This window comes from Hyperoodon ampullatus (genome assembly GCF_949752795.1).
Source record: "Hyperoodon ampullatus genome assembly, chromosome: 3".
In the NCBI taxonomy this organism is placed as follows: Eukaryota; Metazoa; Chordata; class Mammalia; order Artiodactyla; family Ziphiidae; genus Hyperoodon; species Hyperoodon ampullatus.
Window position 1 is genome coordinate 49,422,084 of NC_136916.1, and position 72,089 is coordinate 49,494,172.

Genomic DNA, 72,089 nt, shown 5'->3' on the forward strand with positions numbered 1-72,089 from the left:
TTAAGATGCTTAGTACACTGCCCAGCACATAAATGTTAGCAACTGTGTAATCCCTTGTGGTAAGCATAGCTCCACTCTACAAATGAGGAAAAAAGATCAGAAGTGACACAGAGACCCAAAGTCACAAAGAGAGGCAGAGTAGAAGTTAGTTCACTCTAATACATACTGAGGCTTCCACTGTGCCACTCTACAAAGTGCAGAGGGGATCAGGACGTGAAGAAATAGACCCCTAGACACACACACACACATACACGCACACACAAAATCACCTGCTCCCACAACTATAGAGTTAGGAAGGGAAGAAAAGGGTATGAAATCCAGAACAATACAAAAAGTGCCAGTTCCCCCAAAGAGTCAAAGACAAGGGTACCCTGGCTGCCCACAGCACTCAGAAGTCTGAGCCATCTCATGGGCACAGCCATATCCACTCAGGGACACTTTCAAGAACTTCTAGAAAGACTCCTGCTCAAATCAAAAGGTGGGCTCAGAGCAATCCCTTGGCACCCACCTTCTACTCTGTACGAGCATACAGACTGCTGAGTTTTCCAAGAATCTAGACCATTTGAATTACTCATCACTGATTTATATGAAGGAATATGCGAGGCTTTAAGAGGCGCTATTCTGAATTTACCTTGAAGGACTTTCCTGGAAAAGATGCCTTAAAGAAAAAAACCAGTAAGGTTAGTGCTTAAGGTTCCAACACTTCAACAAAGTGTGCTGCCCAGCTACTGAGATGAAGAGTCAAAGTTAGACTTATTTCCTAGGAACAAAAACCAAAAGTCTGTTGTTAAAGTTCTAAACCTAGTCAATTACTTGGAGTAAGGAAAAGGGCTGGAGGACTAACACCTAAAAAGCTGGAAACAAAGACACATACACTTCCAGGTGTGGATTTTTATTTTCACAAAGAGACAACAATGCCTTCCCACATACAAGTATTTACAAAACCCAACTGATTCACCAATCTAGAACCTGGGTTTTTTTTTTTTCCACTTCTCAACATAGTTGGGAATATGGAAACATTAATACCCACACAATTCCCAGAGATGGAATTTACCCATCAAACAGTGCAGATTACCTAAAAGTGCACTTACCTGCACAACTCAGTCTAAGAACCTCAGTGATATAAACCTCATGGCCAAGGTTTCAGTAATCTATTTGGTTTCATACCATGCAAACCTGAACAAGTGTGCTGCTACACTAAACTGAAAATCGGTTCTCATTTTACAATTAAAAAGGTTCTCAACGCTTTAGCAACTATACAGAATATGAAGGTTTATTTCAAAAAAGAGTACATTTTTTAAAACCAGGATACACAGATGCACTTAATGTAACAGTACCTTCTGCAAAAATAGGTTACATAATACTCAGAAATGCAAGGAACAATCTTATTCTCTAAAAATTAAACAGCAGACTTTTTAAGCTTAAACAGCCTTCAAAATGGAGGCTGAAAATGCTTGGTGACAAGAAGTAACTCTAGAGCCTGACACCACAGAGCTAATGCTGGAAATTAAACTACGACCACACACCTGCAAACTACGCTTTATATTCACACAGAATTAAAATGGTTTTGATTCCTATCTTTTCAAATGTGTCTTGGTGCTGCAAGAAAAAAAGTTGAATGATACACAAAACTATTAAAAGTTACAACAGAACTATTTAAACATCTTCTCCAAAATTGAGAGAAGCAATCATGTTAAATTTTAAAAAAAGAGAAAAAAGAAAAAGTCTGACAGAAATCTCAAGCAAGTCAGAGGTCCTCTTCATAAGTAGTCAAGTAAAGTTTACAGGAGATTTCAATAAATTATCTTGAAACCGTGGCAGAGAGCTAATTTTCAGAATCGTCGTGGAGGTCCACCCTTAAATGGCTTAAATCCAGAGCCACTTCCTCTTGGCATGGAATTGCCACTGATTTGTACAATTCTATTAATTGGGGATGCATTACTGAAAAAGGTTTAAAAGAAAAAAATGTCAGAGAACAAAAGAACAAATAATTACAGCTAATACCTAAAAAGTGATTATCATTTAACAGACACTGTTCTTTGTACTTTACCCATATTAAATAATTTACTCTTTTTAACAGTCCTGTGAGGTATGTACCATTACTAACCCCACTTTCCTGATGAAGAAAGACAGATCTAGAAGCTAAGTAACTTGCCCAGGATCACACTGGTGATCTGATAATAAATGGTGGTGTGAGGATTTCAACTCAGGCAACCTCACGTCTAAGCCTCTGCCTCTTAGTAAGCCATTTAATGGTCTGTGAATGAATGGACTGGAGCAGTGTTTCTCAAAGTGTGGCCCCCAGATCTGCAGCATCAGCATCAACTAGGAACTTGAACCTCTGAACTACAGGACATCATTCAAGAAATATTTTTGGAATTTCTTTTATATGTATAATGCAACACAGTAGGTACGAACGGATAATACAGGAATAAAGACCCACCCCAAAATCCTACAACAAATTTGGGAGCGAAAAACCCATGGTGAAATGGTTTAAGTAGGATAAAACCAAATTACAGAACGGTTTGGATGCCAGGCTGAGGAATCTGGATTAGATCCTGTAACCTAAAGAAGCTGTCTGTAGTTTTGGAGCAAGTAAACAGTGTAAGAAAACAGTCCCAACAGTTAAATTTAGAAATAACGTGAAAAAAGGAGGAGAGAAAACACTCATTTGGGAAGATCTGATAGAAGCTGAAATGAGCAAGAAGACAAAGCTACCACAAATATATATTTTTAGCTGAACCATACTTAGAAATTTATGCTAGGAGTGGAGAAAGATAAAGATGAGGCCCAGTCTGGCAATGGCAAATCAAAAGAAGCTGGAGACAACAACTGAAACATAAAGGTTTTAAACAGCAGAGGAATGAGTTTGCTTGTGACTCTGAATTTATGGAGACCTCCAAGCATTTACATGGAGATCATGATATAAAGCTAAAAATAAAAAATAGTATCTAAAATCCAACCGTGTGAAGGAGCCAATAAGTAAATTAAAAAGGTAGAAAAGAAAATTATGGTACATTAGAAAACAGAGGAATGTTTTAAAAAAGGAAAAGCAACAGTGCTTAACCACCAAGGAGCCCAAGAACTAAAAAAATAAAGGAATCTATATTTGTCAAGAAAAAAGGTATTGGTGACCTTTAATAACCAAGGACAGAATGAGTGATGAGGCTGTGCAGGGCACAAGTATAGTAAACAGTCACTTAAGTTTGAGGCTAGAAGCAACCAATAGAAGAGTAGTAACTTGGATCACTGAGCCAAGCCACTGTCTCTTCTAAGACAGATGAATGGGAAAGAAAAAAGGGCATGGGAGAGAGAGAGGCCAAACACTTGCCAGCTGAAGGGCCACAACGGATGTTGGTATGAAGAGAAAATAAAGCTCATCTCCTAGCATTTGAACAGGCTTTGGGATAAATGTCCAAAAATTTTAATAGACCTATTTGAAAAGGGAGGAAGCAGAACATACTTTGTTTCTTCTTCCTTTCTAGGAATTTTCAGAATGATAGTGAACAAGAAGATGGTTCCAACATGAAATTTAAAAGCTTCATTATCTACTGGATTCTGACATACATACCTACCTGTATCGAGACTGATATGCCAGAATGTCAATCAATTAACTTACAATGAGGAACGTTAACTCACAAATTAACATCAGCTGCCCTGGGGATTTTGGGTTAATATGAGGAAATATCTGGGCAGACCTAGGGTTGTTACTAGCTGCAATTCAATCTCTCAGAAACTATAATGACCTTTACGGAAAAGGAAAAAGGTTTGGTTGCATGCTGGCAGAAAAGTCTTAACTGATTAACTACTTACCTTGTATGCTGCGTTATCATGCCTGCTCCTGTCCGGCCATCACTCATTCGCCTTGCATCATGATAGCTAGGCCCTTGAGAAGGTGGACCATGCCATTCTTTCCTTGGTCCACTTGTGTCCCGTCCATGGCGGTCAACCACATGTCGTTCTTCAGGATAGTGCTAAAAAATAGCATATTAAAAGAAAAATCAGGACAGACTCAGCCTCAGGCCAATTTACTTAAGATGTACTTTTTTTTTTTTGCCAAATTTGTTTTATTTTTATTGATTTTTGGCTGTGTTGGGTCTCTGCTGCTGCGCGCAGGCTTTCTCTAGTTGCGGCGAGCGGGGGCTACTCTTGGGTGTGGTGCGCGGGCTTCTCATTGTGGGGGCTTCTCTTGTTGCGGAGCACGGGCTCTAGAGCGCAGGCTCAGTAGTTGTGGCCCAGGGGCTTAGCTGTTCCGCTGCATGTGGGATCTTCCCGGACCAGGGCTCGAACCCATGTCCCCTGCATTGGCAGGCGGATTCTTAACCACTGAGCCACCAGGGAAGCCCCTTATGGTATACTTTTAATGCCAGAAGGAAATTAGTAAGATGTGTGAGAAGATGAAAGAATGAATAATATGAAAAAAGGTTTCTATCTACTTTGAACTAAGAAGCTTCTCAGGCTTCAGGGTAGAAAAGGTAGAAGGACAGAACATGATTCAGCACTGTTATTTCTATACCTTCTAGCACCCATGTACTTTTTGACCCTTGAGTATTTCTGGGTCTATATGTAATGCCTGGATCTTCTATATATATGTAAGAAGGCATACTGAGAGGTCAAAACCTTAAGACAAATCAAGGTGGGGTATATGATCAACATGAAAATACCACATAGAAAAAGGAGCTGTCATCTTACTGTACACAGTACTAGTTAGTGCTATGGCTCTTACAAGGTCTTACATCCATGACTATGAAAAAAAAAGAATAGTGAACATAAAGAAACAAAAGCAGAGAACTAAGGATCTGCGGGGAAAAATAGAGTCAAAAGTTATGATACTTAGCCTACAGAAATCTGAAGGCGCCCTACAGAGATATAATGGGTTGGCCAAAAGGTTTAGTTTTCCCGTAGGATGGATCTAGTGGCGCTTAGTTGTCTTTAACTTCATTCAAAACAATTCTGTTAGATTGTATTGTGACAGCTGTCATATCAGTGTGCATTTAAAAAAAACCCCAAAGTTGGTGAATTTTTGTGTAGCCATTTTAATATTGAAGATGGAAGAAAAAAGCCGCACTTTTGGCATATTATGCTTTATTATTTCAAAAAGGTAAAAACGCAACTGAAACACAAAAAACGATTTGTGCAGTGTATGGAGAAGATGCTGTGACTGATCAAACGTGTCAAAGGTTGGTTTGCGAAGTACTGTGCTGAAGATTTCTCGCTGGATGATGTTCCACGGTCGGGTAGACCAGCTGAAGTTGATAGCAATCAAGTCGAGACATTAACTGAGAACAATCAACATTATACCACATGGGAGATAGCCGACGTACTCAAAATATCCAAATCAAGTGTTGAAAATCATTTGCACCAGCTTGGTTATGTGAATCGCTTTGACATTTGGGTTCCACGTAAGTTAAGTGAAAAAAACCCTTCTTGACCGTATTTCCATATGCAATTCTCTACTGAAACGTAACAAAAATGTTCCATTTTTAAAACAAATTGTGACGGGCGATGAAAAGTGGATACCGTACCACGGAACGGAAGAGACCGTGGGGCAAGCGAAATGAACCACCACCAACCACACCAAAGGCCGGTGTTCATCCAAAGAAGGTGATGTGTATATAGTGGGATTAGAAGGGAGTCCTTCCAGAAAACCAAACAATTAACTCCGACAAGTACTGCTCCCAATTAGACCAACTGAAAGTGGCACTCGACGAAAAGCGTCCAGATTAGTCAATAGAAAACAGAATTTTCCATCAGGATAATGCAAGACCGCATGTTTCTTTGATGACCAGGCAAAAACTGTTACAGCTTGGCTGGGAAGTTCTGATTCATCCACCGTATTCACCAGACATTGCACCTTCGGCTTTCCACTTATTTTGGTCTTTACAAAATTCTCTTAATGGGAAAAATTTCAATTCCCTGGAAGACTGTAAAAGGCACCTGGAACAGTTCTTTGCTCATAAAGATAAAAAGTTTTGGGAAGACGGAATTATGAAGTTGCCTGAAAAATGGCAGAAGGTAGTGGAACAAAACGGTGAATATGTTGTTCAATAAAGTTCTTGGTGAAAATGAAAAATGTGTCTTTTATTTGTACTTAAAAACCGAAGGAACTTTTTTGCCAACCCAATACTACAGTCAGAACAGCTTATAGACCAACACCATGGAAACCAAATTTCCAAGGGAGGAACAGGATCTCTTCCCTCAGGATACCTTTTGCAAAAAGGGTATGTGAATGCAAGGGCACTAGTCTATGAGACTTAAATTTTACTCTAACTAAGGCAGAATATCTGGATTATGTAACAAATGTTAAATGTTCTTTTCAGGATAAATAGCTCAATGAATTCATCTATTGAACATTTCTACTTACTAGAAACATTAAAACTTAATAAATCCCAGCAGGCCCAAATCCGTTTCAAAAATGCTTTGTATGAAATGGAAAGTGCATAGTTGTATTAACTAGAATGCCAAGAGATTAAAAAATTTTCTGGTAAAAAATGTTGCTACAAAACCTAGTATGTATTCAAATACAAAACAGAGCACCAGAGTATACTACAGGCTGAAGGATGGAGACACACATACACACACACTTCAGAATTCTTTTCTGTATGTAATTTAAGAGAATATTCTATCTCTGCTACCGTCCACCCATATTATGCCAGTATTTCATCGACAGAATGCTTTCAGATCAGGTAAAAGGTTTTTGCTCATTTGTATTGCTAAGAGATGTCCTTTGTCGAGATTCATTAACTTCTTAATAGAAAATATTCAAGTCAATAAAGTGTCACAAGAGTAAAAAAGGCAAATACAAAATATTCCACTTACCTACCTTTAAAAATAAAAGAGCAAGAAAGAGACAACTGTTTTATTTCAGTTCTATACTTTAAGCTACTTAATAAAGTGGGAGAAAAGAGAGTATTATAAACCAAGAAAACAACAAAAAAAAGGAAAAGGTGAAAGGGAAACACAAGTAGGGGCCCAAGATTTCCCATCCAGTTTGAAAGCCTCAATTTCTTAAAAAAGAAATAAAGCCAGTCATCATTAGGAAGGCTCATCTACCAAATATAACAATTCTCAAATTTTCGCAGGAAGTTTAATAAAAATTTCAGGGCTACAATCATTTCATCATGTATGTAAGCCGAATCATTACATTGTACACCTTAAACTTACACAGTTCTTTCTGTATGTCAATTATATCTCAATAAAACTGGAAGGAAAAAAAAATTTCAGGGCTAGTATCCTGCTTCTCTGGACTACTATGTTCAACTACTGACTTGAAAATACAAGAGGCATTAAGATCTTTCACAAGAAACTCTCAATCATTCTAATCTAGTCTAGTCCACACTCAAATGATACTACAGATACAATGTGTCTCGTAAGTCCTTTAAATTTATCTCTGGAGAGTTGACAATAAACCTGCATAAGCATTTACCTGTGCTCCACTTCCTCGGTCTGTGATTACTCCTCTGTCTCCCTCTCTGTTTCCATAGCCTGAAGCGTTACTGCGATTCCCAGGGGGAGCCCCTCTCACACTGTGCCCTGATACTTCTCTCCCAGATCTTTCTGGCCTTTCAACTCTGTTAAACAAAATCCAAAAACATACACAATCAAACTCTATTATACCTTTTTTTGAAAAACCCAAATGCATTATAAACCACCATTAGCTAGTCATTATAAACTACACAAATACCTTGCTTCCCGTTTGTCGGTGGACATGCCTCCTTCACTCTTCCAGGAGGTTGGTCTAGATGGATTGGGCCCTCCTTCTCGAGGATGTCTAGGGTGAGTGATATCAGGCCTGTCATGAATGATCACCGTCCTCCTCTCATCTCGTTCCCCTCGTACTTCTCGCCTGTCTGTTTCTCTAAGTTCGTTTCTTGGTGGTAGAGGCTCATTTCTTCTGGAATCACTGAAATTTTTGGGATACCTTTCAAAACCTGGATCTTCTCTTCGTGCAGAAGGACGTGTTTTTTTCCCTTCACTTTGACCAACAAAACGTTCTCGCCTGTTATCCAAAACAAAGAACACAGGTCCTGAGAAGTACTTACTTGGCCTTATTCTTCTTAACTTTATTTGCATAACCTACAATAATAACATCTTCTTTAAAAATTAACTTAAGGTAAGGCGACCAAAAATGGCCACAATTATTGATAATAACCTATATTCTTTTAAATTGAGCTAAATGTCTGGCATGAAGGTTGGTTTTTTGTCATCCAATGGTAATTACATCAAACACTCAAGTCACTACCAACCTGAGGGATATTTTACTGTTCTTCACAGTTGAGGCCCATCCAAAGTTAACAGTACTCCCACTTAGTTTTAAAGGTTAAGAAGATAAAACCAACCTACTTAACTGTGTTATGGTGGCCTATAAAACTAATTTTGAATACTGAATCACAGTCTCATTAACAAATACAAAAACCAAACATATGATTTGTTCTGAACACTCAGTTATGACCTGTACTTCTTAAGATTTTAATAGAGAACCAAACTATCACTAACAAGGCTCACATACCAAATACAGCATTTTTCAACATAATCTGTTTACCTTTCAAAAGATGAAGACTGTATTGATGAACTCTCAGGAAACCTGCCCCTCTCTCGGTGATCAAAGTCATTAAATCTATTCTGTTGTCGAGAGTAGTCAGATCCGTGGCCGAATCGTGCATCTGTATCTAGAGACAACTTTTTATTCTCGCTCCAGTAAGGATCATCTCGCCTTGAAGAGAAATATTTGCTCATTTATATAAATTAGTTTTACAACAATCAAATAACACTTACTTGGAGTCATACATACCACATGCTAGGAACTGTGGATACAGAGGGCTAATAAACTCAAGACAAAACATTGTTACAAGAACAAGCTAGCAAAAAATTATTGTTATACAAAGTCATATAGTTATTAGAGGAATTTCACAGGAAAGAAAATAGTTGAAAAATTGTTTGTTTTCAAATTACTAAATGGAAAAGACAAATAAGATAAACACTTGATACCATTTTATGATAAAATTCTAACTAGGTGTATACAACCTTTTTGGTTATATTTAACTTTGGAAAGGTTAGAGGGGTCAGTCCCAAGCACAATTCATTCACTCCACTTATTTCTCAACACTATCAACTAAACCTCACAGAATGTATAATGAGAAATGACTATATTGTATTTTGAAATCTATTAAGAACCATGAATGCAAACACATACAGAATCTATATTTTAGTCTTCCCAAATTTATGACTTTGATTTCTGTACCATCTGCACTACCCTGTAAGAATTTTCAAAATGGGTCTGAGTTTGAGAGCCATTGCTGAAGTCTACCATGTATTTCCAGTCATAGTGGAAAAACATTTGCATTAGGAAGGGAAACAGAAAGAAGAGCAGACTCTTCTACTTGACAATGCACTGGGTCCAATTCAATACTGCAATCATTCCCATCCCTGTTGATCATGACCCTTTACTCCAGGGATGGGTGCCTGTACTCTCCAATTCTAGAGTTAGTCTTAGCTTGGACTAAGGAATAAGATAGTAAGCTACTGTTAAAGAAAGTAAGCAACTACCTATGATCTACATCACGTGGGCGTTTCAAAGAATTCCTTTTTTCTTGTTCATAACGAAGCTGCTGCTGTTGCCTCCTCAGTTCCTCTCGTTCTCGAGCAATACGTTCAGCTTCCTTACGTCGTTCCTTCAGACAACATAGAAGGAAGAACCAACCAATGCAAAATGAAAACATAAGGTAAGTATATATGCAACTTTGTTTTAATCCTGTCATTAAGAAACCATCATAGGCAAGCACCAGGCAAAACACATACCTGGGACAAATAAAAAATTCTGACTCCAGTAATTAGCAATCTAAGCTATGACTATTGTTCTGCAACATTAAAATTAACAGAGACTGGGTGTTAAAAGCTGGCAATTTTTTAAATTTGGAAGGTCAGATTTAGTTTAATAATTTTAAACAAAAGTACCTAAAGGGAATTAGAAATACAGTTCTTAATATGTATGAAGATTAAGTGTCTTAAAACCTTGGATGCAATTCTGCAAAGAGAGGCATTATTTCCTTCCAGCCTTGGGAAATCACTCCCACTGTAATATGTAAGGAAATAGTTATTTTCTAAGAATGGGATAGTGACAGAGCCTGGATTACAACTACTCTGGACTCATAGTCCTATGCTCAGACTATTAGGCTGCCATGATATTGCAGAGCTCGAGGTATTACCAATTGGCTAGAACAAAGTCATGACTAAATGTATTTTTAACTAGCACCTAATTCACTGTTATCTTTCAGGGACACTTAATAAATGCTCATTAGCTAAACTTATTCTATAGAAGCTTTACAACATGTAAAGCAAATTTTAGGGCAAAAATCACAGGGTTTGAAAAAGGTCAGTTATTTAAGATGAAAAGATTTTCTGACTGCACCTGTTCAATACGAATGCGTTCCCTTTCCAAGCGTTCGCGTTCCATTCTCTCTCTCTCTAGTTTTTGCCTTTCAATTTCTAGGCGCTCTCTCTCTCTCTGTAAGCGTTCCCGTTCTTCCCGTTCACGAATTATTCTAATGCGTTCTCGCTCTCGACGCTCTCTTTCTGCAATCTCTCTTCGTCTAACAAAAATCAGTATTTAGAAATACTTAAATTATGCTAGCACTGTGTGAAAGAGAATAGCTTTTGAATTTGTATTTTTCCTTGAGGTTGGCAATTTTAAACTTCAACTCATTCTAAGTAGTTTTAATGTAATTGGAAAGAGAACTCAAAATAAAACTTTAAACAGATTTCAATACTGTCACTTATTTATTAAGACTGTCAACTAAACAGCTGAATTTTATAGAGTAGTTGCCTCTTACATGATTCCTGTTTAAATAAAAATCCCACTATAACAGCCCATTAATTAATCAACATTTTTAAAAGGAGATATTCTACATACATGAGTTTACAAAACTATAACTTCTACTGTTTTTGATAGCAAAATAGGATACAGTCTATCTCCTTAAAATTAGGTAGGCCTTATTTTTGATAACTTGGGATCATAACCATCAGCATGAATTATAGCAAATGCTGTATATAATAAACGGTTGCCTCAAAGCCTCTTTTGGAGTGTTCACAGCCCACAACAGATGGCTCCAGGTAACATGCTTCTTTGATTCAGGAGGCAGTTCAAATGTTTGCTCAACTAAATTAAGTTATTATATTAAGACTTTTAACAGCTTTTGTTTTTTTAAAAAAAATCATTTCCTTACTTTAAGGCACCCAGTGTATTTTGTCTATCACCATGTCTTCCCCTAGTAACCCAGTGGTTCTCAACGGTTCAGTACTGCCCCCATGGAAATATGAGGGGAATTTTTAATTATCACAAGGACCATGGGGCAGTTACCAGCAATTAGTGAAAGGGACCAAGGATTCTAAATTATCTTCTGATGCGTGGAATAGTCAAGATAGTTCTGTATAACAAAAAACTGTCCAACACTCCTAATATACCTTTCAAATACCATAATGGACACTCATGTCATCAAAACAAAATCACCTCTAGAGAAAAAAATCTAGCTCTAGAACTTAACTAATTTTTAATAAATGCTAGGTTCATTTGCTTTGGCGTGGTTTTATGTACACTCAAGTTTCCAGGAATGCAACTCCATATAAGTAAGAGGGAAAATTATACTTTCTTGAGAACTTCACCAAGAGTTGTTCACCATTTCAGATATCATGTCATAACGTCAACAACACTCCTGGTATTTGACTCACCAATATGACAAACCGGTATCAATCTGTGTTTGTAGCTGTCACATTCTCACTGAGTCTTAAGAAGGGTGCAAACATCTGACTACTTCATTAGATCTTCTAGAGAGTCATGCCTAAACATTCATATCTGGAATATATGCTTCATTATAAATTACTTTCATTTTTCCTTCGTATTACAGTTAAGGCTTTATATTGATATTTTTTGTATATTTGTATGGGTAGGTATATTATATACCAATTTCGTTTCAGATTAGTAAAGAAGGTGCTGCAACTCTTTTGTTTACTATGAAAGGGGTGCTGGTCTAATGGGTTTGAGGAGTGCTGCCTAATAACTCCCACTCCCACCCTCCTCTCAACTTGTGGTCCTCTAAACAGGAGGCTAAGCGTGCTGAGACCTCATCCAACAAAGGTTCTGAGTAATGCAAGGGTTATTTCCTTTAGGTAAACTGTGTGGCAATCATAGTATTATTTAAGTTGCTAAAAGTATCTCTGGTAGTTCGGAGCACTCTTGTGAATGAACAGATGAAATTTCATGGTAAGTGACCATTTGACAGTATAGGTTAATATTTGGAAATTTATATTATGAAACACTTTCACAAGAATATTTTAAGTGGCATCCAAAAATTGATATACGAAAGCAAACTGGCACTCATGATGAACTGTTGAGATATTGCCACTAAAAATAGAAATGTTTTGTTCTCGTTTTGTTTTAAAAAGAATGCCTGCTTTGGGACAGACCTTGAACACAATAAGGTTCACAGGGTTAAATCTGCCTTCACTTGGTCTCTAATTCAAAGTACAATAAGTTTTCCCTAAAATGTCAACATATTATTTGACCACTATAGCTTACATTGAGACTATCCTATCTCAAAAATCAATTGTTCCTTTAAAGTCATGTTTTTTATGGCGGCAGCTTTGGAGTAGAGGAAAGAGCATTGGACTTGGAGTCAGAAGACTTGGGTCTGAGTCCCGACTCTGCCACTCATTAGCCATGTGGCATTGGAAGAGTCATTTAGCCTCTCTGGGCCTCCATTTTTTTCACTTATATAATGGACATAACTAACCTTACAGAACTGTCAAGACAGAGATAATAGATGGAAAGGTATTTTGTACATCGTAAAATACTATGCAAACTTAAGAAATCATTAGGTTTTACTGCATTTCTTAAAAGTGACAAATATCTTTCTGTAGGAATACAATTTCCAGAAATCTGGTTTATAACTAGTGTTAAAGATGTACCTATAGTTAAAAACAGACTCTTTTCCTACCTTCGAAGTTCCATTGCTCGTCGCAATCTTTCAAAACGAACTAAATGTTCTCTCAATCTTTGTTCCTTCATCTTTTCAAAAGGCAAGATGTCTTTCCTCCTGTAGTCTTTGTCCCTTTTTTTATCTAAGCTAGCTCTCTCCTTTTCCTTGCTTCTTCCATGAATCTGTAGAAAAAAAAAATTATAACAGGACTACAAGTTAAAATAATTTTGTTTTTTCAAGTTGAGCTGGTCATTTAAAAAGCCTAAATGAGTAATGACATTCCCCTTTTCTTAGGTTTTCTAGCATGGAAGTATGCAAAATGGTTAGAGATACTGACTTATCTTCTTTTGGGAACAGGTGGAATAGTATACAACATCCGTCTCAGAGACTTACTTTCTCATATCTTCCTCTTCTTGATGGCCTACAATGATCTCCTTTAGTTTGGTCTAGTATTACCATATGTCCTGGACTCTTTGAACCTAAGAGGAAAAAAAAAAATTAGGTAAGCAAATGTCTAAAAATATTTCAGTAAAAAAAGAAAATATAATGTAAAAATGCTGAATTCTTAGACAACCAAATATTCATAAACCAATACATGAAGTAAAAAACTTACTCTATGAGAACTTAAAGGTAAAGAGTTTTTAAAGCTTGATCTGCTAACATAAATACTTTTAGAGATACCAAAAGATCAATTACATAGCTATTACTCAATGACCATTTTCAGCCAGCCCAGATTTAACAGTAACTGGGCTTAGGTGGAAGAAGACATCTGTTTCCTAAGAGTGGAAAAGGAGGAGACAATCAGTCTATTAGACCTCCTTTTCTACCACAGTGACATCTAATAACAAAGTTTAAATATTTATCTGGATTGTAATCTCAAGTTTCCCCTTCCACTGTAAAAATTAAATTGTAGGATGCATTAGAAAGGGATTGAGAAGAAAGATGCATAGCATACTTATTCGTTTCTTTTCTTCACTTTTTTTAATCGATTCTGAAGTTTGGCCACTTGATCCATTATCATTCTTCTCATCTTTACCTTCTATTTTCTTAGTATCCTTGCTTTCTTTTTTTTCGGGTTTCTCAGACGACCTCTTCTCTTCTTTTTTGACTGAGGCTTGTGTCCTGACCCCATGCAAGAAAACAACAAAATGAGGACTACTTCATCAGTGTACCAAAAAAGTCTATATGCTTATCAACAAAATAAATCCTTACTTGCTACTTCTATCACTCATATTTTTTTTGTCTCCAGAACTTCTTGAACTACTCTTTTCATCATTTTCTTTCTTCAATTCTTTCTTAGAAGGATCACCTTTAACCTGAAAGGTTTAAACAGAAAAAAATATGTGTTTTAATGTTACACTTTTATGTTTGTAAATAGTATGTTGATGGTAGAAAATTTGGAAAACAGAAATGAATATATAAAAATAAAATCATTCCTAATTCTACTCCCCACCAGTGTAACATCTTTAAATTGAAAATTACTAGCCCTCAAAGTAACCTCCCTTTTATAAACACTTAAGCAAGCTTACTTTTTCAACAGAAATTAGCTGTCCATGCAGCTCAGTGCGATGAAGATGTGCAATACATCTGGACACCTCTGTGCTTGAAGACATAGTTACAATGCCATAGCACTTGGCCCCAGGACTTCGAGCATTTGTGACTACCTTTGCACTCAGAACCTGTAAAATGAGATTATACTTTAGAAAGTTTTACAACTTTACAACCACATACATTTCTAAATAGATTAAACTTCAGAATGGAAACTATTCAAATTAAAGGATATGTTCAGGATGTATAAATTCAGGATAAAGGATAAATTTAGGACATATATTATTCTATGATCACCATCTACCTTGCCTGTAAGTACTCAGTAAATATTCAGGGGAACAATTTAAAATGTCAAAAAGCAATTTAACCTGCTTTTAGTTTTTTCCTTTTTTTTTCTTTCAAATACATTGCCAAAACACAGTCACATCAATGAAGTAATAGCACAATTAACGAAAGCAAAGAAATAATATTTTCAATTAGATTTGGGTCAAAATTTCCCTATCAAAGGCCCACCCTGAATCTCTTAAAGATATTAAAACAAAAAGGGTAAGTTCCTAGAAAGTGTCTAGATAAGTGTTAACACTTTTCTATAATGGGTCTTTCAAAAATAAAGAATCTGCCACATGTAAAAAAGCAACCTTAAAAATACACCCTAGGGCTTCCCTGGTGGCACAGTGGTTAAGAATCTGCCTGCCAATAGCACAGGGAGATCAGCTCGGTGCTTTGTGACCGCCTGGAGGGGTGGGATAGGGAGGATGGGAGGGAGATGCAAAAGGGAGGGGATATGGGAACATATGTATATGTATAACTGATTAAATTTGTTATAAAGCAAAAAATTAAAAAAAGAAAAAAAAAAAAAAAAGAATCTGCCTGCCAATGCAGGGGACACGGGTTTGAGCTCTGGTCCGGGAAGATCCCACATGCGGTGGAGCAACTAAGCCCGTGCGCCACAACTATTGAGCCTGCGCCTACAGCCCGTGCTCCGCAACAAGAGAAGCCACGACAACGAGAAGCCCGTGCACCGCAATAAAGAGTAGCCCCCGCTCACCGCAGCTAGAGAAAGCCTGCGCACAGCAACGAAGACCCAACACAGCCAAAAACAAAAACAAGTAAATTAATTTTTTAAAAAAACACCCTAAAAACACACCCTAAAAAGACACACTTTCCATCCATGTACTTTTAAAATGTATACCAATATAAAAGTGACAAATAATTTCAATTCTATAAAATGAATAGCTAAGAGAGACAAGGCAGGGGTGGATGAGTGAGAAGAAAAGTGAGAGAGAACAATGTAGTGCTGAATAAATAGGAACAGGGACGCAGTGTCAGGAAGAGGAACGTAAGGAATTTAGGAGGCTGTAAGGTGTGGGTAGCTGGTAGCTATCAGCTTTTATCTCAACTCTGGGAAATGCTGCCTTGCCCCAACAACAGCTTAATTCTTAAGCCCAAGGTCCTTGTTATAAGTACATGGTTTCCTAATATAGTTTTAATCCTAATAAATGCCAACATCAAAATACCGTTTTTACAGCTCTAACAATAAATTGTTGAAAACAGAACCAAAAATACACCACAGCTGATCATGGGACCACAATTCTCAGTGTTCTGTATCTGACATCTACAGGAACCTCCTTAATGTGCAGGTAACTCTCTAATTAGAAGAAGAAAAAAAAAACTCCTAAAATCAATAAGATAGGTTTTTGTAACACTCATTAATGGCTATTTACCGTTAATGGTCATTAATTTAATAAATATTTTAAAGCCTACCATGTGCACACATAGTATAGTAGATGAAGATCCCTGCTATCAAAGAGTTTACAGCAGAGTAGGTTACATACGATGTATCAATATATTGAACACTAAAATGTAAAGTAGAAAATAGTGAGGGCCCTAAGGGATGCAGATCAACTGCAACTTAATTCAACAGCCATTATTTGAATATTCAATTCATTTAATCATTGACTATTTTTCTCTTCTGTTAGGGCTCCCCTCATATGCCAGAAAAAGTTCTCCTGATGAACCAACCACAGTAAAGCCTCCCTTTGCTAACACCCTGCACTCTTCCTTCACAGCTATCAAAGAACTATCAAAACTTCTGATTAAGTTTTACCAGTTTTACATTTTTCACCACCACTGTACTGGAATCTGTAATAATGAGAAGGACCACATCAGTTTTGGGGTGTTTTCCCTCATATTCTATATCCCATTGCCTAATATTAATCTACCTATATTTTCCAGATGACCAGATCAGCCTCAACAATTCTAGGTCCAAGAAATATCATGATGAATGTGATGAATCAAACTCAGTCCTTGGCTTAAATGGGCTCAAAATATGAGCTCTTAATAAAAGATTCCCAGGGTTCAGAGTGAGATTATATGATGAAACTCACCATTACTACAGAACTCAATAATTATGCCTGTAACAGTCCTAAGAGAGCCAAGAAACTAGATTTTATATATACTGTTTTGAATATAACCTCTATTTAAAATGGAGATACCAGAAAGATGGATAAAAAGGTAAAAAGAATGTATGTACCTTTCCATATTTGCCAAAGAGGTTCTTCAAATCAGCAGCTTTGGTATTAGAAGAAAGTCCACTAACCCAGATATTTTTAGTTGAGCTTCCACTGCTACCACTAGTACTATTTGTACTTCCTAGAATAGATTTAATAGAAGTTTAAGTATCTCGACTGGAATATTTTTAACACAATTATTAGGGCCATATTCTTCCAAAATTATAATACCCTCTAATGTTGATAGTACAACTTTACTACATCAAAATCCTACACATCTATTATTAAAATCAAACACAATAAGAGATAATACAAACATGTCTGAACATCTGTACATTTCCTACTGCACGAATTTTAAGACAAAGTAGGCAAAAAAAATAAATTACACGTCTTGGACTTCTGCTGTTAAGCTCAATAACTTATACTCAACCACTGCACTGAATACAGGCAACCAGGAAGTAGTCATCTAGGAATGTATAGACTGCTTAATTACCTACATCTGTGGTGGGCTTTAGCTCCTGAGAAACTTGGGAGCACAAAGGGAAAAGTCAAACAAAGGGATAAACTGTTTTCAAGAATTTGAATGTTTAATAACAAAGATGAGCGAACCACAGTTCACCTTCATTCTCTATCAGAGAAAGGGTAAGAGAAAGTGGGAATTACATGCAGCTGGATAACTCTGTATTTAAAAAAAAAAAATCTTCTAAAATCACTTACAAAAATAAGATCAGAGACCTCAAAATCCTTTAGAATAGGTAAATGGTTATATGAATTATTTCTGCACTATTTCCATACACAAATTATGGTTTCATACAGATAAATGCCATTTCTTAAAATACAGGCCTGGTCAGTCATCCTTCAGTGCTTTACTTCAAATGTACTATTATAAAAAAGGAATTTTCATTCATTTGACTTTACTTGGAAAACAACTCTTACCCACTCTAAGGGAAACAGTATCTAAGCAAACAAAAGTAACAATTTTTATAACTTTGCATTATTGGAGTAAAATGTTTAATGCTTTAAAAATTACAAGCCACAAGTTTTAGTTGAAGAACTATTGTCAGCATACTTATGAGGAGACAACACATGCCTGACTCAAATATTTTAAATATTAATGGTTGCTGCATTTGTGTTCTTAAGAAATGTAGTTATCAAACGATCTGCTATGAAATGTGAACTGGAAGTTTGTGTATCTTTTTTATTTTACCAGTAACATTTGGGCCCACGTACTTCTCTAACTACAGAAAAAAATATTTAATGACAGGAAAAAGTTAACATTTAATTAAGACTACACTAGTCTTCTAAATTTAAAGGATAACATTTAAAACATTTATTATATCTTATCCATTAACCAAACTGTAAGGAATGTGAGTAATGCAATTAATTAATTGTCAATTACTAAACCAATCACAAAAATTTCTAATTATTAAAATATACCAACAAAATATACTAAAAAAAGTAAAAGGAACACAGTACTTTTTCAGGCACTCGAGGCATTTTCAGAATCTATAGTACCTAAATGGCGTTATTTTCCCTTAAAATGCTTTTTTAGAACACAAGAAATATTTTTCAATATACAGCATATACAAGATGACACTAAAGCACATGACCAGGAGACAAACTGAGACTGAGACTTCCCAGTAACAAAAAGTAATCAAATAATGCACCTTTAAGCTTACAAAAATTAAAATAAAACTACTTTTCTACATAAAACTCTCATCAATGCAAAATAAGTCAAATAGGAAGTAAATTCCGAAGAATTAAAATACTGTATAACTGGCTATATTAACAGAAGTGTGCCCTGATTTAAAGAATCAAGAAAGTAAAACCCAATGTTAAGAGACTGACTTTCTTTCAGCTCCACAAATATACACAAATACTGTTTATACCATATTTCCTACTAGACAGAAAGGGAAAAGACTGTGGTGGTGTATAGGGGTTAAAAGTGACTACAATCAAAGATAAAATACTTGAAATTATAATGTAAGAAAACAAAATATCTGTTATATGAATATTCCATACAGATGCTTAGAACACAACGTAAAAAACACAGACCAAATATATTTTAAGCAAATTCATACCAGTTTACAAATTAAGTAATTAAGAAAGTAATGCTTCAATCACACTGAGAATTTGCTGTAATCTAACTCCACTGTTTACATAAAAGGGCATCGAAAAATTTTAGTATGTCAATTTTTGAGGACTAAGTAATGTCAAAGGAAACCCCAGGCAATTATTACTTTTTAATGAAAATATGCAATTTATCACTGAAATAAACAGGAAGAGAAATCCATTACCTTTGTCATCTTTGGATGATGTCTTGCTGTCTTTAGATTCCTTTGAAGAGCTAAAGAAGCAAATCACCAGAAGAAAATTGAAAAAAAAAAAAAAAAAAAAAACAACAGAAAAAAACAAAAGAACAAAAATCGAACAGCTTGATATTGACTATATTTCAAACTAGTGCTATTCATACAAATTAATAATTCCAAAGGCCTAGATTAGGTTATTTGAACAAATGATTCCCTTAGGATTCTTGCACTGATTTTCCCCAAGATGCCTGAAGATCTAGATTTTCTGACAATTCTATTCAGTGGATATATGGCCATCTTCTCCAGATTTCAGGACTGGGACTTGACTTCATTTTGTGTTCTTAGGACTGATAGTTGTTCATTAACCATCATCACAAGGATTTTTAAAAATAAAACACAAAAAAATTGTCAATTTGAAAAAAAACAACAACAAAAAAACCAAATATATGCTGACAATTCGACAATGCAATCAGTAGGACACACTGCATATTACGAAGATCTTGAATTTTTTTTAAAGTAACTTATGACGGTCAAAAATATTATAGGCAGGATCATAAGTACTAATTACTGTACATGGTCTTGAAGCCACCCCCTTAATGTAGAGTGATCTTATTGAATGCTGGAATTCAGTATCGTAAAGAACTGACATAGAAAAACAAACCTCTTTGCTTGACCAGAGGCCCCAGTAGACGAGGGCCCTTTCTTCAAAGTATCCTTTTCTTTGTCTCCAGATTCTGCTTTCTTAGAACTTTCTCTGGCTTCCTTCTCGACAGGATCACCCTTCACGCAGTCTTCCTTCTTACCATCTTTATGGTTGGCATTCATCTCATAATCCTTGCTTTCCTTCTCCGGGCTCTGTGCAATGACGTCCTGCCCATCTTTTGGCTTACTTGCTTCAGAATCTGTAATTTTCACATTTTTACCTGTTTCTAGGAGGTCATCACCATCAAAATCCAGAGTGATGGCATCTTCAGCCTGGATTGTGACCGAGATGTTGTCATCCTCAGCTTCTTTCACAGTCGTATTAGCTTCCATCTCTTCATGAGCTGTGTGATCAGCCTCAGCTAGGTTCCCTTCTGAAGGAAGAGGTTTAGATACTTCTTGTGTACCATCACCAGAACCTGCTATATCTAAGAGGATTTAACAGGAATAAATACGGCAAAACAAGAAGTTTAAACAATTTCATATTCATAAGCTAGAATAGGACCTAGAAAATATAAAGCCAGTTATTAGCACTGATGGAAGGTTAGGAAGAAAAACACAAGGGTATTAACTAACATAAACAATCCTTTACCCAGGATCACTTATTCTTCATGGAAAAAATGATCTCTAAATACAAATACCAAACAACAAAAGTGAGGAAATGGTTCCATCCTGAGGATACCAGCTCTTCATTTCTGGTTATAAGTTAATGGCATATGGAAGATTTTTTTCCTCCATGAAGAGAGTGACAAATGTGCAGACTTGGTATTCAATGTTCAAATTATCTTGGGATTTAACCCTTGTGACCTTCAGAACTCCCATGGTGACGTCTTGAAAGGTCACAGTCTGAGGATACCAATCGGTCTTCAAAGTATTCAGGGCCTCATCTTTTTCACTCTTCTTATTCAGTTCTTGTGTAGTCCAGAATCACATGGAAAACTGCTACAGGAGGCTCCAAAGATGGCCTGCTCCATAACGTTTAGGAAAGTGGTTATTTCCAGGCTTCATCCTGTCCAGTCAGTCCTGCAGTTACCATTTTCAAAGATGTCTTGCATTCCCCCAAAATAGAAAGGCTTCGGGCATCTGAGATTTTCAGCTGGTAGCTTTACTTCATCACTTCTTCTAGGTTTTTTATTCTGCCTTGCTTAGAACCCTGTTCCATGTCCTTTCTAGTCCAAAGTAGGAGGATCCTTTGATGTCTTTCCAAGAACTCTTCCATAAACCTCATACTGACCACATATTTTACTACTGGTGTCCCTGCAATTGTATTGGATGAGATAGCTCTCCTAAACTACTGAAACTGTCAGAAGACTGTACGAAATTTCTCTAAGCAGCAAACAAAAAGTCAGTCTCCTGGTCACCCAACATTTTTAGGGCTAGTTGTAAAATTAATTATCCATTACATACCAGGACTCCCAATAAGCACGTATGAGTTACTGCAGTACCAGTCTTAAGAATGTAATCAACTTACCGTATGCTAGGAGTTATTTTTAAAAATAAAATTTAAATTGGGTTAAATAAAAAATAGCATTGTCCACTACAGTAACTGATATGTACCATTAAGTTAGAACATATCTTTAAAGTGTTAAAAAGAAAATTAAAACCAATTGAAAAATAAAATCAAGGTGCTAACTTAATTCACTAAGTTGATAAATTTGAAAATAAACTCATTTCAAAAATAAGATTTCAAATAAGGAATGTTTTATTTTCACATAATTTACTGTTTTTCTAAATGTCACCAATTTTTAAACTCTACTTAGCATCAAACATACCTTTCTCATTTTCTTCTTCCTCACCATCCTGAAATTCAAAGAATAATCAAATGTAAAATGAATTCACTTAAAACTGGATTTCAGTAATAGTACAAGATCTATCAAGTTTAATTGCTGAATGATTTAATAATATTAGAGACACCTAACACTAACAAATACAGGATATTCCAATCAGAACTGAACCAAAACACATTTACAGAAATGTAGCATATGTCTGGTATACATGATTTTACACAACAGGCAAATCTGTCAATGATTATATCAACAATGAACTGGATTATTTAGTTTCACTACTCAAAACTAGTTTAAATAACCAGACTCTTACTCATATCAAAAAGCCACTACGAATTCCCTGGCGGTCTAGTGGTGAGGACTCGGCGCTTTCACTGCTGGGCCTTGGGTCCGATCCTCAGTCTGGGAACTAAGATCCCGCAAGCCGTGAGGGGCGGGCCCCCCACCGCCCCAAAAAAGGAGGATGCAAAAAGACGCCAATAAAAAGCCTGCCCTGATTATTTTACATGACTCGGTTCAAAGGCACTCTTAGGACATACTATTCAAAATGTACCAGAAAATCTAACATGAAAACATATACTTTTCAAGGGATGGAATGCATATTAATAAACAAAATAAATAAACAAAAAACACTCCCTTCTTAGGCATTTCAGAAGTAAGAATGACTACAAGAGTAGTTTCAAATTCTTCATTCCTTTTTAATCTGTTAAAATAAATTCATAAGCTGTCTCATATACAATGGTGGTCAGCCACTTTAAAAATGATATTTTTGCTAAGGTAATCAAAACAAGTAACACAATTTTTTAAATGATTGGCTTTAATTTTAAAATATGTGATGTTTCAATTTTAAAATTTGTGACATCACATAATCTAAAATTAAGCATGTGCTGGCTTGAAAACAAGAATAGCACAGAGGGGAAAATCTTTATTTAGTCTACACCAAGCTAATACTACAAAAATAACTGAATTATAGCAAAAAAGAAACATTTCCCAAAATTAAAGATCATAACAAATAAGCTAGTAATATGCATTATAATCTCAGTAATGGAAAAAAATTAAGGAATGTTTTAACTTATAACTTTTAAAATAAAAGCTGAGTAGAAGTAGATTGTTTTTAGTCAAGGTGGTGTGAAGCTACCGTACACGAAGGCTTAGAGTAGTGGTTCTCAAACTCTGAGTCTGTATCAGAATCCCCTGAGGACTTGGGATTGAGACTGAGATTGCTGAGCACCAACCCTAGAGTTTCTGATTCAAGTCTGGAGTAGGGCCTGAGAATCTGCATCTCTAACAAGTTTCAGTGATGCTGATGCTGGTCCAGGGACTACACTTTAAGAACGGTGCCTTAGAGCGACAGCCTAGCAGGGAAATTAAGACTGAAGGCAAAACTGAACTGTAAACAAAATTTTAAATGCCGCATTAATCTTATAATACAATTTTAGATTCATATAAAAGCATGCACTCCTTAAAAATGTCAAATATTTTACCATATGCTCAAAATTAACATTTGGGTAACAAACGTATTTCTGAGAAGTCATTTTTAAAATAATTTTTCAACTTTAAGTTAACACATAAGTGCCCCAATTAGGGAATGACCAATCGTACTACAAACTAAAGTAACATGAAGGAAACTGAAAACACTGAAACAATTAAGCCATAAGCTTAGGAAGTAAAATAGTCCAAAACAAGTAGATTACTGACTGACAGCAATGTGAATCCTATTATTATATAAGTCCATTATACTGTGCTCTAATAATCTCCTAATTGTTATGCTGGAATTTAGTTTTAATCATTACATTTCTAATGTGCAACATCTGGAAAGGAAAGAAAAATGCTTTAACTTGGGTGGAGTGGTAGGCAGTGGCAGCAAAGGAAGGATGAGTTATGCTGGAATTACTGATAAGTCTTTTTCTCCCAAACTCTCTTTTAGTCATTTACCTCAGAAGGATAAATAAACTGGAATATCTTAACTTTTACTTAAAAGCAGAATAAAGTAACTTAAAGAATGCAACTTGCCTCTCCTTTATCTACCTGTGATACAACAGCACACCACTTCCAAGATATTCTTTTAGAGATGCAATATTGATATGTTCAAGAAAAAAAAATGGCCAAAGTATTTGCCATTTTAAAAAAAGTAAAATTTTTAAAACTACTGTGATGTAAAAAACAAAATCTTTCTGCTGTACTTTCTGCCAATTAGAAATGTTATTTCTAGCTGCTAAAATAATTGGTAAGGCTTGCCTTACTTTGCTCAAGAGTTTTTAGGTATCTATCCTAATTACTCAACAGGTCTTCTGAAGGGTTTCACAACTTTAGTTTCTCAAAATAGTAGTAACACTAGCCTTATTACATATACTTAAATGTCCCTAGGAAAGGAGTCTGAGCCAACTTCCAGAAAACAAACTGATTACAATGGGGGTGAAGCACAAAAACAACTAGGGTTAGTAGAAAAGATGAGCCACATACCAGTGCATATTTGAGTTATTGTTCAGTATGTGCAGTAAACATAGCACTCACTACTAAGGTTAAACCATTCCTTACAATAAAGAAACAAACCAAGAAATACAAGAAAGACAGTGGAAAATTTTCCCTGTAAATGATATATAGGCACAGACATGACATGTACTTTATTTGAAAATAATTTTCCTCCACTGAAAACAGATGTTTTTTCAGAATAAGGAATATGGTAAATAAGTAACCACAATGAAAAGCAACCTTTTAAATTAACTACTTTTTGTGCTAATCTTGAAAAAATGTATTTCACATATGAAAATGAAAACAAATGTCTATAATGTTTATGTTGTTTACCTTTGTAATGGGATCTATAACCCTTAAGTCAAATGTGAAAATTAATACAGAAAGCTTCTCTATTTTTATTTCATTCTAGGAGCAGCAATGACTCATGAGAGATAAAGACAAGCCTAGGACTTGTTTTTCAGTTAACGAAGTGTTTACTATATACTCATTCTATTATCTTCCCCTAGGTTCATCTTGTGATACATGTACATATATGTGCTAAGTAAGAAGACCTCTTCTGGAAGGCCTCTTTTCCCCTGACTTGTATATAAGCACTGTATTCAGTCTGACTAATTTACAATAAACCTTCAAAATAACCCTAAACCACTAACTACCTGCTACCTATCTGGCAATACGCTAAAGACTGTGGGAAATACAAAATACCTGGCACATAATAAGCACTTAACAAATATTTGTTGAATGAATTTACTGAATAACTGTAGTGTAAGACACTGCTGTTTTTAGGTGGAGGGACTGAACTAACTGCAGCACTGTGTAAGTACAATGGAATTCAGAAAACAACAATTACGAGCGTGGAGTCATTTAGTGAAAAGAATACCAGACTAGGCACCATGAGACTTAGGTATTTATTCTGTCTTTACCACTAAAACAGTTTTACTCTGTGGTAGTGTCATCTACCTAGGTGAAGTTTACCTACAAAATAGAGATAACATATGACCTAAATAGGATATATAGAATTAAATAAGATAAGGGGTGTAAAAAGTTCTCTGTCAACAGTAAAGCACTACATGAGAGAGATATGAGAGAGAGCTTTATGGAGGAGACAGAGGTAAGTCTGGCTTTGAGAGGTATATAGACTTCGTATGACAAAAAAAGGGAAGGCCCTTCAAGTTAATGAAACATTAGGGGCAAAGGCAAATGGAAAAAGGAATATACATGAGGCAATCATAGAAGATTGACAAGATTGACACTAGAGGAAATTTTTAAGAATTAAAGCATTACCAAATACAAACATTTTGGAGAAAATTTTCCAAACAATTCTCAAATAACTGATAGCTTCAAGCAAGTAAAACAATACTACAAGTAACCACTAACTACACATGTACTATGTGCCAGGGTATATGATTGATCTTCACATCACTCTAGCAGGTAGGACTTACAATGTTCATTTTAAAGACATAGAAATTGACTAAGAAAACATGTCCAAACTCACAATATTATAAGTAACTAACAGAATGCAAACCAAATTCTACCTGGTATGACAAACTGCTTAGAGGCTAACACCTGAAAGCTAAAGATTTAAGCTTCAAGTCAAAGCCTGAAGACTGGCTTTAAATAAATATATCCCTATACAAAGGCACTGCCTATTTACTTATATTTTTAAAAACAAGTAATAAAAGGATAAATCCTGAATTTTAGAAAGTTCACCAATAAGGGGACGGGTGAAGGGGACTTTTCTGAATATATCCCGTCTCTTAGATTTGACTTTGGAACCATGTAAATATTTTAAATAATTATAAAATCAAATTTAAAATTATAACTTTTTATTTTGAAATAATTATAGACTCACAAGAAGTTACAGATTAAAATTTTTTAAAAACAATACTTAAACATTGAAAATAAAATGAAACAGGTCAACCTAAGTATGTATTAGTTGGTGATCATACAGAAAACTAGTCTAAAACACAGTGATTTGTTTGTTCCTAGAGGGGTACATCCTTAGGAGAGATACAACTGGGGGGAAAAAACCTTAAATTATTTTCAGAAATCACACTGATGGCGGTGTTGGTATTATCATTCTAGGACTATTGTATATACACTGTGAGATAAAGAAAATAATTAACTTAGAAGTATCCTTATGAACTCAAAATCTATTTTATCTTAGAAGTAAAAACCAACAAAAACAAGCAAACAAAAAACACATTCTCTAGCACTGTACATTAAAAAGGCCTAGAGGGGGCCTCCCTGGTGGCGCAGTGGTTGAGAATCCGCCTGCCGATGCAGGGGATACGGGTTCGTGCCCCGGTCTGGGAGGATCCCATATGCCGCGGAGCGGCTGGGCCCGTGAGCCATGGCTGCTGAGCCTGCGCATCCGGAGCCTGTGCTCCGCAACGGGAGAGGCCACAACAGTGAGAGGCCCGCGTACCACAAAAAAAAAAAAAAAAAAAAAAAGGCCTAGAAAACAAGAATAACCCAGTGGCAATGAATACCCCTACCATGGAGATGATTGTCTTGAAATACCATTTACCACTAAAAGGAAAAAATGGCTAATTACAGGTCTGGAGCAGGAAATGGAACATCTTTACCAGAAAGCACAGAAGCAAAGACTACTAGGATCATGTTGAAAGGACTCAAAAGCCAACTTGAAGAGGCTCTCACTGGCTACAGATGGGACAATTTGAGCATTAATAAGGATAATAACTACAATGGACTGAAATACATTAAAAATATTTAAGTCCATGAGTTCAAAATGAAACTATGGGAGAAAAAGGGAAAAAAAGAAAAGAACCTCATTAGTCACTATTGGAGATGCTCATGAACCAGCTCATTATTTTGAAAATTGGTAAATAAAAGAAAAATAATCAAACATATATCCCGCCTTTCTTTGTAAATGGTACCACGGGGTAACCAAATAGCAGGTGAGGAGAAGTTTCTCTTTCCAAGGAACATTCCAGCTAACAAATAAAGAAAAAAATGACAGAATTAGAATATCACCACTTTGATCTCCCTAAATAATCAGTGCAGTATGGATCATCAATGATTGGTACCATCACCAAGAAGATACAGTCAAACATTATGTGTATCCAAATAGAAGTATACAACACTACCTGGGAATTAGCTGTATGTCTTGCGGGGATGGAGATGGGGGCGCAGGAATCAGATGGTAAACCTCTGGATCCTATAGCCAACTTACCAATTTACAGGAAATACAGTAAGCAGAGTTGAACGAATCCATAGGAATGTAATCAGCAAAACATAGACTTTGGAAGCTCTATGACTTGTCAAACTACGCTAGATGCTCTTTTTGTAAATATTTTTACTGAAACAGCCATCTCCATTCATTTACCTAATGTCTGTGGCTGCTTTCACACTACAATGGCAGAGTTGGATAGTTGTGACAGACCATATGGCCCACAACGGCTAATGGCCTTTTCTACCTGGCCTTTTAAGAAAAACTTTGCCAACTCTTGTTCTATAGGATAAACAACTCAATTTCTTTAACAAATAAGACAGTAGGGGGAAAAAGATGGAGAGAAAATCTATAGATTAAAAGAGGCCTAAAAGACATTTCAATCAATCAGAATGTCTCGATCTTATTTGTATCTGGATTCAAATAAAACCTGTTTTTTAAAAAAAATGTTGGACAACTATTTGAAGATATTAAAAAACGTGTTTTAGGAGTAATAATGTAAAAAATAAAAGAGTTCTAAAGTTTTTAAATTTTTACGTACTGAAATCTTTAAAGTGAAATACAATGTCTGGAATTTGTTTCAAAATAATGCAGAAAAGGGGAAGTGAACAGAGGTATAGATGAAATAATACTGCCCGTGAACTGATAACAGCAGAAGCTGTGTGATGGGTACACTCTATGCAGTATTCCTTAACACACGTAGTAAGACAATACATTCATTAGTCATGTTAAGAAGCATCAGATCATGATGGAACTCAGAAACATTCATATATATTTCTAGATATTCCACTATACATCATTTAGGAAGAGGAAAAAGGTCATTTTACTTAAAACTTCTCTGAAGATGTAACCTCCCTTTTGATATGATAAGGCAAAACTTGCCCCCTGATGAGAAGTATATGTGTTATTTCATTCTCAGGATGGAATGGGAGCAAGGCCAAATCTAGCCCATAAAAATTTGCAAAAATTAGAAAAAGGCACTCATTCCTTAAGATACTTCTATCTGTTAAATTTCTACAATAAATATATAATCTATTATGAGAATGGGGACCCTTAGATGTGATGCTTTCACACACTCACAACCTGTGCAACTGTAAGAGAGGCCCTTGATGAAAATTAAAAAACTCGTTGCCAAAGAATATGAAGAGTTCAACTTTACCTTTTTGCAAATTAGTAATCTAGAAAAGGTACTCCTCCAGTCTGGGAGTTGATCTTCCTCATCTACTTTTCATCATTCAGAAATGAATGTACCTGAGGGTAGTATGGGGGACAAGTCTACAGACTTTCAGAATCCTAATATTTCCTTCCTGAATATTCCAAATTAACAAAAACATTTCTCCCAGAAATGCAATTTCTCCCCCATTGCAATAAACACAGAGAGCCGATATACAGCGTCACCAGCATTTCAAAGGCAAGAGAGCTGCAGGAAAGAAGGTATGACCAGAGGCAATCAGCTAAGCAGTCTGTGAATATATGCCCAATTATATACTCTTCCAGTAAATATTAGAGTGAGGAAATACGGCTGGATCACTATTTTTTCTAAATCTAGTAAACAGAGGGAATCCCTATCTCTATTTGAAAGTATACTATTTAAAGAGGGTACATGAACAAGGCATTCTTGAGTACAGATATGAGAAAAAGACAAAGGATAATTTTTTAGTAGAGAAATTGAGCTATAAATGTGTTTACAGCATCTGTACATCATACTTTAAAATGTACATTATGCGTATCACATATACCAAAAACCAAATCTAATACAGAATAGAAGAGTTGTCATTTTCTATACACACATACACATACATACATACATACCCCAAGTAAATTAATTGAACAGATTTTTATCATTTTTATACTATGCCCATCCTAGGAGTGTTAAATTAACAAAATTTTAAAGCTTTGAAAAGGATATTAGTACTTTTAAATGATTTATTTTATACCAAAGTGACCAAAAAAAATCAAGGAGTGTGAAGGCTTCCCAAAAGACTGGTAAATAGAGTCATGTTTTATACAAAGGATAGACTGTTTTTATTTTTATTTTGAAAATGGTAGGAACCTGTTGTAATAACTTCCAATTACCTCTATGGCAACAGAAATTTCAGCTGCCACTTTAAAGTATTTTGTATATACCACGTAAGTAACTCAGTATTAAATTTAAGGCAATTTTATGAATTAAAGAATTATGAAGTCAAAATAAGATTCCTTTTCCAAGCCCTTCCACCCACAATATCAAATTCATAGGACTAAATGTAAACTTACTTGGGCTGTTAGAAAGGTATCATCTTCACCTTCTTGAGCTTCAAATTCCTAAGTAAAAGGGTATACAATAGCTTTGCTTTACAAAATATCTGGGTAACATGAGAATGCTTTTATGCTATACCCGATTATCACTTGCCTCGTGTTCTGTGCAGGGTCTATGGATACCATGGGTCCTAAGTCAATGCTTAATTATTCAGGCTATATTTTTTATGCCAACAGAAACGCTTAGTCACATTGATGAAAGAATTAGGAAAATGTCCTTCATGAGCCCTTCATTTATTAGGCTAGGTAGAACGAAGTGTTCTAAGCATGAATACTGACCCCCTAATCCCTTGATTTTCTTAAGATGTACTAACATACTTCAAAGCAGGACAAATGATCTATTTCATTCAAAGAAAAGATTTAAAAATTATATGCTTTTAAGTTAAACCTTCACAAGTAATTTCCCCACACTTGATAATAACCAAATAAATGCAAATTAGTCTTTTATATCTACTGAAGTAGTAAAAACAAAAGAAACTAAAACTACCACCTGATAATGTTAGCAAGGTCAGAGTTAGATTGGTACACTCATTCATAGCGGGGTAGTAAACAACTTAAAAGTTAAATATCCCAAATTAAAGGAGTAGCTATTAGATACATAGAAAACAGTCTAATAAGTTGTGGTGTAACACAAGAATTATGAAGTCATTATGATATGTTATGTGAAAATATTATATAGAATAGCAACTTATGGCATGATAACTACTAGGTAAAAATATATACATATGTGGAAGATAATAAGCAAAAATAAAAGGGTCATCTTAGATGGTAGGAGTCTGGGTGATTTATAAATAACTTTAAAAATATATTTTTTGAAAGTTCTGTGACTTTCACATTGAACTAGAAAAATACTTTTTTATTATTTAGTACTTAATTTAACTGTGTCACGTTTTAAAAAAAACTGGCTAAAGACCTGACTTTCGATGTCCTCTTTTTCTATATCTTCTATTGCTTCTGCCTCTATTAATTCATGAGCTCTCTTGTTCTCTTCTGCAGCAAGTAACTCCTTGGAATGCACATTTTCTTCTTCATTTTCACCAAATTCTTCAGAGTCCTTTAGTTCGTCATTTCCATCTTGTTCATGTGCCTCTTGATGCTCCAATTCACAGTCCTTTTAATGGTAAGAAAATTTGGTACAACTCGAGGCAAAGTACTATAGGCTATCCACCAAACCTTTTTGGTAATTTACATCTCTAAACATTTTCACTTTTATCATATTTTGACATTATTCCCAAAGTCAAAGTTCAATCATTTTATAGGACACACTGTGTCCTTAAAAATAGAGGGAGTCTAATACCAAGGTCATTAAACTATGCATCTGAGTTCCCAAATCTCTTACACTGAAATACATACATACTAACTGGATTGCTCTCAAGTTCCAGTTGTTTAATATTTACCAAATCACATACTTGTACGAGCTGTCCTTAAAGACATGGCTTCAAAGAAATGACTTCTTTTCTCCACATGTCACAGTTTGATTTAACTTCAAAGACAACGGAAATCTTACATACGATAATATAAAGTTTATTTCCAATTAATAATAAGGAATCCCAACTGTTACACCGATGTCTATTCTTAGAAAATATGCAAATAATTAATCTAAATGTATTAGCTTTGAAATCTACCACTATGCCACAAAGCCGATTAAGCAGGGGAACATAGGTTGGGATTGCCTCTGTGAAAGAATATGTTTGCCCTTCAAAGTTTAAGGATACAAGGGTACCTCAGTAGAAACAAAGAAAAGCAGCAATCTGCCTAATTCCCTCTTTGATTAGCTGCAGAGAAAGGGTTGAAAGCAATGAACATTCCTTCCTCCTTTCCTATTCTCATGGTACATCTAGCAGATTTAACAAAAAGTTCCTGGGTTAAAAGGGGAAAAGTGCAGGGGTATAACTATTAATCATTCATAGCTGAACTGCAATGAGTGAATAGAAATTTCTGGTGGGCACCAAGAAGAAATACAATTGTTCTGGAATATGAAGTGCGTGGGGAGCAGGGTGTCTCTGGGACAGAGGTTTGACCAGCTTCACTACCTATGGGTGGAGGAACATAGGGCATTGAAAATGGAGTAGGTGGTTGGTTATATGATGGTAGAATAGGTGCAAAACAAAAGAAAATCACAAGGGAAGTCACTGAGGGAACTTCATCTACTCTGAAGTGCCAACTTTGACCATTCTCCTCACCTATAAGTAGAAGTAATTCCTATAGTATTCATATATCTAAGCAGTAGGTGACATTTACCCACCACTACTGTATAAATTCCAAAATTATCAACTCTGAGAAACAGGGAAAGCATATTCACTTAATTTCTATCAAATTCATCACATATGCAGATACTTCCAAAGGGAAAAAGAAATATAAAGAGAGTGAAGATATATTTAAATAGGATTTTTTAAAAAGCTCTTTTGTTCTTCGAGACATTATGAGACCAGGTTCATTTAATAATTACACAAAGGCATCCTTTGCAGTACATGTAAGAGACAGCAATATTACATCTCGTAATGTTTCAAACGACTGAAACATTTTTATGAATTGAAGAGCTGAAAGGAAGTTAGAAATGTGAAAACTAAAAGGGTTTTTACTAAGTCACAATACTTTTCCAGCTTATGTATAATTTTGGTTAATCATGCACTCACTAGTGAAGATAACTAGAGAAAATAAGAGCAAAGGAACAACCTAATGGAAGATATACCACAAGGATAAAAGAATACAAAGACTGAAGAGTTCTTAAATGCTCAAACGAAAGCGGGTTACAGACATGCAATCATCAATTTTAATGGATCCCTGAGCAAACATTTCCTAAACTATCTGACTGCAGGGCTAACTCCTCAACCAAACATCTCTTTCTCTCTGTGCCTGCCCTCAAAGTGCAAGATACAAAGCGTTGAGACGCATGGTGCTGTGTGGCTTGTGTGTGTATAACGTAGGGAGGGTAGAGAGCTAGACTGTAGGAGAGATGGATGGGTGAATGGACATGAGCTGGCTTCATGGTGGAGCACACAGACATCCCAAGATGTTACGGCAATATGGCCTAACTGTACACAGAAGACGGAAATACATGGGGTGTACATGTACATAATTTAAGAGGAACTATGCTCATTAAATAATTCCTGAAAATGCTCCACTACCTAAGATCTAATGATCAGTAAATAGCAGATCACACTTCATTAAAATGAAAACAAACAAAAATCTAATGCTGATTAAAAATAACAGTATATAGAACTGCCACAACCTCAATTAAAATTAAAATACTTCATACTTCTGGTTGGTCAGTTTGAAAATACATTCTTTTTTAGCCAATAAAGACCTGGCTTATCTTTAAGGGGCAAAACAAATTTCTTAATCTGATCTTCACCAAGTAGCAACAGATCAGCAACTTTCTCCATTTTAGGGACTACATTATTCTAAGTTCTGTTTGTTATATACGAAAGCTAATGCGATGGGCAGTACCCTGTCCAGGAACTAAGATAACAATTGTCCTGTAGCTGTTCCTCTGGCCCCTATGTCTCAGATTTCTACTTAAAGGCTCAGACAAACATTTTTTGCTTTGTCTCATTTAACTAAAGATAAAGTTATTTATTATATTTCTCAACTATGAGAATAAGATTGACAATATTACATAAGTCTCTATCGTTATTTTACCTACATATTTCAGTGTCTACTGTTCAAGTAAAATGCATGAATTCATCATGCAAAATGCTAGGCTCAAAATAAACATCTTAACCTGTGTAATTAACACTTTACCTTGACAAAAGCATCATCTTCCACAGAAGCATCTCCACTCAACTCATCTGCTTCCTGTTTTTTACCTGCGAAAGAAGGAAAATGGGCTAACAACCAATATTTTATTACTTTAAAAGCAAAAAACATTCAGAGAAGTTTACCCCGAGGTACCACTCTCCACTCCCAAATCACCTGACAAAGCTAATGCCAACTGCCTATAAACCACCTGGCCACAGCTGTCCCAAACAAAAAAAACCTTTATTATCAATGTCATGCTGTTTCATTTCACTAAAATAAACTGTACAATTAATCCTACATATGAACCCATCATCTTAACCAACTTGACATGAGATACATTTTTTACACCACTCAAATTCTCTACCTCCAATTCTCCCGGAAGTAGCAGCACCTTTCAACAGTTCTCTATTTGTATACGTAACCAGACATCTGATAGCTAAATTCAAGACTCATATCCCCCATAAAGCCTTCCTAAGTTCTCCTTGTCAACAAGCTTTCTCTAAAATAAAATTCTCACACTTGACACCTCACAATCCATCAGCTGATTATATATTGCCTTGTACTCTCAAGTACATTTTGCTTCACCATTTAAAAAAATACCTTAAGTGCAGTGACTGCTTTTATGCTTATTTTGTGTTTCTCCAAAGGCCTAAATATAAATAGCGCTGGGCGCTTAACTTAATGACTGATTTAACTGATTTAAGGCAAGTAGAAATTACTTCAGACCAAAAACTGTTAAGAGCTTCTAGATAGACTACAGGCCTCCCTGACCCAACCCTCACCTTCAAAACTTTGCAAACTGGTGGTTGGAATTTTAAAAATGCCTTCCACATCAGAAAAAAAAAAGTTTTCCACAGAGCCAAAGCTAAAAGTTTGTGTTTTCAAGCTAGTCCACAAAAATCTACTAATTACCTAGCCCATAATGTATCAGAAATGCTGTAAAAAAAAAATCACAGCTGCTAAAATTTTACTATTAAATTTTTATTGATTTTCAGATGTTAATGAATGTTCTTTCCTGAGGCTAACTAATCAACCTTTCCTTTGCGTAAAACAGGAGCTGCCATGTCTCAAGCTTCCATGACCCCCAGGACCCCCAGAGTAGAGGGTTTAGTTGTGAGGTAACTGTAAAAAAAAGTTAGGATGCCTCCTTTTCCCATGTCTCCTCACCAGCTCCTATCTTCCATCTACTCCCAATTTGAAATCCTTTCCATGAATGAGAGATAAAAAGTGAAACAAGATACTGGTCCTTTCCAAATATGTGAAAAGATTAAGAGTAAAGAGTTTTCTTTTATCCACTGAGGTTAAAAGAGGTCTTCATGTCCCTGAGGGCTTGTGTGAATCAAAACAGAAACAAAATGTGGAGCTTAGTGGCATTTGTATTTTACAGAAAATACAAGTTAGAAGTTACTGTAAGGGCAACAAGAGAGCTGTTCCTTCCTTACAAAAGAAAACAGTATCAGGTGAGAAAGAGCTCACTAAATTGTTTTATCACGTTTAGAGAAAGTTCCATAATATAAAAACTTTAAAGATGCTACCTTTGAGAAGAAATAAGCTTTTTAAAACTAGAGGACTGGAACTTCCTAGTGGTCCAGTGGTAAAGAATCTGCCTTCTAATGCAGGGGACGAGGGTTCGATCCCTGGTCAGGGAAGTAAGACCCCACACACCACGGGGCAACTAAGCCCACATGCCACAACTACTGAGCTGGCACGCCACAACTACTGAGCTGGCACACCTCAACTAGAGCCCACGTGTCACAAACTACAGAGCCCATGCGCCACAACTACAGACCCCATGGCCCTGAAGCCCGCGCACCACAACGAAGATCCCACGTGCCGCAATTAAGACCCAACGCAGCCAAAACTAAATTAAATAAATAAAATAAAACTATAGGATTCCACCCCCCAACACACACACACCACCAAATAACCTATAGAGTAGAGCTTTTGGGTGAACTCCTTCAGATCATTTGCAAATACTATTTACTCTTTACAAATATAAAATGCTTTACAATTTGCAAAGCGCTTTTTAAAAATTTATTTTATTATATTTTATTTTTGGCTGCATTGGGTCTTCGTAGCTGTGCACTGGCTTTCTCTAGTTGTGGCGAGCGGGGGCTACTCTTCGTTGCAGTGCACGGGCTTCTCACTGCAGTGGCTTCTCTTGTTGCGGAGCACGGGCTCTAGGCGTGAAGGCTTCAGTAGTTGTGGCTCGCATGCTCTAGAGCACAGGCTCAGCAGTTGTGGTGCACGGGCTTAGTTGCTCTGCGGCATGTGGGATCTTCCCAGACCAGGGCTCAAACGCGTGTCCCCTGCATTGGCAGGCGGATTCTTAACCACTGCGCCACCAGGGAAGTCCCGCAAAGCACTTAAACAAAAAAAGGTCAACTGATTTTTCCTAGCACCCCATGGTACATAGGGCCGGAATCACAATTTTACAAAAGAGAAAATGAACCCGAGGTTACACAGCTTGCCCAAAGCTAGTAAATGGCATTGTCAGAACTGGAAGCCAAGGCTTCTCATTTCCAGTCTTAAATTCTTTCCACTTCATCTTACTATGACCTACTTAAAAGACATTATTCTAGTAAGAAGTGGTTAATTAACTCAATTTAAAGATACCATCTTTGAAATGGCAGCCCTCAGCATAATGACAAGCTACATATACTATGCACACTCCATGGTGAGTTTCACTTGCCTTAGTTTACTTAAAGGAAAACCAAATTACACTACATCAACCAAAACAACAACAGCAGTCACTACCACTGCTTAAGCAGCTTCCACAGTGCAGACACTAGGATAAATGCTTCATATGTATTAATGCATTTATTTTATCCTCTTAACTAGCCCCATTTTACAAAACAGGAAACTAATGCTGAAAAGTTAATCAGATTACAAAGTTAGTAAGGGTAGTGCTTCAGTTTAATCCCAGGCCTATTCCCACTCCTCAAAAACCACAAAACCATTGATGTTCAAGTAGCTACAATGTGCCAGTTGTTAAAAATGTTATCTCTTTTAGCATGAACACAGGCTCCACAAGCCACATCCATAAAATTTTAAAATGTGAGAGTCACAGAGATTACGTAACTTGCCCCATGACAAACAGGCAACAAGAGGCAGAGGTACACAAAAAGGTCCAAGTTTGCTATCCCTTATTGTTTTTAACAGCTGTATCACATGAAAGTACTGGACACAATGTGTCATAAGCTTGTAAACATAAAAACCACACGGAGGAGATTTTCAAACATACAGTGATGAAACTTTAGTAATAACCTGATAGGTACATAATATTTAAGAAAACTGACATTTCACACACTAGTTTTTGACTCCTCTCATGATCTGTAACTCTGCATTTGTTTACACATGATGAATTAGAAACTATACTGTAATTTCTTCCTTTATGGAAAAAGTATCACCCCTCTGGGCTTCCCTGGTGGTGCAGTGGTTGAGAGAACGCCTGCCGATGCAGGGGACACGGGTTCGTGCCCTGGTCTCGGAAGATCCCACATGCCGCGGAGCGGCTGGGCCCGTGAGCCATGGTCGCTGAGCCTGCGCGTCCGGAGCCTGTGCTCCGCAGCGGGAGAGGCCACAGCAGTGAGAGGCCTGCGTACCGCAAAAAAAAAAAAAAAAAAAAAAAAGTATCACCCCTCCACCATACAAAAATAATTCACATCTTAAAAAGCTATGATGTTCATCATCCAGCCCAGAACCTAGTACAATGCTATATAATAAGTAGATACTCAAGCATTATATATATCCTGACTGATAATGGTGTAGGTTCTAGGTTGGATGCTAGCAGTAAACAAGGTCTGGATTTCTATTCAGAATTTCTATCAGCCCTCACTGGAACAAAGGTAAGACGTGACACGCCAGTCAAACTAGCATCATGTGCAACCCCATCCTGTCAGTAAGGACTGTAAACTCCAACTTTAATGATGTTACAAAGTACATCGACAGATTCCTAACTTTTATGATGTCACAGATAAGAAATAACTTAAAAAGAAAAATCAAATCCCACTTAATTCAACAAGCACCACCAGCTTAGGCACATTTTTGTACAGTCAGTAATCGTTTATACCCCATATCCCATTTAAGCCTGTGCTATGAAAGCTCCTACAACAAACTAATAAATGAATCTTTTGTCCTTCAGGGAATCTGGCATATACCACAGAAATGGGAACTGGTCCAAAGCAAAGTAGCACCCCCAGGATGAGGAAGCTAACTGAAAGTGCAATGTAGTCGGAAGCCTAACTTTAATGCTCTAAGGAACAAAACTAGAAAATAAATTGAGTAGTAAAGATAGTCTGAATAGCAAAATAAAAAATGGAAGCAAAATTACTTATCACATCTCAAACTATCATAGTAGTAACATATAGTTATTTTGAAATTTCACTGCAATGATTTTAGGGTCAAAAGTAAAATGGTCAAGTAAAAATGTATACACCAAAGAAGACGACACTAGAATACCTCCTTAATTATGCAACATTGTTTGTATGGGTCCACAAATCCTTAGTGAAACCACTGGGGCCAGACATGTTTCAGAACTGTCAGATTTTAAGAGAGTACAATAGTGTATATACCATTTGTTAATTTAAACCTTCCAGTGGCTTCTGGAACAGTTTCTCTCAATCAATCACGGAAACACTTGTGCAATGAAATATATGAATATTAACATCAATTTTAGGATAAATCAAGACTATAAGTAGCCTCACTTTTGTCACCAAACTTAAGAAAAAACTTCATTTTCAGAATGTTGGTATTTCAGAATTAACAATAAAGAATTTTGGATGGCAATTTGGTTTTCTCCTTCAAAGGCAAATTGGTCCTTACAAGGTTTGGTAATTTTCCTTTTCAAGTTCAGAAATACCTCCAGAAACAAAATGAAACAAAAAATTCACTTAACAAGTAGATTTTAAAGTAATTTTGCCAAAAAAATTTTGTGGCTGAGTAACTTTTCCCCTAAACATTTACAGAAGCTATGAAACGTAGAAAATGTTCAGTCATAAAATTTCTGTTGGATAAGAGGGGGGAAGACTCAGAGACCAGGCCAAACTGAACAACACTGATGTTTCCAGCAACAACCTGTCCTCAACTGTATGAAATCTTAAAATAATCACATACTATGCCTTGTGTTAACCATTTGCATATGTGTTTTAGTCTCTCTTCTATTAAAATGGTATTTCACTAATGAAATCAGTTTTCTAAAAGGCCTTGCACACTGTCTTAAACATAGCAGTCATCCAATAGGTCATTTTATTATTTTTTAAAACTCTACCATAAAGATAATTCATACTCATTATAATAAAATAAATCTGGAAAACACCAAACGTATATTTTTTAAAAATCTCTTAACTGTGTCATCTAAAGACAACCAAACTGAACATCCACACACACTTGTGAGCATTTGCACAAGATTTTAAAAGGCAGCAAGAATGTAACTGAGTTCTTAACGGATTACTTTTCTATCCTATCAATAAAAAGAAAACAGCACTGCTTAACTCAGCATTATTGTGAGCATCAAATAAAGCAATGTGAAAGTGTTTTGAAAACTGTAACAGAGAACTAATTGCAAACTGACAGGCAGAAAGAGATGAATGAAAATGATGCTAAGTTTTAAGCTGTAATCTAGAGCAGCCAGTGGTTCTTAACCCTAGCTGCATGAGAATCACCTGGCGAACTTTTAGAAAAGACTGATTCCTGGGCCCCCAACAGAGTAACCAAAACCAACTCTCTGGGGGGCAGGAGCCTGGTATCTGTATTTTTAAAAACTCAAATGACTCTAATGTAGAGCAGTCTGAGCATAACTGAAGAAGTTGGAGTGAGAAGAACATAAAAGGTTACCGTTTTCAGATTCTCCAGATTAGAAAAAATTTAAATTCTACCCACCTTCAACAAAACACCTTGAGTAGGCATGAACCGGTATTAATTCTCGACAAGGTTAAAAAAAAAAATCCTTAAACATAAACCTCCTATGAGTACATGCACATGTACATACATACCTTAGATCATGTTATCTGTGATAAAATCCAAGTGGTGGAATTACGGGCAATTTTCACTTTTTTTTTTTGCGGTACGCGGGCCTCTCACTGTTGTGGCCTCTCCCATTGCGGAGCACAGGCTCCGGACGCGCAGGCTCAGCGGCCATGGCTCACGGGCCCAGCCACTCCGCGGCACGTGGGATCTTCCCAGATCGGGGCACGAACCCACGTCCCCTGCATCGGCAGGCGGACTCTCAACCACTGCGCCACCAGGGAAGCCCAATTTTCACTTTTTTGTACTTTTCTGGATTATCTAATTTTTAGTATATGTGCTGCCAAAGCGAGCACTGGATTATCTAATTTTTAAAATGAAAACATTTCACTTTTATAATCTGGAAAACAATTCTGTAAAGCCATAATACAAACTACTATTCCAGGTTACCAGAACTGCCACATAAGGCTAACTCGGGCTGTGGAGTTTATGGTGTGAATGGTTAACTCCCGGAATTGCACCACACCGAGGCCCTTTTATTGTAATGTGTGAGAACTAACTTATAGTTGATTAAATAAATCAGCAAATTTCAGCCTTAAATCCTAAGCCATTGTTCAGTCTCTTCATTAAAGTCATTTCTGATGCCACCAACTGATAATAATGACTGGTTTTTCCTCTAATTCCTGGACAATTCTCACTTTATTTTACATGAGTTCATGAAAGAGAAGAAAAAGTCTGAAGTCTTCTGTCCTTAATTCAAAATGCCTAGGAGATGAATGACATGGGAGAAAGACACTATCATAAAGTACTAGAAAATTTTATCTATCTCCCCACCAGGATCCTTGACACAATAAAATAGCTGAAAAAAGTACAAAAGTGCTTTGATGATAAACATAATCCACCATATACAACTGCATAAGTCAAATGCAGGTTTTAATGGCTGAGGTAAAAGGGCCTGATTTTGTGAAATGAAAATGACATACACAACTTCTGAGGTTGGACAATATTCCAGCAAAAGTTATGAGGCTTTCCAACACAGCAACAACTTGGTGAGGGATAAAAGGCGAGTGCCATGATTCACATACTCTAAAAGTAAGTACATTTCACAATCAGTGTTTAAGGAGAAGCTACTAGTGCTGTTGAGAAAAGCACCTTAAAAAGAAAAACTGTTTGGAAAATAGTAAAGACTATTAATCTCTGATAGACTGCTGCCTACAAAGAAATATACAATTAAAATAAGCACCAAAAGAAATATTTTTAAAAGCAGTTGTTAAGAAAGTCATCATATGGCCCTCAGTATTCATTCAACAAACCTGTTATGTGCCAAGCAATATGCTAGGCATTACAGAGATTAATGTATATAAAAGACTATGTCCTCACCCCACAAAGCTTTTAGCCCAGTGGGTACCCAAAAAATATTTATGACAATTTTGTTCCCAAAATGCTTCTCAATGCCACAGTTCTGATTAAAGTTTCCTTAACATCCAAACACACAACAGTTTTTAAAAAAAGCAAGCATTACAGTACACTGATACTAAATTATATGAAATTCATTTTATGTGGTTGATTACTATATTCTTATTTGGCATACAAATTTTAGAAAGCTTTACACAGTAAACATGTAATTAATTATACTGAGTGTGGTACTTTCCACACATAATCAGGCATTATGTTTGGATAAACCTATAACCCCAAAATATACTTGTTTCTATAGTGGGAACAAAACAGATTTTATATAGCAGTTTGAATCTTTTTTAAACCTGCAAGTATTGTAAGTGAGTTTCAATTCGTTAAGTACTGATTACATATACTTCTGAATATTGCACTGATTAACTACTTAAAGTAACTTTTGCTGAAGTTTAGAGGTGACTCAAAAGGTTGAATATCCAGAAGAATGATATGCTGTTTACAGGTGAACCGAAAGAAAGTTTACATCTATAATCTCTAAAAGAAGCTAATGAGGAGTTAGCTCTACCTGTTTAACCGCTTTCTTAACACACACCCAAATAATGACAGTAACTCTTACTGGTGAAGCGCTCTTCTAGGTTACTTATTAAAAATTTCATAGCAAAGAGAATGTGAAAAGACTCAGAAGTGAGAACCAATCTAAGCTTAAAATTTCACCCCACTAACTCTATGCAAATAGATTTTACAAATATGTTAACCATAAATATTAGGACCCGCTATAACATTATCAACATTTGTTACAAGTTTGTGAGTTTGTGCTTGTAATAACGGCATTTTTAAAAATATTCTACAATATACTTAAGAATGCAGATTCCTTTTCCTCTAATCTGTCACAACATAATCATTTTAACACAAAAAAATTGTTTGAGAAATAGTGACCCTGCACTTATAAGAGAACGAACTTAATATTTCACCTAAGTAACTTTTCAAGACCCATGAAGCTTCTCTTGCCTTATCATTCAACATCATTTAATTTTATTGCTACATTAAGTCACATCATCATAAGAATAATTTATTTTGCCTAACAAGCTATTAAATGTGGTGTCTTGCTGTTGTCTACATGACTGCCTCTAAGCAATCCCTTTCTTTATTCTTATCCTTTTCTAGTATTCCCAGCTAAAGATATCCATACTGACTGAGGACCTATGAGTTTTCCTGTTCCTTCCTTATATATCTATTTTAGCTAAAAAAAGAATGTTTCTTCTGGCTCCTAGCTACATATAATTATTAAATTTCAGAATTAAGAGACCGTTACAGATGGTCTAGTAAATTTTCCAATTTTATAAAAAGGAAGTATACCCATTGAAGGAAAAGTAGTATGACCAAGATGCAATTACTTTCAAGATAGATACTGCTAAGTGAAATAAGATGTGACAAAAAGAACATCATATTACAATATTATTTAATTTCTTGAATCCTTAGTTTTAAATATGTTATTAATATTTTTAAAAGTTTCCCTATTCAAATTTGATGTCTAAAAATTATTTTAAAACAATTTAAAATTTAAAATAATCTTACTTATAAGCATCTTAACTGTAAATTAATTCAAACTAGGTTCTTAGTTTGGGATTTACATTATGTTCTTTCTCATTCACAGGATTTTCAGAACAATGATAAATGGAACTCAAGGAGACAAGAGCTATTTATCACAGATGTCATGAAGTACTCAGTTGTAGTGTGTTGCAGACAATTAATGTTACAACTCCTGACTAAATACTACAAGATACCTTAACATCAGAGTTATGGAAAAATTAAATTCAAGTATCCTTATAATCCATATAAGAGGAAAAAATTAACATACTTATTATATATATATATACACACACACATACATACATACACATATATATGTATACTGAAAAACTTCTTAAAATGGTATATTGCTGAATTTATTGCTAAAGGTAGGATGAGTGAAGTTCCTAATGACTAAAAAAGAAAGTGATACACAGTTAAATTAAAAGTAGGTGAGAATGAATAAATCACATGAGATTTACTTTACATGCTAAAATCAGTAATCAGCTTAAATAATTTGGGACTATGATTAATACATAACATCTATCAAACTACCACAATATGCTAAATAAATGACATGAATCAAAATCATTATAAGAAATCACAATAAGAAACATGGTTAACTCCTGATGTACTTATTTCTGAATTTTTTATGCTTCCTCATTTTGAAAGTGCCTCTGAGTTTGTTAGCAGAGGCTTCTCAACACAAGCTTCTCTAACACAGGGAAATGTATCTCTCAAAGTCATACACTGAGTTAAGAATTACATTAAAAGCCACAGATCTTCAAGATAACTTTGTTACTCCTCTAAACACCATTTCTACCTCTGCCATTCCCATCCCATCCAGAAAATGCTTCTTTGCCCCTTTCAATTTCCTTTGGCACAAATAGGGCACTCTTGCAAACCTACAAAAACTCTCAGTGAGATGGCATCAAGATGTGCCTGGTCCCAATACTCATGCAGATTGCTTAAGATCAAACTTGACTATTTCCTTCTTTTCAAGGTTAATCCATTCAACCATTTTACTCTAGTTCAATCAATCTGGTATACAGCAGACAGTAGCATTTAGGATCACTTAAAGCAGTAAAGAGTGTTAGGTTTTTAAAATGCTGCAGCTGCATGGAACTTGTATGTAGGTACCAGGATCCAGATACCCACATCATGCCCACCCTCTGACACTGTCCTTATAGGACCGAGGGAGAAATCCGTAATTATTCAAGTAAGTATTTCACTTACCAGAACCTTTTAAATATATCTAAGTCCCATTTATATTGTTAAAATATTAATTTAAAACAACTTTTACCTATTCATTAAATCACCATATCCTAGAAATATATTCTGGCCTACTTTAAAAGTTATAAAATCGAAATCATTAACATATCCCTATAACTTAAAACTTTTTATTTTTAAGCTAATTAGTCATGGATTTTTTTCCCCTACCTTGTTAGTATGATTGGTAAGGTCTTTTTGAATTTCACTGAAAATTAGAATGTTTAATGGCATAAATGCAAATTAAATTCACCAAATCAAACAAAATACTAAACACAGAGGTTATAAAATTTTAATATACTAGAGAAAACAGCAAGGAGCCAAGGTGAAAGATTTGGTAGGAATTCCATCAATACTCTGCCAATTGTGGGGCAAGGTAGACATGTATTAAACCGTATTTTATTCTTCAGGTCTTCACACTATGAAGGAAGAAATATTATGAAACTTGACTTTGTAATTTTTTCAGAAGCAAGAAAGAACTGGTCTCACTTTCAGGTCAGCTTCAGCCAAATCTTAAGGGCTACTAGTCACCCAAAGCTTGGCAACAGTAACTTTTCTTCCTTGACCCAACAAGGCAGAGTGCCAGAGGGAAATAGCAAAGAGTAGCACTATATAAACAGGGCAAGTGGCACAAGAGCAGAGGCAAGTTATATAACCAAAATATATTTTAAAATATGTTTATAACTCGTAACAACCTTTGCCTTTGGTTGGTTTCTTGTTTGGAGTATCAGTTGAAACAGTTAATTCAATATTATCTGGATCGCCTCCTTCCTCTTCAATAGCCTACATTAGAAAGAGAAGTTAATATGCTACACAGTCTATCTAAACTTATTTTAAAAAACGAAAAAAAAAATTAGCAAACCTCAAGCCTCAAGACATTAGAATTGCCAGTCATTTCATAAACCAACTTCACAAAGGAGCAATTAAACTACAAGAGTGAGAAACTTTCAGGAGGAAATATCATTAGGTATCAAAATCACATGGAGTTTTACATATTACCCAGTCAAGAAAATTAACTAACACATATTATCATACTGAACAAAAGTCTAAATATTCTCGATTGCATAGAAGTTGCTAGCTACGAAAGTAAAGAACTAAAATGAGCTTTCCTAATTTCTATAGTACAAACTTATTTCTCCTCTACAATTCCAACGCTCACTCAAACCAGAAAGATAATCAGGGAAGAAAAAGAAGATTATTGCGCTAATGCAAAACTGAAAACCCAGCGGAAAACAAACCCTTTCTCTTACCCACCCATCAACTCCCACTACTAATTACCCCCCAATTGGGGGAGGAAACGGTTGGACACAATTACACGGTAACTTCGCAGAAGTCACCAAAGTAACCAGTCCCTACGAGGCCAAGAAATGCACGCGCTCACCATCGCTAAAGGCTGGGGACCGAGCGCCTCCCGGGTGTCCACGATCGCCCTTGGGAGGCCGCGCCGGCCGGCCGCAGCCTGGCAGGGACGTCCTGGGGGAGGCAGGGGTGCGCTGGGCTGCGGCGGCCGGTCCCGGGCGGCTCGCGGGCCCCTCGCAGGCCCGGCCCGGAGCGCGGGGGCGGGGGCGCCGCGAGAGGGTCCTTGCCTCCCGCGCGCGCGGGCGCCGCCCGGGACCTCCCCACCTCGCAGCCCCGCGGGCCCCGGCGGCTGCGAGCGGACGGGGGCTGCGGCGGAAGTGGGGGCTCCGAGGCGCGGCCTAAGCTCGCCTTCCCGGACCTAGCCGGGCCTCACCTGCTTGAGTCGGGAAACGAGCACAGTCTTGACTCCGGTGATGTCCAGGTTCCGCCGTTTCAGCTCGGACTTGAGATCGATGACCCGCAGATCGGTGATCTTTTTACCTTCCGCCTGACCTGAGGCGGCCGAGGCTGCCACAGCACCGGTAGCGGCAGCCATCTTAGAAGAACAGCGCGCTGCCTAGGCAGCAAGTGATCTGCAGGGCGGCGGCAGCAGCTCCAACTTCAACTCAGGCCTCGCCGGCCGCCGGCGCCGCACAGCGCTGCGCACAATGAGCCACTAGCCCCGCCCCCTGTCCGCCACCCCGGCGCAACCTGCAGCCTCAACGAGCACCCGGATGAGGGGCGCGCGTGCGCACTGGCGGGAGGCGGGGGATGGCGCCCAGCGCGCGCTGCAGAGACGGCCGCTGCCACCTGGGCGGTGCGACGCCCCCCCCACACCCTTGCGTGGATTGGGAGGTCAGGCGCGTTCAACCGCACCAAAGTCCGCCGTGCCGCGGTTCCCCACGGCTTCGTTAGCCATTTTCTGGAAGTGTCTCGAGTCTTGAGCAACAGCAGTGCGCTGGCACTTTCGGCATAGATAGTGCGCGCGTCACTCAACACAAACCAAGGGGCGTGTGCGCGCCCTAAAGCTCTTCCAGGGAAATACTTTATCGGTTCTGCTGAATAATCGAAAAAATGTGGCCACTGTGCACGAACTAACTAGGTTCGCCGAGTTCCGTTCGAAGGCCGGAAAGAAACTCTGGGGCGGTTAATATAAAGAGTATAAAGGGTTATAAGAATGTAATAGGGCTGGCCTGTGTGACAAGTCCCACTAGCTGTCTCGGGAAAACATGCCTTTGCTCAAGAGAATTAGTCTATTCTAGGCCTGCCCATCTCACTGAAAAAGCAGGACAACTTCCCTTCTGCACTGGCCTCAGTTTTCCATCCTCTCCGGGGGTCCTGATGGCTCAACACAAAATTGATTACTGAATAAGGAATTTAGTTTGTAAGTACTCATTACCGTTCTCATACGCTGTGTTCACTGTTTTGTCTCCCTCAAAATTTAGGATTCCAAGAACAATGACAATTCTCTTCGGCGGGACTAACCTGTACAAGTGAGTAACTTTAGGCACTATTATTAATCATCAAAGCATAAGCATTTATGGAATAAAACTATAAATTCCATGAATAGAGTATGACACACAACTCTTCCTGGCATTTCCTGGTTTTAAAGTTGATGAGGTCTGTGTCACTTTAGGTTGCTTTTCTCATTAACTAATTAGAGTAAAAAGAGAAAAACTGGATATTATAAAATAATACCCACCAGTTAGGTAGTTTTTTTATGGTTTATAATGCACTTTGACATGCAATAATCCCTTAATCTTTCTGCATTCTCTGAGGTAAATCTCTGCAAGCCTTAGAGAGATTAAATGGCTTCTCCGTGTTCACATAGCTGGTATGTGGCTGAACTGGTGCTCTTAGTTGCCCCTCACCAGCTCCTTAGTTGTGGCATGTGAACTCTTAGTTGCGGCATGCATGTGGGATCTAGTTCCCTGGCCAGGGATGGAACCCCGGGCCCGCTGCATTGGGAGCAGAATCTCCCAAACCCACCTCTGTCTCTATTACAAGTTGATTCATAGTCATAGAATATTAGAACTCAAAGGATCTTTAGAAATCTTCTGGCTCATTCCTCTCTCTCTCTCTCTCTCTCTCTCTCTCTCTCTTTAATAGATGAAGATATTAAGATTTTTACCTAGGGACCCCACAATTAATTACTGACCAAATTGGCACTAAACCTCAGTTCTCACGCCAGTATCTTTTCTACCCTGCTCCCACCTTCTGTGGACACTTGTAAAGAGGGGTTATATTAACCCAAAGCTAATGTTATATGTAAAATGAATGAGTTTTTGTCTTTAAAAAAAATCTAATAAGGGAGTTATCTTACAATGGAGACCTGTACCTTCTGATCTGATGCACCGGATGATACATCACCTGCCAAATTGCCAAGAATGTTTAACCTAAATCTCATCATGAGAAAACAATCAGACAAATCTAATTGTAGGACATTGCACAAAATAACTGCTCTGGGGACTTCCCTGGTGGTGCACTGGTTAAGACTCTGTGCTCCCAATGCAGGAGGCCCCGGTTCCATCCCTGGCCAGGGAACTAGATCCCACATGCATGCTGCAACTAAGAGTTCACATGCTGCAACTAAGAGTTCACATGCCACAACTCAGGAGCTGGTGAGGGGCAGCTAAGACCTGGTGCCACCAAATAAATAAATTAAAGTAATATCTACAACAACAACAACACCAAAAAACTGCTCTGGACTCTTAAACAAAGCAGTGCAGATGTCCGTTGGTATCAGTGCAGGATTGGTTCCAGCAACCCCTCAGATACCAAAATCTGCAGATGCTCAAGTCCCTTATATACAACAGTGTAGCATTTGCATATTACCTATGTGCATCCTCCTGCATATTTAAAATCATCTCTAGATTACTTATAATACCAAATACAATGTAAATGCTGTGTAAATAATTGTAAACACGATGCAAGTGCTATGTAAACAGTCACCAGTACGTGGCAAATTCAAGTTTTGCTTTTTGGAAATTTCTGGAATTGGGGGGAATATTTTTGATCCACAGTTGGTTGAATCCATGGATGGTTGAATGCATAGCTATGGAGGTTCCAACTATATCATGAAAGTAAAAGTAGTAGAGTAGTTCTACAATACAGATACATGATGCATAACTTTATGTGTGACTGTTGTTTGGAACCTGGATCAAAGAATGAAAAAGCAGCTTAAATGGACAATTGGGAAATTTGAGGCAATTGGGAAATGTGGCTTTGTATTAGATTGTGTTATGGTACCAATGTTAAATATCTGGAGTGTTATATCATGGTTATGTAGAATGTCCTAGTTCTTAGGAGATATTTGCTGAGGTTCTTAGAAGTGAAGTGTCATTCTGTCTGCAATTTACTTTCAAATGGGAAAGAGAGCCAGAGAGCCCAGCATGAGAAAGAGAAAGAGAACATACAAATGTGGCAATAAGTTAAAATAAAATAAGTGTGGCAAGATGTTAATAATTGGGGAGACAAATGTGACAAAATTAGGCAAAATTAACAATTAGAAAGTCTAGATGAAAGGCATAAGGTTGTTCACTGTATACAGTTTAAATTTTTTATAGGTTTGAAGTTATTCAAATTAAGTTGGGGGAAAACCCACACATAAATCTAATTTTTTGTAATAGAGAAAAAATAAAATGGACAATATATTTTTTCACTTTTAACGTGTAGGATATTTAATTTTGTCATTTAACCTATGATTCTTGTTTTTTGGAATTATCTAAATAATCCACCTTTAAATGAATCTTTTTTAGTACACTATTTTTTTCCTGTTTTCATCTTTTAGTGAAATATATTTAGGTGAAGAAATATGATGTACTTATTTCTACATCAAGAACACTGCTAGAAAATTGACAACTTAAAAAAATTTTATTGGAGTATAGTTGATTTACAATGTTGTTAGTTTCAGGTGTACAGCAAAGTGAATCTGTTATACATATACATGTATCCACTGATAACTTATATTTTATGTATAAAGCCTCTTGCCATTTACTGAGTACTTCTGCACTCATTATTTTATTGTTTTCTCAAATGTTAACATCAACTTTATTCATGTTCATCCAAAACAAGAAAGGTTCAAAATGACTTTCAAAATAGGAAAGTATGCAACCAATCTGTGCTACAACCACATGATGAGATACTATTTAAGAATAACAAAAAATAACTTTCAAGCCACCTAAGACACAGAAGTAACTTAAATGCATATGGCTAAGTAAAGAAGCCACTCTGAATAACGTTTCATATTATATGATCTGATTTATATTGCATTCTGAAAAGGACAAAATTATACAGACATTAAAAAGATCAGGGTTGCCAGGGTTCCATGGGGGTCCAGGGTGCTGAATAGGTGGTGAATGTATGATAACTTTTTTTTTTAACATCTTTATTGGTATTGGAGTATAACTGCTTTACAATGTTGTCTTAGTTTCTGCTGTATGATGAAGTGAATCAGCTATATGTATACATATATCCCCATATACCCTCCCTCTTGCGTCTCCCTCCCACCCTCCCTATCCCACCCCTGTAGGTGGTCACAGAGCACTGAGCTGATCTCCCTGTGCTATGCAGCCGCTTCCCACTAGCTAGCTGTTTTACATTTGGTAGTGTATATATGTCAATGCTGCTCTCTCACTTCATCCCAGCTTACCCTTCCCCCTCCCCATGTCCTCAAGTCCATTCTCTGCATCTGCATCTTTATTCCTGTCCTCACCCTAGGTTCATGAGAACCTTTTTTTTTTTTACATTCCATATATCCATGTATATGTGTTAGCATATGGTATTTCTTTTTCTCTTTCTGACTTACTTCACTCTGTATGACAGACTCTAGGTCCATCCATCTCACTACAAATAACTCAATTTCATTTCTTTTCATGGCTGAGTAATATTCCATTGTATATATGTGCCACATCTTCTTTATCTATTCATCTGTCGATGAACACTTAGGTTGCTTCCATGTCCTAGCTATTGTAAATAGTGCTGCAATGAACATTGTGCTACATGACTCCTTTTGAAATATGGTTTTCTCAGGGTATATGCCCAGTAGTGGGATTGCTGAGTCATATGGTAGTTCTATTTTTAGTTTTTTAAGGAACCACCATACTGTTCTCCATAGTGGCTGTATCAATTTACATTCCCACCAACAGTGCAAGAGGGTTCCCTTTTCTCCACACCCTCTCCAGCATTTATTGTTTGTAGATTTTTTCATGATGGCTATTCTGACTGGTGTGAGATGATACCTCATTGTACTTTTGATTTGCATTTCTCTAATGATTAGTGATGTTGAGCATCCTTTCATGTGTTTGTTGGCCATCTGTATATCTTTTTTGGAGAAATGTCTATTTAGGTCTCCTGCCCATATTTGGATTGGGTTGTTTGGTTTTTTTATATTGAGCTGCATGAGCTGCACTTTGTCAGTTGCTTCATCTGCAAATATTTTCTCCCATTCTGAGGTCTGTCTTTTCATCTTCTTTATGGTTTCCTTGCTGTGCAAAAGCCTTTAAGTTTCATTAGGTCCCATTTCTTTATTTTTGTTTTTATTTCCATTTCTCTAGGAGGTGGGCCAAAAAGGATCTTGCTGTGATTTGTAGCATAGAGTGTCCTGCCTATGTTTTCCTCTAAGAATTTTATAGTGTCTGGCCTTACATTAAGGTCTTTAATCCATTTTGAGTTTATTTTTGTGTATAGTGTTAGGTTGTGTTCTAACTTCATTCCTTTACATGTAGCTGTCCAGTTTTCCCAGCACCACGTATTGGAGAGGCTCTCTTTTCTCCATTGTCTATTCTTTTTTTTTAATTTATTTTTTTGCTTTATAACAAATTTAATCAGTTATACATATACATATGTTCCCATATCCCCGCCCTTTTGCATCTCCCTCCCACACTCCCTATCCCACCCCTCCAGGCGGTCACAAAGCACCGAGCTGATCTCCCTGTGCTATGCGGCTGCTTCCCACTAGCTATCTACTTTACGTTTGGTAGTGTATATATGTCCATGCCACTCTTTCGCTTTGTCACAGCTTACCCTTCCCCCTCCCCATATCCTCAAGTCCATTCTCTAGTAGGTCTGTGTCTTTATTCCTGTCTTACCCCTATGTTCTTCATGACATTTTTTTTTCTTAAATTCCATATATATGTGTCAGCATACAGTATTTGTCTTTCTCTTTCTGACTTACTTCACAATGTATGACAGACTCTAGGTCTATCCACCTCATTACAAATAGCTCAATTTCGTTTCTTTTTATGGCTGAGTAATATTCCGTTGTATACATGTGCCACATCTTCTTTATCCATTCATCCGATGATGGACACTTAGGTTTTTTCCATCTCCGGGCTATTGTAAATAGGGCTGCTATGAACATTTTGGTACATGTCTCTTTTTGAATTGTGGTTTTCTCAGGGTATATGCCCAGTAGTGGGATTGCTGGGTCATATGGTAGTTCTATTTGTAGTTTTTTAAGGAACCTCCATACCGTTCTCCATAGTGGCTGTACCAATTCACATTCCCACCAGCAGTGCAAGAGTGTTCCCTTTTTTCCACACCCTCTCCAGCATTTATTGTTTCTAGATTTTTTGATGATGGCCATTCTGACTGGTGTGAGATGATATCTCATTGTAGTTTTGATTTGCATTTCTCTAATGATTAAAGATGTTGAGCATCCTTTCATGTGTTTGTTGGCAGTCTGTATATCTTCTGTGGAGAAATGTCTATTTAGGTCTTCTGCCCATTTTTGGATTGGGTTGTTTGCTTTTTTGTTATTGAGCTGCATGAGCTGCTTATAAATTTTGGAGATTAATCCTTTGTCAGTTAATTCATTTGCAAATATTTTCTCCCATTCTGAGGGTTGTCTTTTGGTCTTCTTAATGGTTTCCTTTGCTGTGCAAAAGCTTTTGAGTTTCATTAGGTCCCATGTGTTTATTTTTGTCTTTATTTCCATTTCTCTAGGAGGTGGGTCAAAAAGGATCTTGCTGTGATTTATGTCATAGACTGTTCTGCCTATGTTTTCCTCTAAGAGTTTGATCGTTTCTGGCCTTACATTTAGGTCTTTAATCCATTTTGAGCTTATTTTTGTGTATGGTGTTAGGGAGTGATCTAATCTCATACTTTTACATGTCCCTGTCCAGTTTTCCCAGCACCACTTATTGAAGAGGCTGTCCTTTTTCCACTGTACATTCCTGCCTCCTTTATGAAAGATAAGGTGACCTTATGTGCGTGGGTTTATCTCTGGGCTTTCTATCCTGTTCCATTGATCTATATTTCTGTTTAGGTGCCAGTACCATACTGTCTTGATTACTGTAGGTTTGTAGTATAGTCTGAAGTCAGGGAGCCTGATTCCTCCAGCTCCATTTTTTGTTCTCAAGATTGCTCTGGCTATTCGGGGTCTTTTGTGTTTCCATACAAATTGTGAAATTTTTTGTTCTAGTTCTGTGAAAAATGCCAGTGGTAGTTTGATAGGGATTGCATTGAATCTGTAGATTGCTTTGGGTAGTAGAGTCATTTTCACAATGTTGATTCTTCCAATCCAAGAACATGGTACATCTCTCCATCTATTTGTATCATCTTTAATTTCTTTCATCAGTGTCTTATAATTTTCTGCATACAGGTCTTTTGTCTCCTTAGGTAGGTTTATTCCTAGATATTTTATTCTTTTTGTTGCAATGGTAAATGGGAGTGTTTTCTTGATTTCACTTTCAGATTTTTCATCATTAGTATATAGGAATGCCAGAGATTTCTGTGCATTAATTTTGTATCCTGCTACTTTACCAGATTCATTGATTAGCTCTAGTAGTTTTCTGGTAGCATCTTTAGCATTCTCTATGTATAGTATCATGTCATCTGCAAACACTGACAGCTTTACTTCTTCTTTTCCGATTTGGATTCCTTTTATTTCCTTTTCTTCTCTGATTGCTGTGGCTAAAACTTCCAAAACTATGTTGAATAAGAGTGGTGAGAGTGGGCAACCTTGTCTTGTTCCTGATCTTAGTGGAAATGGTTTCAGTTTTTCACCATTGAGGATGATGTTGGCTGTGGGTTTGTCATATATGGCCTTTATTATGTTGAGGAAAGTTCCCTCTATGCCTACTTTCTGCAGGGTTTTTATCATAAATGGGTGTTGAATTTTGTCGAAAGCTTTCTCTGCATCTATTGAGATTATCATATGGTTTTTCTCCTTCAATTTGTTAATATGGTGTATCACGTTGATTGATTTGCATATATTGAAGAATCCTTGCATTCCTGGAATAAACCCCACTTGATCATGGTGTATGATCCTTTTAGTGTGCTGTTGGATTCTGTTTGCTAGTATTTTGTTGAGGATTTTTGCATCTATGTTCATCAGTGATATTGGCCTGTAGTTTTCTTTCTTTGTGACATCCTTGTCTGGTTTTGGTATCAAGGTGATGGTGGCCTCGTAGAATGAGTTTGGGAGTGTTCCTCCCTCTGCTATATTTTGGAAGAGTTTGAGAAGGATAGGTGTTAGCTCTTCTCCAAATGCTTGATAGAATTCGCCTGTGAAGCCATCTGGTCCTGGGCTTTTGTTTGTTGGAAGATTTTTTATCACAGTTTCAATTTCAGTGCTTGTGATTGGTCTGTTCATATTTTCTATTTCTTCCTGATTCAGTCTTGGCAGGTTGTGCATTTCTAAGAATTTGTCCATTTCTTCCAGGTTGTCCATTTTATTGGCATAGAGTTGCTTGTAATAATCTCTCATGATGTTTTGTATTTCTGCAGTGTCAGTTGTTACTTCTCCTTTTTCATTTCTAATTCTATTGATTTGAGTCTTCTCCCTTTTTTTCTTGATGAGTCTGGCTAATGGTTTATCAATTTTGTTTATCTTCTCAAAGAACCAGCTTTTAGTTTTATTGATCTTTGCTATTGTTTCCTTCATTTCTTTTTCATTTATTTCTGATCTGATTTTTATGATTTCTTTCCTTCTGCTAACTTTGAGGTGTTTTTGTTCTTCTTTCTCTAAGTGCTTTAGGTGCAAGGTTAGGTTGTTTATTCGAGATGTTTCCTGTTTCTTGAGGTAGGATTGTATTGCTATAAACTTCCCTCTTAGAACTGCTTTTGCTGCATCCCATAGGTTTTGGGTCGTCGTGTCTCCATTGTCATTTGTTTCTAGGTATTTTTAAATTTCCTTTTTGATTTCTTCAGTGATCACTTCGTTATTAAGTAGTGTATTGTTTAGGCTCCATGTATTTGTATTTTTTACAGCTCTTTCCTGTAATTGGTATCTAGTCTCATAGCATTGTGGTCAGAAAAGATACTTGATACAATTTCAATTTTCTTAAATTTACCAAGGCTTGATTTGTGACCCAAGATATGATCTATCCTGGAGAATGTTCCATGAGCACTTGAGAAAAATGTGTATTCTGTTGTTTTTGGATGGAATGTCCTATAAATATCAATTAAGTCCATCTTGTTTAATGTATTATTTAAAGCTTGTGTTTCCTTATTTATTTTCATTTTGGATGATCTGTCCATTGGTGAAAGTGGGGTGTTAAAGTCCCCTACTATGAGTGTGTTACTGTCGATTTCTCCTTTTCTGGCTGTTAGTATTTGCCTTATGTATTGAGGTGCTCCTTTGTTTGGTGCATAAATATTTACAATTGTTATATCTTCTTCTTGGATCGATCCCTTGATCATTATGTAGTGTCCTTCTTTGTCTCTTCTAGTAGTCTTTCTTTTAAAGTCTATTTTGTCTGATATGAGAATTGCTACTCCAGCTTTCTTTTGGTTTCCATTTGCATGGAATATCTTTTTCCATCCCCTTACTTTCAGTCTGTATGTGTCTCTAGGTCTGAAGTGGGTCTCTTGTAGACAGCATATATATGGGTCTTGTTTTTGTATCCATTCAGCCAATCTGTGTCTTTTGGTGGGAGCATTTAGTCCATTTACATTTAAGGTAATTATCGATATGTATGTTCCTATTCCCATTTTCTTAATTGTTTTGGGTTCGTTATTGTAGGTCTTTTCCTTCTGTTGTGTTTCTTGCCTAGAGAAGTTCCTTTAGCATTTGTTGTAAAGCTGGTTTGGTGGTGCTGAACTCTCTCAGCTTTTGCTTGTCTGTAAACGTTTTAATTTCTCCATCAAATCTGAATGAGATCCTTGCTGGGTAGAGTAATCTTGGTTGCAGGTTTTTCTCCTTCATCACTTTAATTATGTCCTGCCACTCCCTTCTGGCTTGTAGAGTTTCTGTTGAGAGATCAGCTGTTATCCTGATGGGGATTCCCTTGTGTGTGATTTGTTGTTTTTCCCTTGCTGCTTTTAATATGATTTCTTTGTGTTTAATTTTTGACAGTTCGATTAATATGTGTCTTGGCGTATTTCTCCTTGGATTTATTCTGTGTGGGACTCTCTGTGCCTCCTGGACTTGATTAACTATTTCCTTTCCCATATTAGGGAAGTTTTCAACTATAATCTCTTCAAATATTTTCTCAGTCCCTTTCTTTTTCTCTTCGTCTTCTGGAACCCCTATAATTCGAATGTTGGTGCGTTTAATGTTGTCCCAGAGGTCTCTGAGACTGTCCTCTGTTCTTTTCATTCTTTTTTCTTTATTTTGCTCTGCAGTAGTTATTTCCACTATTTTATCTTCCACCTCACTTTTCCGTTCTTCTGCCTCAGTTATTCTGCTATTGATCCCATCTAGAGTATTTTTTATTTCATTTATTGTGTTTTTAATCAATGCTTATTCATCTTTAGTTCTTCTAGGTCCTTGTTAACTGTTTCTTGCATTTTGTCTATTCTATTTCCAAGATTTTGCATCTTGGAAATAGAATCTTGGATCATCTTTACTATCATTATTCTGAATTCTTTTTCAGGTAGACTGCCTATTACCTCTTCATTTGTTAGGTCTGGTGGGTTTTTATCTTGCTCCTTCTCCTGCTGTGTGTTTTTCTGTCTTCTCATTTTGCTTATGTTACTGTGTTTGGGGTCTCCTTTTTGCAGGCTGCAGGTTCGTAGTTCCCATTGTTTTTGGTGTCTGTCCCCAGTGGCTAAGGTTGGTTTAGTGGGTTGTGTAGGCTTCCTGGTGGAGGGGACTAGTGCCTGTGTTCTGGTGGATGAGGCTGGATCTTTCTGGTGGGCAGATCCACGTCTGGTGGTGTGTTTTGGGGTGTCTGCGGACTTTTTATGATTTTAGGCAGCCTCTCTGCTAATGGGTGGCGTTGTGTTCCTGTCTTGCTAGTTGTTTGGCATAGGGTGTCCAGCACTGTAGCTTGCTGGTCGTTGAGTGAAGCTGGGTGCTGGTGTTGAGATGGAGATCTCTGGAAGATTTTCGCCGTTTGATATTATGTGGAGCTGGGAGGTCTCTTGTGGACCAGTGTCTTGAGGTTGGCTCTCCCACCTCAGAGGCACAGCACTGACTCCTGGCTCCTCAGTTTGGTATGATTTGTTGTCTATTCATGTATTCCACAGATACAGGGTACATCAAGTTGATTATGGAGCTTTAATCCGCTGCTTCTGAGGCTGCTGGGAGAGGTTTCCCTTTCTCTTCTTTGTTCTCACAGCTCCTGGGTCTCAGCTTTGGATTTGGCCCCGCCTCTGCGTGTAGGTCGCCGGAGGGCGTCTGTTCTTCGCTCAGACAGGACAGGGTTAAAGGAGCAGCCTCTTCGGGGACTCTGGCTCACTCAGGCCGGGCGGGAGGGAGGGGCACGGAGTGCGGGGCTAGCCTGCAGCGGCAGAGGCCGGCGTGACGTTGCACCAGCCCGAGGCGCGCCGTGCGTTCTCCCAGGGAAGCCCTCCCTGGATCCCGGGACCCCGCCAGTGACGGGCTGCACAGGCTCCCGGAAGGGCGGCGTGGACATTGACCTGCACTCGCACACAGGTCTCTTGGTGGTGGCAGCAGCAGCCCCAGCGTCCCACGCCCGTCTCTGGGCTCAAAGGCTGCGGCTCGCGCCCATCTGTGGAGCCCCTTTAAGCAGCGCTCTTAATCCCCTCTCCTCGCGCACCAGGAAACCAAGAGGGAAGAAAAAGTGTTTTGCCTGTTCGGCAGCTCCAGAGTTTTCCCGGACTCCCTCCCGGCTAGCTGTGGCGCATTAGCCCCCTTCCGGCTGAGTTCTCGCCACCAGCCCCAGTCCTCTCCCTGCGCTCTGACCGAAGCCCGAGCCTCAGCTTCCAGCGCCGCCCGCCCCGGCGGGCGAGCAGACAAGGCTCTCGGGCTGGTGAGTGCTGGTCAGCACCGATCCTCTGTGCGGGAATCTCTCCACTTTGCCCTACCCAGGTACGTGGGGAGTTTTTTGCCTTTTGGGAGGTCTGAGGTCTTCTGCCAGCGTTCAGTAGGTGTTCTGTAGGAGTTGTTCCACGTGTAGCTGTATTTCTGGTGTATCTGTGGGGAGGAAGGTGATCTCCGCGTCTTACCCTTCCGCCATCTTCCCCGGAAGTCCATTGTATATTCTTGCCTCATTTATCAAAGATAAGGTGACCATATGTGCATGGGTTTACCTCTAGGCTTTCTATCCTGTTCCATTGATCTATCTTTCTGTTTTTGTGCCAGTACCGTACTGTCTTGATTACTGTAGCTTTGAAATATAGTCTGAAGTCTGGGGGCCTGATTCCTCCAGCTCCTTTTTTCATTCTCAAGATTGCTTTGGCTGTTCAGAGTCTTTTGTGTTTCCATACAAATCATGAAATTTTTTGTTCTAGCTCTGTGACACATGCCATTGGTAGTTTGATAGAGATTGCATTGAATCTGTAGATTGCTTTGGGTAGTATAGTCATTTTCACAGTATTGATTCTTCCAATCCAAGAACATGGTATATCTCTCCATCTGTTTGTATTGTCTTTAATTTCTTTCATCAGTGTCTTATAGTTTTCTGCATACAGGTCTTTTGTTGCCTTAGGTAGGTTTATTCCTAGGTATTTTATTCTTTTTGTTGCAATGTTAAATGGGAATATTTCCTTAATTTCTCTTTCAGATTTTTCATCGTTAGTGTATAGGCATGCAAGAGATTTCTGTGCATTAATTCTGTATCCTGCTACTTTACCAGATTCATCAATTACCTCTAGTAGTTCTCTGGGAGCACCTTTAGGATTCTCTATGTATAGTATCATGTCATGTGCAAACAGTGACAGCTTTCCTTCTTATTTTCCAATTTGAATTCCTTTTATTTCTTTTTCTGCTCTGATTGATGTGGCTAAAACTTCCAAAACTATGTTGAATAATAGTGGTGAGAGTGGGCAACCTCCTCTTGTTCCTGACCTTAGAGAAAATGGCTTCAGTTTTTCACCATTGAGAACGATGTTGGCTGTGAGTTTGTCATATATGGCCTTTATTATGTTGAGGAAAGTTCCCTCTAGGCTTACTTTTTATCATAAATGGGTGTTGAATTTTTTTGAAATCTTTTTCAGCATCTATTGAGATGATCATATGGTTTTTATCCTTGAATTTGTTAATATGGTGTATCACATTGATTGATTTGCGTATATTGAAGAATCCTTGCATTCCTGGGATAAACCCCACTTGATCATGGTTTATGATCTTTAATGTGCTGTTGGATTCTGTTTGCTAGTATTTTGTTGAGGATTTTTGCATCTATGTTCATCAGTGATATTGGCCTGTAGTTTTCTTTTTTTGTGACATCTTTGTCTGGTTTTGGTATCAGGGTGATGGTGACCTTGTAGAATGAGTTTGGGAGTGTTCCTCCCTCTCCTATATTTTGGAAGAGTTTGAGAAATATAGGTGTTAGCTCTTCTCTAAATGTTTGATAAAGTTCCCCTGTGAAGCCATTTGGTCCTGGGCTTTTGTTTGTTGGAAGATTTTTTTTTTCTTTGTGATACGCGGGCCTCTCACTGTTGTGGCTTCTCCCGTTGCGGAGCACAGGCTCTGGACGCGCAGGCTCAGCAGCCATGGCTCACAGGCCCAGCCACTCCGCGGCATATGGGATCTTCCCGGACCGGGGCACGAACCCGTGTCCCCTGCATCGGCAGGTGGACTCTCAACCACTGCGCCACCAGGGAAGCCCTGTTGGAAGATTTTTAATCACAGTTTCAATTTCAGTGCTTGTGATTGGTCGATTTATATTTTCTATTTCTTCCTGGTTCAGTCTCAGAAGGTTGTGCTTTTCTAAAACTTTGTCCATTTCTTCCAGGTTGTCCATTTTATTGGCATTTAGTTGCTTGTAGTAATTGCTCATGCTCCTTTGTATTTCTGCAGTGTCAGTTGTTACTTCTCCTTTTTCATTTCTAATTCTATTGATTTGAGTCTTCTTCCTTTTTTTCTTGATGATTCTGGATAATGGTTTATCAATTTTGTTTATCTTCTCAAAGAACCAGCTTTTAGTTTTATTGATCTTTGCTATTGTTTCTTTCATTTCTTTTTCATTTATTTCTGGTCTGATCTTTATGATTTCTTTCCTTCTGCTCACTTTGGGTTTTTTTTTTCTTCTTTCTCTAATTGCTTTAGGTGTAAGGTTAGGTAGTTTATTTGAGATTTTTCTTGTTTCTTTTTTTTTTTCTTGTTTCTTGAGGTAGGATTGTATTGCTATAAACTTCCCTCTTAGAACTGCTTTTGCTGCATCCCATAGGTTTTGGGTCATCGTGTTTTCATTTTCATTTGTTTCTAGGTATTTTTTGATTTCCTCTTTGATTTTCTTCAGTGATCACTTCATTATTAAGTAGTATATTGTTTAGCCTCCATGTGTTTTTATTTTTTATAGTTTTTTCCCTGTAATTGATACCTAGTCTCATAGCACTGTGGTCAGAAAAGATACTTGATACAATTTCAATTTTCTTAAATTTACCAAGGCTTGATTTTTGACCCGAGGTGTGATCTATCCTGGAGAATGTTCTATGATCACTTGAGAAGAAAGTGTACTCTGTTGTTTTTGAATGGAATGGCCTATCAATATCCATTAAGTCCATCTTGTCTAATGAGTCATTTAAAGCTTGTGTTTCCTTATTTATTTATTTATTTATATTTATATTTATTTATTTATTTATTTTGCGGTACACAGGCCTCTCACTGCTGTGGCCTTTCCCGTTGTGGAGCACAGGCTCCGGACGCGCAGGCTCAGCGGCCATGGCTCACGGGCCCAGCTGCTCCGCGGCATGTGGGATCTTCCTGGACCGGGGCACGAACCCGTGTCCCTTGCATCGGCAGGCGGACTCTCAACCACTGCGCCACCAGGGAAACCCTTGTGTTTCCTTATTTATTTTCATTTTGGATGATCTGTCCATTGGTAAAAGTGGGGTGTTAAAGTCCCCTAAAATTACTGTTTTACTGTTGATTTCCCCTTTTATGACTGTTAGCATTTGCCTTATGTATTGAGGTGCTCCTATGTTGGGTGCATAAATATTTACAACTGTTCTGTCTTCTTCTTGGATTGATCCCTTGATCATTATGTAGTGTGCTTCTTTGTCTCTTGTAATAGTCTTTATTTTAAAGTCTGTCTTGTCTGATATGAGAATTGCTACTCCAGCTTTCTTTTGCTTGCCGTTTGCATGGAATACCTTTTTCCATCCCCTCACTTTCAGTCTGTATGTGTCCCTAGGTCTGAATTGGGTCTCTTATGGACAGCATATATATGGGTCTTATTTTTGTATCCATTCAGCCAGTCTATGTCTTTTGGTTGGAGCACTTAAGCCATTTACATTTAAGGTAATTATCGATATGTATGTTCCTATTACCATTTTCTTAATTGTTTTGGGTTTGTTTTTGTAGGTCTTTTCCTTCTCTTGTGTTTCTTGCCTACAAAAGTTCCTTTAGGGTTTGTTGTAAAGCTGGTGTGGTGGTGCTGAATTCTCTTAGCTTTTGCTTGTCTGTAAAGTTTTTAATTTCTCTGTTGAATCTGAATGAGATCCTTGTTGGGTAGAGTAATGTTGGTTGTAGGTTTTTCTCTTTCATCACTTTAACTGTGTCCTGCCACTCTCTTCTGGCTTGCAGTGTTCCTGCTGAAAGATCAGCTGTTAACCTTATGAGGATTTTCTTGTATGTTATTTGTTGCTTTTCCCTTGCTGCTTTTAATATTTTTTTCTTCGTATTTAATTTTTGATAGTTTGATTAGTATGTGTCTTGGCGTGTTTCTCCTTGGATTTATCCTGTTTGGGGCTCACTGCGCTTCCTGGACTTGACTGACTAGTTCTTTTCCCATGTTAGGGAAGTTTTCCACTATAATCTCTTCAAATATTTTCTCAGACCCTTTCTTTTTCTCTTCTTCTTCTGGGACCCCTATAATTCGAATGTTGGTGCATTTAATGTTGTCTCAGAGGTCTCGGAGACTGTCCTCTATTCTTTTCCCTCTTTTTTCTTTATTCTGCTCTGCGGTAGTCATTTCCACTATTTTATCTTCCAGGTCACTTATCTGTTCTTCTGCCTCAGTTATTCTGCTATTGTTTCCTTCTGGAGAATTTTTTATGTCATTTATTGTTGTCGTTCATCACTGTTTGTTTGCTCTTTAGTTCTTCTAAGTCCTTGTTAAACATTTCTTGTATTTTCTCCATTCTATTTCCAAGATTTTGGATCATCTCTACTATCATTACTATGAATTCTTTTTCAGGTAGACTGTCTATTTCCTCTTCATTTGTTTGGTCTGGTGGGTTTTTACCTTGCTGCTTCATCTGCTGCATATTTCTGTGTCTTCTCATTTTGTTTAACTTACTGTGTTTGGGGTCTCCTTTTCACAGGCTGCAGGTTCATAGTTCCCATTGTTTTTGGTGTCTACCCCCAGTGGTTGAGGTTGGTTCAGTGTCTTGTGTAGGCTTCCTGGTGGAGGGAACTGGTGCCTGTGTTCTGGTGGGTGGGACTGGATCTGGATCTTGTCTTTCTGGTGGGCAGGGCCACCTCCGGTGGCGTGTTTTGTGGTGGCTGTGAACTCAGTATGATTTTAGGCAGCCTCTCTGCTAATGGGTGGGGTTTTGTTCCTGTCTTGCTAGTTATTTGCCATGGGGCGTCCAGCACTGGAGCTTGCTGGCCGTTGGGTGGAGCTGGATCTTAGCGTTGAGGCGGCAATCTCTGGGAGAGCTCTCGCTGATTGATATTATGTGGGGCTGGGAGGTGTCTGTTGGTCCAATGTCCTAAGCTCGGCTCTCCCACTTCAGAGGCTCAGGCCTGACACCAGGCTGGGGCACCAAGACCTTGGGGTTCTGGTTCCAACATGACTCGGAAAGCGGGTCCCCAGCTCATTTTCCTGCAAGGTCCCAATATTGAGTATTTAGTATATTCACGTCCCACTCAAAGGATCTCCCTTTTCTCTGAGTTTGTGCTGGGATTTCTCCCCAGCAACATCCTTGACTCTCCCCACTCAGCACTCAGCTGGCTGAGGAAGCTTCCTACTCACAACAGTTGGTCCCAGGCCTGTGCAGTCGCTCCCTCAGACACAGAACTCATTATGTTAATTTGTTTTTTATAAAAGCTCATCATTAAACAAATATCTATTTAATGTTTACTACCTGCCAGGCATGCCACGCTCTAGGAAGAAAATGATTACCTCATCTATATTGTTCACCTTTTTGTGGGCTCCTAACACAGTGTAGACACTCAATAAATACTGATTGCTTGAAGGAAAACAGACTGGCCTGCACTTGTGAGGCAAACTAAGACACAATCAATCTTAAAAACACATGTAAAATTGCAAATGTAGCTAGGGGAATGAAGGAGAAATACACAGTGCTCTGAGAGCCAATAATAGAAAAATTTAACCCTTATAGGGATAGATAGAATGATCCTTATTTTATGAAAGAGAAACCTGAGGTTCAAAAATGTCAATAAGTAGTCCAAGATCATAGAGTTAGTAAATGGAAGATCCAGGAGGATTCCTAACCTACTGCATTTTTAAAAATCTAACATCTTGTTTTCCATCAGAGTTTATTTGCATTCCCCAAAAGAGCTTTCTTCCTTTGTCCTAAGGTTAGGTTCCAATTTATACCATTCACTGCATTTTTCTGGAGACACCTTAGTCTCTTCTTACCATCTTCATGCCCAACATCTTTGTTCCTTACTCTTACCTTCAGGTAGGTTTTGAAATATTTTATATCTTGAAATACACTTCCTTGACCTCTATATTTACTGTTGGCAATAGTTCCATTATTGTATCCTTCTCCTAATGGAAAAGTGTATAGCTTCTGGTAATGACAGAGGAAGTAAATTAGATACGTGTTCCCTCTGAAGATAACAAAATGCTTGACCAAATACATAGTTCAAATCTTCTATGTACTTACTGATTTTCTTTCTGCTTGTTATATTATTTACCAAGAGAGGTGGGTTAAAAATTTCCCACCAAGAATGTGGATTTGTTGATTTTCTTTGTAGAACTGTTAAATGTTAATTTATATATTTTAAGCCTTTGTTATTAGGTGCATACAAAAGTACAGTTTTTATATCTTCGTCATTAAATGAGCCTTTCATCTTTAGTGGATTTTTCTCCCTTTAATACTATACCAGCTTTCTCTTGGTGAGTGTTTACAAAGTTTTGCCTTCAGCCTTTTTTGTGTGTTCCTTAAATGTGCTTTTCTTTCTTTTTTTTTTTTTTTTTTGCTGTACGCGGGCCTTTCACTGTTGTGGCCTCTCCCGTTGCAGAGCACAGGCTCCAGACGCTCAGGCTCAACGGCCATGGCTCACAGGCCATGAGCCATGGCCCGCGGCACGCTCCACGGCATGTGGGATCTTACCGGACCGGGGCATGAACCTGTGTCCCCTGCATCGGCAGGTGGACTCTCAACCACTGCGCCACCAGGGAAGCCCAAATGTGCTTTTCTAAGTAGCATGTGATTGTTTTTGTTTTTGTTTTAATCGAGGCTGACAATCATCTCTTTTACCTGAAATATTTAAAGCATTAATATTTAATGTAATTACTCTGAGATTTGGATGTTTGTCAGGGTTCTCCAGAGAAATAGAACCAATAGGATATATATAGATAGAGACAGAGATAGACATAGACATAGACATAGACATATATATATAGACTTGGCTCATATCATTATGGAGGCTGAGAAGTCCCAAGATCTGCTACCTACAATCTGGACATGCATCTTCATGTCTGTTTTCAAAAAATGTATCCTACTTGGGCTTTGTTGAACTTCTTAAATCTATAGATCAAGATTTCCTGATTTTACACCCAGGAAAGCCATTGGCATAATTCCAATCCAAGTCCAAACACCTGAGAACCACTGGAGCCAGTGGTGTAAATCCAGGTCCACATGCAGGAGAAGACTGATGTCCCTGCTCAAACAGGCAGGCTTGATATGAGGGTTAGCCCTCAGATTTGTCTCTCCTCAAAGATAATATTAGGAGAATATTATTATGACCTTGGATTAGGAAAAAAACTTATTTATAATGACACAAAAAGGACTAACTGCAAAGGAAAAGATTGATATATTTGACTACATTAAAATTAAGAATTTTGCTCATCAGAAGATAAAATTGGGACTTCCCTGGTGACACAGTGGTTAAGAATCTGCCTGCCAGTTCACGAGACATGGGTTTGAGCCCTGGTCTGGGAAGATCCCACATGCCACAGGGCAAATAAGCCCATGTGCCACAACTACTGATCCTATGCTCCACAGCCCAGGAACCACAACTACTGAGCCTGCGTGCGACAACTACTGAAGCCCACGTGCTTAGAGCCCATGCTCTGAAACAAGAGAAGTCACTGCGATGAGAAGCCCGCACACTGCAACAACCCCACTCGCCACACTAGAGAAAGCCCACGTGCAGCAACGAAGACACAACACAACCATAAATAAATAAATATATTTATTTATTTATTAAGAAAAACAGAAGATACAGTTAAGAGAGTTACAAAAATAGTACAGAGTTCCCATATACACTTCATCCAGTTTCTCCAGATGGTTACATCTTATGTAACTATACCACAATATCAGAATCAGGAAATTGATATTGGTACAATGCATGTGTATAATTCTATGCCATTTTGTCATACACAGGTTCATGTAACCACCACTACAATCAAGATACAGAACTATTCTATTACCACAAACATCTCCCTAGGGCTGCTACTTTAGTAGCACACCCACTCCTCTCCCCCACCCCCATCAAACCTAATCCCTGGCAACCACTTATCTATTCTTCATTTCTATAATTTATTTGAAGAATGTTACAGAAATAGAATCATTGAAATGGTCTTTTTTTTCTACACAGCATAAGTCCCTTGAGATCTAAGATGTTGCATATATCAATAGTTTGTTCCTTTATTCTTTTATATTATTTAGATTTATTTTATTTAGTATTCCCTTGTATGGAGATACCACAGTTTGTTTACTCACTCACTTATTGAAAAAAAACCTTTTGGCCTTTAACTATCACAAATAAGCTGCTTTCTACACTTATGTAAAGATTTGTGTGTAGATTCCAGTCATTTTCCTGGGACAGATGCCCAGGAGTCTGAATGTTGTGTCAAAAATGAAAAGTTAATACCCCTAATTTAAAAAGAGCATCTAAAACTAGAGGAGGAAAAGGTATGTGGTAAGTATGTTTCATTTTTTAATAAACTGTCACACTTTTCCGGTGTGGCTGTACCATTTTATATTCCCACTGGCAGTTCATGAGACAGCCAGCTCTTCCACGTTCTTACCAGTATTTGGTATTGTCACTTAAAAAATGTTAGCTGTTTTAACAGGTATGTAGTGATGTCTCATCAGAATTGGGGGTTTTTAATAACGAAAGAATCCATTTCTAACACCAGGATGAATTCCAAATGGATTAGATATTTATTTTTTTATATAAATATATTTATTTATTTATTTTATTTTTGGCTGCATTGTGTCTTCGTTGCTGTGAATGGGCTTTCTCTAATTGTGGCAAGTGGGGACTACTCTTCATTGCAGTGTGTGGACTTCTCATTGCAGTGGTTTCTCTTGTTGCGGAGCACTGGCTCTAGGCGCGCAGACTCGGTAGTTGTGGCACGCGGGGTCAAGAGCGCAGGCTCAGTAGTTGTGGTGCATGGGCTTAGTTGCTCTGAGGCATGTGGGATCTTCCCGGACCAGGGATCGAACCCATGTCCCCTGCACTGTCGGGCGGGTTCTTAACCACTGCGCCACCAGGGAAGTCCCTGGATTAGATATTTAAATATGAGATGAAATCATACTAGTCCTGGAAGCGAGTGTTGGTGAATTCCCAGTTGCTGGCAACCACTGACCTAACTTCTGTCACATTGGTTTGCCTTTTCCAACTTGTCATATAAATGGAATCATATACTATGAAACCTTTTAGTTTTGGCTTATTTTACATAGCTTAATGCTGTTGAGCTCCATGTATGTTCTTGCATGTATTATTACTTCCTTCTGTTTAATGGCTGAGCAGGATTCCATTATGTGGTTATACCATAATTTGTTTATCCATGCACCAGTTGATGGGCATTTGAGTTGTTTTGAATATTATGAATAAAGCTGCTGCTATAAACATTTACACACAGGTATTTGTGTAGACATGTTTTCATTTTCCTTGAGTAGGTACCTAGAAATAGGTAATATGGTGATTGTATATTTAACTTCTGGAGAAACCACCAGACTTTTCCAGATATGCCATTTTCCATCCCCACCAGCAATATCTGAGGGTTTCAGTTGCTCTAAATTCTTATAAGCACTTAATATGCTCAGTCTTTTTAAATTTTAACCATTCTAGTAGATATGTAGTGTCATTTTATTGTCATTTTAATTTGCATTTCTCTAATGCCTAATAATTTTGCATACATTTTCATGTGCTTATTTGCCATCTGTATATATGGTGAAGTGTCTGTTCAAATCTTTTGCTCATTTTAAAAATTGGGTTCATTGAGACTTCCCTGGCAGTCCAGTAGTTAAGACTCCGTGTTTCCAATGCAAGGGGCTCGGGTTTGATCCTTGGCTGGGGAACTAAGATCCTGCGTGTGGAGCGGCCAAACAAATATAAAAATAAATAAATAAAATTAATAAAAATTGGGTTCATTGTCTTATTTTTTATTATGGTTTAAAGTTTTTTTAAATAGTATGCATATAAGTCCTCTTTTATTTTTTTTAAATATTTATTTATTTATTTATTTTTGGCTGTGTTGGGTCTTACTTGCAGCACACGGGATCTTCGTTGTGGCATGCGAGATCTTTTGGTGTGGCACGCAGGCTCTTCATCACAGCGCACGGGCTTGTCTCTAGTTGCGACGCTTGGGCTCTGTAGTTTGAGGCATGCAGGCTCTCTAGCTGCAGCACGCGGGCTTAATTGTCCCGCAGCATGTGGGATCTTAGTTCCCAGACGAGGGATCGAACCAGAGTCCTGCATTGCAAGGCGGATTCTTTACCACTGGACTACCAGGGAAGTCCCATATAAGTCTTCTTTTATTTATTTATTTATTTATTCATTCATTCATTCATTCATTTAGGCTGCGTTGGGTCTTCGTTGCTGTGTATGCTGTTGTTGTGGTGAGCGGAGGCTACTGTTTGTTGCGGTGCCCAGGCTTCTCATTTCAGTGGCTTCTCTTGTTGCAGAGCATGGGCTCTAGGCGTGCAGGCTCAGTAGTTGTGGCTCATGGGCTTAGTTGCTCCGCGACATGTGAAATCTTCCCGGACCAGGGGTTGAACCCATGTCCCCTGCATTGGCAGGCAGATTCTTAACCACTGTGCCAGCAGGTAAGTCCCTAAGTCCTCTTTTAGATATATGACTTTCAGATATTTTCTCTTGTTCTCTAGCTTCTACCATAGTCTTATTAGGAGTATTTTCAAAGAACAGGACTTTTAAACTTTTAGGAAGTCCAGTCTGTCATTATTTTCATGATTAATGCTTTTACATCTTATCTAAAAAATAGTTGCCTAACCGAAGGACACAAAGATTTTACCTGATGTTTTCTTCTGAAAGTACTATAGTTTTAACTCTTAAGCTTCTGATCCATTTTGAGTTAATTTTTGTATATGGTGTGAGATAACAATCAAAGTTCATTTTATTACATGAATTACCCCATTGAATTACCTTGGCAACATTATGGAAAATCAACTGAACATATATGTATTGAACTATTACTGAACTCTCTTTGTGTTCCATTGAGCTGTGTATCTATCCTTACAGGATTGCCACATTGTCTTGATTATTGTTACCTTATAATAATAAGGTCCTTTACATCCAAACTGATCTATAGATTCAACCCAGTTCCAACTAAAATCCCATACATTTTTGGTAGAAATTGGAAAACTGATTCTCAAATTTATATGGAAATGTAAAGGACCTTGAAAAGCAAAACAATTTTCAAAAAGGGAACAAGTCTGGGGACTCACAGTATCTAATTTTAAGACTTATTATAATAATTTCTTAAAGAGCTATGGAAGGATCTCACTGTGGTATAGGTCTCCTCAGCTTCTTTCTCTTCGTGAAACTCACCATGATAATCATTACAGGCATGTTACTCAGAATGCTGTTTACTGTCACACAGTGTCCCTTTAATGATATTTCTTTCAGGACTCAATGTAAGGAAAATTTCTGCTTCTGAGACATATTACTTTATTGATACTTGTGAATCTTGTAACTGACTGCATTTTCCTATTGCCTTTGGCTGAAAGGAATCTAAAGCTAGGTTTGTGGCTCTTATCTAGAATTTGTCCAGGATTCTACAGTATGTATTTCTGCATAATTACCTCTGGCTAAATTTTCCTATCCTCATTTATTTTTCATTGTTTATCTAAAGTCTCATTCTATTTAGCTTTCTACCCTGATATTACTTGTGTTCATGTTAAGCTCTTGAAAATACTATTAGAGAATAGGTTTGGGAATGTTTAAACACGTAAGTAAATATAATAAAATATGGTTCATTTAAAGTAGCACTTATTACAAGGCATTAGTGAGTATTTCACATTTTAAAAGTCATAGTTTCAAAATTTTAGATTGCATTTCTAAGTTCATTATCTCATTGTTAAGACAGGTTTTGTTGCATAAACCAAAGGTGAAGCAGTGGAAAACATGCTTCCTCCAACAACAAAAATATTTTTAATGTGAAACATCTTGTCTCTGTGTACTCCTTCACACTTCATATTGGCCATGGACAAGTAATTTAAACTGTCTCAGCTATAATTGTCTTATTTAAAATGTGAATAAAGCTGACTTCACTTAATGATCAGTTCAAGGCAATAGTACCTCTTAGATGAAAAAAACAGAATTGATTACTGCTACTAACTAAATTGGTATGGGATATTGGAAAGCTACTTGATCTCTCTAGGGTTTATTTTTCTCTAGTGGAAAATAGGATGACTCAACTAGATGATCCTTAAGACCCTTTACAACTCTTAATTGAATTATTCAACAAACATTCATACAACCGTGAGTAAAACAAAGGACTTAGACTTTAGAAGGTCACGGTAGAGTTAGAGATTATGGAAAATTACTTATACTCTGATTCTCGTTCCGTAAATCTGGCATGACAGCAAATGAAAAGTATTCAATCTCACTAGGGATCATGGAAATATAAACTAAAACTTTGGTGATAATGCCTAGCTGGAAGATTTAGAAATTGAATGAAATAATATACATATTACTGGAATACATATGTTATTTATATGGACTGGAATGACTGACATATAGATGCAGATCCAGTTCTATATATGTTGGGTTTGGGTGTTCCTGTGGGACACTCAAGTGGAGATATAGAATAGATAGTTGAACATATATATCTGATGCTCAGAAGAAATATGTGGACAAAGATATAAAATTTTTAAATATCAGCTTATACATGAAGTAGCATATAAAATTACTTAGGGAGAGAGTGACATACAGTGAGAACTAAACGGAAACCCCAAAGACTAAAACTTGAAGGCAGGTTACTTGGTTTTAAATTATGGTAAACTAAATAAATTTTACCTACCTTCCCACTGAATGTAACTTAAAAAGATAGATAAGCTATAAAGTCTTCTTAAAAATCATTAAAAAGGGGACTTCCCTGGTGGCACAGTGTTTAAGACTGTGCTCCCAATGCAGGGGACCTGGGTTCGATCCCTTGTCAGGGAGCTAGATCCAACATGCATACCACAACTAAGAGTCCAAGAACCGCAACTAAGGAGCCCGCCTGCTGCAACTACCTACTGCAACTAAGACCCAGCACAACCAAATAAAAAAGTAAATTAAAAAAATCATGAAACATTTAATATTATAGCAAAGAATTACAAGGCAAGATATGGGAGAGGTTAGGGTTCCACAGACATAAGCCATTTAGGAGCACTTTTTTTTTTTTTTTTTTTTAGAATCTAGGGGCAGGACAGGAATAAAGATTCAGACATAGAGAATGGACCTGAGGACACGGGGAGGGGGAAGGGTAAGCTGGGACGAAGTGAGAGATTGACATGGACTTATATATACTACCAAATTTAAAATAGATAGCTAGTGGGAAGCAGCCACATAGCACAGGGAGATCAGCTCAGTGCTTTGTGACCACCTAGAGGGGTGGGGTAGGGAGTGTGGGAGGGAGACGCAAGAGGGAGGAGATATGGGGATATATGTATATGTATAGCTGATTCACATTGCTATAAAGCAGAAACTAACACACCATTGTAAACCAATTATACTTCAATAAAGATGTTTTTTAAAAATTGAGGTGTAATTGACACATAACGTTACATTAGTTTCAGGAGCACTTTGGTCCTAGGTATCTACACCAATCCTAAGAAGGCAAATGAAAGACTAAGCTGCACTTACGGAAGCCTTGCTGGGCTGAAGGAATGAGGACTGGTAGATGGAGTTCACCAACTTTGTGCTAGGGCCATGACAGTCTATTCTCTGGGGGAAAGGATATGGATTGCTGTCTCCCTTCACATCACGTGGTGATGCAGCAAACCACACACCTTGGTCTGGCACTGCTGACCACCTTGAGCATCTGGCAGATGCATACAAAACCCCTTTGTATGGGAACAGATCTAGGATGATGTCTGTAATAAAATTTCAAGCACAGGATTCTGAAAATAATTAAAGATAAAGAGGCACACAAAAAGGCAAAAGATGCCATGAATTAGAACCAGCAGGAAAAACAAAAAACAGAAAAAGATTTACAGGGACTCTGGAAATTGGAATTATGAGGCGCAGATAAAAACAAAGCAAAACTAAAACTAAACTAAAAAAACAAAACAAAACTATGATTATTGCGTTCAAGGGATAAAATCAAACTTGAAAATTTTAGCAGGGAACTGTAAACTATAAAAAAGTGACATAACAGATGTAGGGGGGAGAATGAAATCCAGAACTGAAAGTTTAATACCAAATTTAAAAATTTTTGATTAGTGGGTTAGTCACAAATGAAGAGCAAATTAGGTGACTCAAATAAATTTCAGAAGAAACTATGCAGAATAAAGAAAGGAGAGGGCCTCCCTGGTGGCGCAGTGGTTGAGAGTCCGCCTGCCGATGCAGGGGATACGGGTTCGTGCCCCGGTCTGGGAGGATCCCATATGCCGCGGAGCGGCTGGGCCCGTGAGCCATGGCTGCTGAGCCTGCTCATCCGGAGCCTGTGCTCCGCAACGGGAGAGGCCACAACAGTGAGAGGCCCGCATACCACAAAAAAAAAAAAAAAAAAAAAAAAAAGAAAGGAGAAATTAAAAAATAGGTAATACAGTATAAAGGGAGAGAGGTCTGTCAGATACAGTGAGGAGACCTAACGTGTTCAACTGAAGTCCCAGAAGAAAAAGAGAAAGAATGGATCTGAGGCAATATTTTGACAAGATGATCGTTAATAATCTGATTCAAGAATCCCTACAAAGCCCAATAAAAATAAATCCTTAACTAAACACATAAAAATAAAACTTCAGCAAATCAAGACGAGATAAAGGACTTCCCTGGTGGTGCAGTGGTTAAGAATCCACCTCCCAATGCAGGGGACACGGGTTTGATCCCTGCTTCGGGAAGATCCCACATGCCATGGAGCCACTAAGCCTGTGCACCACAACTACTGAGCCTGCGCTCTAGGGCCCGCGAGCCACAATTACTGAGCCTGCGTGCTCCAGCTACTAAAGCCCAAATGCCTAGAGCCCGTGCTCTGCTACAAGAGAAGCCACTGCAACTAGAGAAAGCCTGTGCGCAGCAACAAAGACCCGATGCAGCCAAAGGAAGAAAAACAAACAAAAAA

At 37.6% G+C, this 72,089-nt stretch overlaps 1 protein-coding gene across 3 annotated transcripts; it reads right to left on the reverse strand.

Moving 5' to 3' along the window:
* Nucleotides 1-1,802: 1,802 nt before the first annotated feature.
* SLTM (SAFB like transcription modulator) lies at nt 1,803-45,634 on the reverse strand (the record flags this gene model as incomplete). Of its 3 annotated transcripts, none has more annotated exons than XM_079698845.1 (21): nt 1,803-1,941; nt 3,814-3,974; nt 7,427-7,571; nt 7,685-7,999; nt 8,543-8,713; nt 9,547-9,671; nt 10,409-10,589; nt 12,990-13,153; nt 13,365-13,450; nt 13,927-14,093; nt 14,184-14,287; nt 14,501-14,650; nt 17,053-17,171; nt 19,327-19,376; nt 20,000-20,468; nt 21,813-21,840; nt 29,746-29,793; nt 30,701-30,898; nt 33,532-33,596; nt 44,436-44,523; nt 45,473-45,634. In XM_079698845.1, the coding sequence occupies 21 exons, from the start codon at nt 45,632-45,634 to the stop codon at nt 1,833-1,835; spliced, it is 3,105 nt and encodes a 1,034-aa protein (XP_079554971.1). In that variant the 3' UTR covers nt 1,803-1,832. The 3 variants fall into 3 exon arrangements, with proteins under 3 accessions (XP_079554971.1, XP_079554972.1, XP_079554973.1); XM_079698846.1 differs by having other exon boundaries at nt 1,804-1,941; nt 20,000-20,414; XM_079698847.1 differs by having other exon boundaries at nt 1,806-1,941; nt 20,000-20,240.
* Nucleotides 45,635-72,089: the final 26,455 nt, after the last annotated feature.